Source organism: Oryctolagus cuniculus, chromosome Y (assembly GCF_051225735.1).
Source record: "Oryctolagus cuniculus isolate XC-2025 breed Fujian yellow rabbit chromosome Y, ASM5122573v1, whole genome shotgun sequence".
Taxonomy (NCBI): domain Eukaryota; kingdom Metazoa; phylum Chordata; class Mammalia; order Lagomorpha; family Leporidae; genus Oryctolagus; species Oryctolagus cuniculus.
The window spans coordinates 32568141-32640229 of record NC_142889.1 but is presented as its reverse complement, the minus strand read 5'-3'; the positions used below and the strand labels follow the sequence as shown (position 1 = coordinate 32640229).

At 38.5% G+C, this 72089-nt stretch overlaps 1 protein-coding gene and 2 pseudogenes across 1 annotated transcript; 1 reads left to right on the top strand and 2 right to left on the bottom strand.

The window, feature by feature from the left end:
- Positions 1 to 17800: 17800 nt before the first annotated feature.
- On the bottom strand, positions 17801 to 18298 carry LOC149119495 (translationally-controlled tumor protein-like; annotated as a pseudogene).
- Positions 18299 to 22240: 3942 nt separating this feature from the next.
- Positions 22241 to 22888, top strand: LOC149119494 (vomeronasal type-1 receptor 90-like). Its single transcript, XM_089325111.1, has one exon. It carries the CDS (start codon positions 22241 to 22243, stop codon positions 22886 to 22888), a length of 648 nt encoding a protein of 215 aa, XP_089181237.1.
- Positions 22889 to 48966: 26078 nt separating this feature from the next.
- On the bottom strand, positions 48967 to 49093 carry LOC149119493 (U2 spliceosomal RNA; annotated as a pseudogene).
- Positions 49094 to 72089: the final 22996 nt, after the last annotated feature.

Here is a 72089-nt window from a genome sequence, read left to right as displayed (position 1 = left end):
AGTGAAAAATTGTACATAACAAATTCATATGACTTGGTGCTATAAGGGCAAGTGTCCTAAATATTAAAAATAAAATCTAGTATGTTATAAATCATCTCATGCTTAGAAAAAAATCAATTCTAAGAAACATGTGTGTGCACAGTGTCATGTGCAGGACTGAAATATCACCTATAATTAATGTCAAAAATAACTTTCTGGGCTGGCGCTGTGGCTCAATAGGCTAATCCTCTGCCTTGCGGTGCTGGCACACCAGTTCTACTCCTGGTGGGGGTGCCGGATTCTCTCCTGGTTGCTCCTCTTCCTAGTCCAGCTCTCTACTGTAGCCCAGGAGTGCAGTGGAGGATGGCCCAGGTCCTTGGGCCTTGCACCCACATGGGAGACCAGGAGAAGCACCTGGCTCCTGTTTCGGATTAGCATGGGGCACTGGTCACAGGGCACTGGCCATGGCAGCCATTTGGAGGAGAACCAATGGAAAAAAGGAAGACCTTTCTCTCTGTCTCACTGTCCATTCTGCCTGTCAAAAACAAAAAAAAAAACTCTCTAATTGTTACACAGAGAAGATAGAATGTGACAAATGGATGTTTGACATTTTCTGCTACTTCAAGGATGGATCTGTCAAGAAGTTACCATCTCTTACACTGACAAAAGCACATTTTGTTGCAGTTAATTTTAAATCCTCATTTGTTTTAGAAGTTAGACAGTCTCTAGAATTAATGCTCATGACCACTTCTAATAAGAGCTACATTCTTCCATGTGTCAGTTTTTTTGTGTGTGTAAAGACCTATTTCTGTTTCTGAGTATATTATGATCATTATATAGTAAAATACCATCTAAACTAGTCTAAAACAAAAAAAATGCTTTCTATAAAAGTTGAACATTTTAGAATACCAGTGAATATGAATGTCAAAACTGACAAATCAGATATGAATCAATCAATACAATAGATTGAAAATGTATTAAATTTGAAGGAGTTTATACCCAGGTTACTTGTCAAATACCTTCAAGTGTTTGATCTTTAAAATACTTCAAAATGAAAAATTGCAATTGGTTTATCAGATAAGAGACTACATAAGTACAAAGATAAAAATGTGTCCATTAGATATAAGCAATGAGCCTTTATATTTTAATATTTAAGCATATAATGTAAAAAGCTACATATAAATCAGTGATGACCAATCTACAATTAATAATTATGATTAATTTAGTTCTGTGTACTGAAAGTATAAGAAAGAAAATGCATGAGTCGTACTTAGCCACATATTAAATAGAACTATCCTATCTTTACTGGACCTTTGCCTATAGAATATATCAAAGAACAAAACTCCTGGATTTCATCTCATTCAACTGTTTCCACCTGACATTTACAGAGTACAACATAAAAGTGATATTCAAGTATTTTGTGGAACAGGAAAACTCATTAAAATTATGCTCCTTTCACAGAAATGTACATACTTAGAAGACATCTTTTTGTACTGGTAGATTGCAGGGAATCCTATTATAGTAACATGTCTAATTGGCCCCATCGTATGCAGCAACCAAAGGAAAAAAGGAAAAACTGGACAAGGAGAAGTTACACACTTTTCTCCCTTAGGACATAGAAATAGCTTTCAAAACACAAAATATATGTTTCAAGAACCCAATGTACTTATTAGACATAGTCATGAATGATTTCTTTCCCAGTTATCCACTATTTAGTGCAATGGTACAAGCAGTTTTTCTCACCACAGTTTCTGGGTGCCTCCCTTGCACTTGCCCATTTTGTACTGGTACATTTTGTTTTTCTTAAAGATGACCTTACATTTTCAGTTTCAAAATTCCCAAATCTATCTCCTTCTATTTATGATTTATTCAATGCTCAATCTACAATAATATGGTCCCTAATTTCCAAAATATCTCATTTCATATTCACCTGCCATCTTCAAATAATATTTACCTGCTATCTTTAAATAATTGATAATTTGTATTATGCTTAATCTTTCCTGTGATAAACAGTGTATGTGTGCGTGCACGCATGCACACACACACAGCATTGAAGGTACAGTTAAATAAACAGAATACATTTTTCTGTCAACATCTTAACATATTTTGTTCAGATATGTTTTATAGAAAATACTTATCTATTTTAAAAGGGTAGCTTACCTGTTTGGGTATATTATACTTGTTAGGTGGAAGAATAATTCTCACCTTATGAAAAATATTCAGACCAACTATATAAACACACTGATCTTCAAATAATACAATAGCATGATGATCCTTAGCAGTTTCCAATTCAGAACAATTATTACTGTTCATAAAATGCAAATAGATTATTATGTATTATGCTACATTCAAAATGGCAAAACTATACTCTGATTTCTCTTCAGAATATATAAATCTTTCACCTTTTTCCAAAATAGCAAAACAGACACATGGCTATGTCTGTTATTGGTAAATTTTAGATTTTAACAAAGAGCAGATATGTTTAAAAGGCTATGCATTTTGGAATATAGGCAAAATACATCAATAAGACTTTTCTATAAAATAATCCAACAAATGATATAAAAGGATTTACCAAGTATAAATTTGAATTTGGTATGAATAAAGAGAGTCACACTATTTATTAATGTATTGAGAAAACAAGTAAATCCAGGTTTCCCTTCAGTGGTAATCAAACATCCTAATCACATTGTTTTGAAGTCTTCTATACCAGGTTTAAATAGTACTTGTAGTGTCTGGTGTCAGTGGCAGAGCCATCTCAAGCCTCTCTCTGATCCCATTGGCAGCTCCTGAAATGTGAAGATAGAGGAACATAAATTGGATAAAAATGGGAGGTGACACATTGGAGCTTGGCTCAGGACCCTGCCTCCCCCACCCCCTTCCCTATAGTGTCCTTGCTCTCTGGCTCCCACTCATGTCTCCACTCTGCTTGCTTCTCCCAGGCCCTTCCCCTCCAGCTTGGTCCCTCTCCTTTCTTCATCTGCTCTCTTGGCTTCCAAGCTCTCCAGCCTCCCTGGCTCTGTATTGCTTGTCATTGTCCCATCCCTCCAGTGTCCTAACCCTGTCCTACTCATTTATTCACCTCTTTCCATCCATCTGCCCACCACCCCTATAAGTATCTCCCCAGTCAGCCTCACAGACTGCCCCCACCTCAAGGACAAACTGAGGCTCCCAGGGCCCCATCATCTGTTGCATGTTCTGTGGTTTTGCAGGGACACTGTCCTTACCCTGATCTGGCCCAGAGTGCACAGATAACATGAGTCCTGTTGGCCTCTTCCAGAGCAGCAGCCACTCATGCCCTTAGAGAAATTGCAACACATCTGTGCCCTGGCCCTCACAGTGTTTCTGGTTCAGGTGGTGCAAATTTACCCTATCTGTGTCTCCCAGCCTATCAACAGCACCATGGCAACCTGTCTTCATCCCCCACCACAGCCCCACATGGACACACTGTCACAGAATCCCTGTCAGAGGTGCTGTCCTGAAGTGATAGCACAATTCAGGTGAGATATCATGCCACCTGGAGGTCACCAACAACTTTGGCACAGGGAGAACAAGCAGCTGCCCAAGGTGGGTCATGTTGGTGGGAGCAAGAGGTTTCTGACTGAAGATGATCAGACTGATGAAGTGATGAAAAATGGGGCAGACAAGGCACCTCCTGGTATCTAACTGTCCCAAAGACAAAGACAGAAAAGAAAGAAAAGAAATGATAGTAACAGCTATTTAAAAAATTCTTGAAAAAGCAAACAACTTTGACATTGAAACCACCATGAAATCAATATCCTGTACCTCATGTCAGGCCAGAAAACAGGAGACACCTGGGAGTAGAGAATTTTTGTTCACTCAGATGTTATTTGAGGCCTCAAAAACACAAAATTAGAAACTAGAACTTGTAGGTGTCTTACTTGCTTTATGAGATATTGCAATGATGGTGTTAACAATAGGTACAGTTGAAGAAATTAAGTACATGCATCAAAGAACCAAGATAATATAGAGTAAAAACAGAGAATGAGGGCTTAAGATTGTATCATGAGGTTTTCCAATACTATTGAATGAGTAGAATCTTGCCAAAAACACTGGCAAAGGGTGACCAGATTTATTTGAAGACAGACACCTTGAGATATCAGAGAAGACTTGGAAAAGTAACAATCCCAAAAGGTGGTCCTGGGTAACTTTTTCATTTACCCAAGTAAGATTATTATATAAGTACTCAATAGATTGATGGGAGCATAACTGATTTTATTAAGATTTATTAATATGGGTAACAGATTTTTAAGTGGGGGAATAACTGGTTATTGACAAGGTTATTGACAAGGTTAATGACTGGTTATGACACCAGTGTGCAGCAATGGTAATGGTTCCTTTTTTATTGTAAAGGGAAAGAAATTATACTGGAGCTTTATACATTAAGTAAAGATTTCAAGATAAAAACAGCTTAAATGAGAGGACAAATAAAGGGTTAGACAAGTTAATGACAGTTTATTTATGATTAGTGCTATGTGTTCTAAGAAATATGAAGAGCAAGGAATGCAAATTAAAAATCTAGGGGGCTTCTAGTCTGGAATTTTGTGCTCTCTGCTTGAGCTGGCTCTGGATTCCAGGTGCTGCCTCCCGCTATGTCCCTCTCTGATCTCTCCCCTGCTCAAATCTTCCCTCTGCTGTCCTCTGCCAGGTCCATCCTTTCCAGCTCAGCCCCTCTCCTTTCTTACTCTCCCTTTTCACTGCATCCATTGCTTCCCTGCCTCCCTCCATGTGGCTCCATCTGGGTCTCCCCCTCCCACTGTATCCTCCCACTGTCTTTCCCATCATCCTTCCCTGCCCTCATCAGCCTCTCCTGCTATCATCACTACTGCAGCTGTCCAGGAAGCCCCTTAGCTCCTGCAGCACCAGCTGCAGCTCCCAGGACTCACCCTCCTCTGTACCACACCCTGCAGCTTTGCAAGGCCACCCTCTTCCCACCCCGGCCCTTGATCCTACACAACCGCTACCCCACATCCAGGGGCATCCTGTTTGTACATCCTGTTTGCCTCTAGTCAGTAACTGCTGAGGTACCACGTCTGAGCACTGTGTAACACAGCTATAGGGGCTCACTGTTTCTGGAGCCAGGGTGGCATGACCTTGCAATAGCCATGTCCTCTCGCCTGTTTCCCATGCCACTGCAACCCTGTCAGCTGTCCTTACAGTCTTCCCCTGGCCACACTGCTGCTGGCCATCTCCACCAAAGGAGGACATATGAGAATGGGAGGTCTTGCTGGGAAACTCCTGAATGCCACAGGGTCCCAGTTGCTGCCTTGTGGTGACTGAGGTGACAGAGATCCTAGCCCCCCAGGCATAGGAACTTCCCTATGTGCTATGCTCACTGTCTTATCCAAAACTACACCACCAAGATGTCCAAGGCATGGCTGATTGGGAAACTGAGGATCACTCGCTGTCACTCATATCCAGCTTTGTGCAATCATTGGCAGTGAAATGGATTTTTGTGTGCTCGTCTTGGAATAGTCAGACCCAGGTGGAACAATAAATTTGTAGTGAGGTCATGTGTATGGGTTTACCTATACACACACAAGCCCACACATGAGCCCACAGGAGAACAGAGCTCACCAAAGATGCAGCAGGAGCTGAGGCCTGGGACTACTACCTTTGTGGGAAATAGAGGTGAACAAGACTGACACTGGAGTGGAGGAGATGAGATTCTGATGGTAACTGTGATGCCTGCTGCTGCCCAGACTGGGGTATCCAAATATCATCAATCCTGGGAGGTTCAGGGCCTGCAGGTGCTCCTGCTTCCTGCATCCTGGCTATGGCCTAATTATTGTCAGCATCATCCTTGGTGTTACCTGCGTGAGTATCAGGAAGTGCGCTGGAGAAGTTGTAGTGTTTTTCAGTTTAACTCCTTGCCTACTTTAAATGCAGGGTCTTTGTTCCTTCTCTTGGAGACAGTATGGGCTAAGTCAGCTTGGGGTCCCAGATAGGTGGTGATTAGCTGGCCACTGACCTTTCTTTTATCCCAAGAGGTCTACCTAGGTTACAACACCAACAGAACCAGAGAGAAGGGCAGGAACAGAGCAGGGGCATAGTCTGGATCAGCAGTGGCAGTGTGAGGCCTGACTTGTGGCAGAAATTTGTAGTGCTAGGAGTCCCCAGTTATGGTTACTGCAGGGGTAAGCAGAGAATCCAGAAATCTTAGGAAATTGCTTGAGACATGTGGGGACATGTGATGACATTGACTCAAAGTGAAAAGGCCTTAAAACTTGTGTGAAACACGGTTGTGGGATAAGAAAGTTAAGGAGATAGAAAGCTATAGACCATGTGCAGCAGTTGATAGAGTACAGTGACTCACCTGGACCTATAACACAAGAGCCACATAAGTTTCCTCTTAACATGCCTCTTTAACAAAAACATTATTAATATAAAGTGAGCAGACTGCACTCCATAGCTACAGTTCCAAGACAACAACCACACCTCCCCTGCTACCTCAATACCTCTCCCACCCTTCCCACTTATGATTAGTTTTTGCAAATACATAATTTTAATTCATTTTAGTAATAGACTTAATTTTCCACTGATTATAGTATCCAGCAGGAAAAAAGTAGGCAGACCACAATTACACAGGAGTACAAACAAGGATTAAAAATGACAATTGTATCCCAAAATGACCATTTTATTCCTATATATATTTTGGTATTCTATATTAACTGCCACATACCATTTTGTTGCAAAAATAGGGCTTCATTCTTTTTTATGGCTGAGTGTATTCCAAAGTTATATATGCAGTCATCAGTTGATGGATATCTGGATTGATTGGAAAGACCATGGGACCCATCTCCAAGGGATTCAATTATTCAAGGAGTAATCAGGCTGATCCTAGGTTCTGTTGATCCTGGAGGGCACCATTGTGACAGAGTTGATAGAATCCTATGATGCCTCTATGTCCTGTGGCAATCAGAGTCCACAAGTGTCTCCCAATTGATTTACTGACCTGGTGCATGTTATTAGCACCTGGCACCTTTGGCAGAGTTGATTATTTTAGAGTTTAAGTGAGTGGAGCTTGATCTCTTCATGTTTTGATGACTTGAGTACAGTGTCCCAGCTGTGTGGCCCAGGCCTCTCCTGGACGCTGACACTGGTGATGCCAACTGATCCCTCAGGAGTGTCTGTTCTGTGATGGGTATATGCTTGTTCATTTCATTCTTTCCTCATTGTGATCTTGTGGAGTGGGTGTGAGTGTGCCCTAAATGTAATCTGTGTTGGGACATGGATTTCTATGGATGCATTGGGTCTTTGCTGGTCCTTGCAGCTCCAGGAAGGTTTAGCTCTGAAAACATGGCCCATAAATGAGCAGACATCATCACTAATAGAAGTAGATATAGGCCAGGATACTACATAGAGAAGATGAGTCACACATCATGTGCCAAATCCACAGTCACAAGTTCCTGAACTTCTTTGAAAAAACAGTATGGAGGGAATCCCCTAATAACCCCAAACCTTGAGCTTCCCTGACTGTTTATTCAGGATCCATTCTAGTTGCAGGGTCACCAATGAAAGGCACAGTTGGAGTATGAGAAGTAGGATGCTTTGACCAGTTGCATATCACCACACAAGCAGTGGATCCTGCACTGTCATCACCCCCAACTTATGTAAAGTTTGATGTCATTTTCAGAAAAACTTTCCTTGTTTCTGAATGTACAGACCTTGTCTTCAGCTGCAGTGACACTATTAAGCCTCTTCAGGCTCAGGGCAGAGGTGGCTATGACCCTGAAATCAACTGAGGAGGGCTGGCAGGGACAGAGCTGAGTGTAGGACAGCACTGAGCCTTCATAATTGAAAGCTCTGCTTCTACATAAAGGGAGGATTCAGCCTGAGAGACATGCCCTGTCCCTAGTGGAGCCAGCCTGGTCAGAAACATTCTACAGTGACCAAAGACTAAGGGCACCTGGCCACATGTAGTGCAGGTCCAGTGGCTAACTGGGCCTCAGCAGGCTACAGCAATCTTGAAGGGCCTAAGGAATAGCTGGAGATGCAGTCATGGAGGTAAGGAGCTAACAAGTGACTTTTCCAGGATGGATCAGACAAGGGAAGGTTTTCAGGTGAAAATGACCTGTTTTTAATATGTTCTGGGAAGAGAATTGGAGCCTGATTTGGAAGATTGAGGTCTTCTGTGTTTTCCCAATGTCATCCCAGAATAGGAGACAAGTGCAAGAACAGGGAACTTGAGGTTACTGAACCATATGGGGTGATGACTCAGAGGATATCCTGAACATGTCCCAGCAGTGGGGGTTGGGTGGGGGGGAGGTCTTCCATCTGCTGCTTCACTCCCCAACTGGCCGCACCAGCTAGAGCTGCGCCAATCCAAAGCACTAATTACAAATATTTTTTACAATTTTTATACTGTAATGTTTATTTATTTATTTATTTTACTTTTATTTAATAAATATAAATTTCCAAAGTAAAAAAAAAAAGAAACCTAGAAAAGGCATTAGGAACTAGGCAGAGGGGGTGGAGTCTTACATGCTACAGAATAAAAGAAAGGCCCAAGATTCTGGAGTGCCAGTCTCTGCCTCTAGGTTTGATAGGAATAAGAGGGTGGAAACAAGTGTTACAGTTGTCCAATGAATGGGTGAGCCAGGTTCATGAGGGGGCAACTACTTAAGGGCATCCCAATGCCAGGTGCATTGGCCTCTAGGGTTCATACTCCTTGCAGGGCACTGTTTTCAATCCAGAACTCCAGATTTGATCAGTTTCTGGGGATGGCTGCTGTGGGTGCACAGATAGCCCACCCATGGACAGCCTATCCATTATTAGAACAGTATTGTCTCTACTCATGAAGATGGTGTTTTGAACTGCCTTATAGATGCAATCTAAAGGAATGGCCAGAGGCCCTATGGACACAGAGGGCCCCTGTCCCAACCTGTATTTCCTGTGCTCCATGTCCTTCCTATGTTTCCCTCAAGGGCCACTTCATCTTCTTCCTCCTCAGGCTGACCTGAATATTAGGGCTTGGTGGGGCAAAGCTAGTTCTGTAGCCTTGACTGGAATGAAGATGGTGTCAATCTGGTGCAGGTCCTCACAATTCTGGCCAACTTCTGCTTCATAGAAAAGGTACTGCATGACAGCATGTGAGGATGAAGGAGAGATCCTGTCCTTGCACATGGTCAGTCCTCTGGGAGACAGACCTGACTGATATGTAGGTTTGTGTGGTGCTTTTGTGAGTGCCACAGAGTCCTCCAGAAGTAAGACGATCTCATGGGACCTGATGGACATTTGAACAGAACTCACCTGTCCTCCAGTGACCACAACTACTGCAGCATAAGGAGTACCCACCCCAGCACAGCTGCAGTACTCATTTCCTGGGGGTCTACTGCAGGCCTGACTGCACATACTGAAGGATCAGTGCCAACTTCCTCAGGAACCCATGACCTAACATAGTTTTGCAGTAAGTGTACATTCACAACTGCCCTACAGTGCCACCAAAAGGGAGGAATGAGATGAATGTACACAGCAAAGCACATAAAATATAGTACTGAAAAATCAGTTGGCATCCCCCTCAGCAGCAGTCAGGAGAGGCCAGAGAAGGTCTCTTGGCAAGTCAGCATGAAATGAAGAGGGAAAGGTCCCTTTGCCTTAATTCTGAATTTATCCACCCCCTTCTTCCAAAGTTGTTTCCAGATTTGAAAATGAATACTAGATTAGTCTGTCTCTGATGGCCTCTCCATGACAGAGAACATGGAAAAAGTGACATGTAGAACCTGGATCCCCAGAGTGGAAATAAGAAAGATTCCTGGATGCACAATGAGACTCCAACATTTGCGTTCACCTCAGCTTTCAATTTCTTTTTAACACTGACCACGTGTAGTCAGCCTTTATTGTGCTGATTTCCACACTGTGTTTGAGTTCACAGGTAGGTGTGCTTTTATTTTTTTATAACATCTGGACCCTGGGAAGTTCCTGACACATGGTAGGAGTCTAATAAATGGTGACAAATTGAGAAATACACAACTCTCAAAGCAGCTGATTGAACTGGAAGGAAGTTTAGGCAATAATAAAATTTGATGCAAAGTCATTTCCCTTGGATCATGGTTCAATGCTCTCAGCAGCCAAGGGGTATTAGAGTATTAGGGTCAGAAGATGTGCTGAATTGTCACTGTCTTCTATATCCAGTCCACCTGTTCAATGTATTTTAAAATATTCATGCTACCTAAAGCAATTCAGTAATTCAATGCAATAACTAAAAAAACCAATGGCATTTTTGTCACCTCTCAAAAAAACCATAATGTGCGTGGTATCACAGAAGCCTGAATAGCCAAAGCAAACCAGCTAAAACAAAGCAGAGGCCTTACTCTAAGTGTGCTACAAAGCTGTATAAGTTAAAATGGCATGCCATTGTCATATAAACAGAAACATATAGAATGAAGGAGCATAATGGAGATCCTACAAGTATTCCATGCAGCTACAAAAGACTGATCTATGACAAAGTTGCTAAGAACTCATGTTGGAAAAAATGGTCTTAAAAAGAGGGTTGGAAAATTGTGTATCCCTACTCATAAGACTGAAGCTGGGTCTTTTAAAAAATTATTTATTTATTTGAAAGGCAGAGTTACAGAGAGAGGAAGAGGCAGAGTGGTCTTCCATCCACTGGATAACTCCTCAAATGATCACAATGGCCAGAGAAGGCTGGTCCAAGCCAAGAGCCAAGAGCTTCTTCTGGTATCCAATGTGACTGTAGGGGCCCCAGCATTTGGGGCACCTTCCACTGCTCCTTCTGGGTCGGAAGTAGACCAGCCAGGTCTTGATCCAGCACCCCTGTGGGATGCTGGTTACCCACTACACCATCCTGCCTGCCTGTCTCTATACATATAAACACCAACTCAATAAATACTAAAAACCTAAATATAAGAAAATAAGCTTGTAACTCATAGATGAAAACATAGGGAAAATGTTTCAGCACATTGGAATGGGCAAGATTTTTTTTTTGTATCAGGAGCAAAAAGCACAGGAAACAAAAACAACCCTAGACAAATGGGATTTCATAAAACTAAAAAGCTTCTACACAGCAAAAGAAAGACAAATGGAGGAGAAAATCTACACAATGGCAGAAAATATTCACGAACTATTTAATTGAGAATGGGCTAATAATAAGAATATGTAAGGACTTCAATAGAGAAAGGAAAAATCATTCTATTTTAAATTGAAGAGTTGATTGATTCAGAAATTATTCCAAGGAATACATGCAAGTGTTTGCAAGTAATGCAAAAATACTCAACTTCGCTAACCATTAGGGAATTGGACATCAAAACTACAATGATATTACTTTGTTCTAGTTATATTGGCCATTACCAGAAAGGTAAAAGGTAAGTGCTGGCAACAATGTGAAGAAAATGGAATATTTGCATATTTTAATTAAAATGTAACTTAGTACATCTGTTATTGAAAAGAGTATATCAGTTCCTCTAAAAGTAAAGTACCAAATGGTCTAGCAGTCCTACTCCTGAGTATATATCTAGAGGAAATTAAATAAATATTTCTTCACAACATCCCAGAAATGGAAGCAAGCCTCTTTATCAAATGATGAATGGATGGATAGATGGATAAAACTATTTCCTGCAGTGCCAGCATCCCACATGGACAGTGTTTGGGGGCTCTGCTGCTCCATCTCTGATTCAGCTCCCTGTTAATGCACTTGGGAAAGAACCAGAAGATATTCCAAGTTCTTAATTATCTTCAAAAATAATTAAGTTTCTCAAAAAATGCTTAAAAATAAAAAAAAAAATGGGGCTGGCACTGTAACTTAGTGGGTAAAGCTGCCGCCTGCAGTGCCAGCGTCCCATAATGGTGCCGGTTTCTGTCTCAGCCGCTCCATTTCCAATCCAACTCTCCGCTATGGCCTGGGAAAGCAGTAGAAGATGGCCCAAGCCCTTGGGCCCTTGCGCTCATGTGGGAAACCAGGAGGAAATTCCTAGCTCCTGACTTTGGATTGGAGCAGCTCCAGCCAATGTGGCCAACTGGGGAGTGAATCAGCGTATGGAAGACCTCTCTCTCTCTGTGTGTGTCTCCCTCTCTCTGCATCTCCTTCCCTTTCTGTGTAACTCTGTCCAATAAATAAATAAATAAATAAATAAATAAATAAATAAATAAATCTTTAAAAAATAAAAATTAAAAATATGTAAATAGAACCTCATAAAGTTTTGTTTTTATTGAATTCTAAAGTATTTTTCCTTATTGTAAAATAATTCTTCCGATTTTCTATTACACAATAGTGTAACAATAGTTAACAATAACAATAGTTAACATTAATTAACTAAATAGCTAGAAGACTTTTGAATGTTCACACTACAAAGAAATCTTGAATATGAAGCAATGGATGCTAATCATCCTAATTTAATCATTAAATTTTATACATGTATCAAAATATGTTATATCTCATAAATATGTTCAATTATTGTACGTCAATAAATCCTAATAATGTAGTAAAATAGAAAATGATAAATGTTTGAGGACTGTGATAATGCTTATCCCATCTGAATATTATCCAATGTATAATCCTCATGGTACTACATAAATATATACAGTTTTTATGTTTCAATTTACAATTTTAAAAATACATTTAATTTCCATATGATTTATGTTAATAATTTAATAGTACATAAGAAAAAATGCATACATTATTGTTATGTAAAAAACACATATATTATTGTTTCTTGAGAAACCTGAATGGAATCTCTGGCTCCAGGCTTCAGCCTGGCACAACCTGGCTGTTGGAGGCATTTTAGCATGTATAATATATGTCTTTGCTTCTCTCTCCATCACTGAGCCTTTTAAGTAAATAAATCATTAAAAGACAAGTGATCCTCCTATATAATGAAAACCATTTATAGTCATACAAATTCCAAAAGGTATGTATGCCACAAAAAAATCACATTATAAATAAGTACACATACAGACATTTTGTTATGATTCATTTGATTATATATGATCAAAATTTATGCCATCATTCAGTGACACAAAAATTTTTACAAGAAATATAACTAATTCTTCTGTAATTAGACAAAAATTCTAAGTATTTTAAGACTAATTTTTTTTTTTTTTGACAGGCAGAGTGGACAGTGAGAGAGAGACAGAAAGAAAGGTATGCCTTTTTGCTGTTGGTTTACCCTCCAATGGCCACGAGGCCAGCATGCTGCAGCCAGCGCACTGCACTGATCCAATGGCAGGAGCCAGGTGCTTCTCCTGGTCTCCCATGGGGTGCAGGGCCCAAGCACTTGGGCCATCCTCCACTGCACTCCCTGACCACAGCAGAGAGCTGGCCTGGAAAAGGGGCAACTGGGACAGAATCCGGTGCCCCGACTGGGACTAGAACCCGGTGTGCCAGCACCGCAAGGCGGAGGATTAGCTTAGTGAGCCACGGTGCCAGCAGGACTAAATATTATAGTACTTAAATTGATACAATTTAATCTCAGTCCATACTAAGAAGAAGGAGATATAATTTTTTACTGGACTGGACTGTATATTAGATCAAAGTTTCTTATGTGCAGTTATTAGTTTTTTTAAAAAAACTAACAAAGATGTAACTCTGAGTATTCAACTACAGTGTTAAACAACAATAAAGACAAAATTCTTGGAAACTTAATCTTTTAGATACTTATCCAACATTAATGAATGAATTTTTGAGCAAAGAAATATGCAAAAGGATAACCGAGATAATATTTGCATTGTGAAAACATGGTACCTCACATGATCTGAAATAGTTAATGTAGGATATTAAAATTGAAAAAGTTACCATGCTATATTCATAGTTATAAAATGACTATAGCTGTTATATCAATGTTTTATATACATAAATATCAATATTTCATGAAATAACATTAAATTTACTAAGTATCAGTGTTTACTTATTTCAGAAATACTGAAGCTTCTAATTAAGTTTTTTAAAGATTTATTTTTTTATCTGAAAGACAGAGTTACATAGAGGCAGAGAGAGACAGAAAGAAAGGTCTATAATCTGCTGGTTCAGTCACCAGGTAGTGGTAATGGCCAGAGCTGCACTAATTCAAATCCAGAAGCCAGGAGCTTCTTCTGGGTTTCCAGTGTGGGTGCAAGTCTCTAAAGACTTGGGCTATCTGGCTGGTGCCACGGCTCAATATGCTAATCCTCCACCTGCGGCACCAGCACACCAGGTTCTAGTCTTGGTCGGGGTACCAGATTCTGTCCCAGTTGCCCCTCTTCCAGGCCAGCTCTCTACTGTGGCCAGGGAGTGCAGTGGAAGATGGCCCAGGTGCTTGGGCTCTGCACCCCATGGGAGACCAGAAGAAGCACCTGACTCCTGCTTTCGGATCAGTATGGTGCGCCGGCCACAGCGCAATGGCCAAAGGAAGACCTTTCTCTCTGTCTCTCTTTCTCACTGTCCACTCTGCCTGTCAAAATAAATAAATAAATAAAGACTTGGGCTATCTGCTACTGCTTCCCCAGGCCATAGCAGAGAGCTGGATCAGATGTGGAGCAGCCAGGATTCAAACTGGCACCCATATGGGATGATGACACTGTAGACCAGGGCTTTAACTTGCCATGCCAGCCCCCCTACTTGACTTACTTCAGCTTGCATTCTGCAACTAATTCAGGTTCCCTGACTCAGGGCCATGTCCACTGGGGAAAACAATCACTTCTCTTGTGTAGGATTGGAGGAGGGGGCAATTTTCCTGATTTACAGATGCAGTACTGCTTGACTAGACCTTGACATCACAGGAGAACAAGTGGGGATGCCACCAGGAGTCTCCTGGAGCAATGGGGATAGCTTAAGAAATCAGATGTGGCTTGTACATGTTTTATTTTTATCTGTGGACAAGGACTGAGATAAAAACCTGTCCAGGCAGGCCTGCCTTGGAGAAATGAGTCTGTAGGTGAGAGGAATGGAACCCAGCTGCTCTCTGCTGTCTCCAGATACCTGGAAAGTTCACTTTTCCCTGAGTTTGTTCCTACTTCTAATAATTCCAAGCCCAAGGTGTCCTGCTTCCACAAGAGAAATGACATTATGGGCCTGGAGGGAGATGAGCTGATGCCATCTCTGCCCTATAACCACATCTTGGGGATTCATCTCATAATGGATTAACATCAGAGACTTAGCTGGATGAGTATCTTTCTGTTTCATGTACAGAATGAGCTCCCGGAGCAGGTGAGTTCTATAGGAAAGCAGGCATCTTTGCAGTGGAACATTAGGATAAGTCTGCTCATGTTATCAACCTTACATGTTACTCCACCATTAATAGAACAGATGTTTTTAGGCCTGAAATTATCAACATTGTGAATTGTTTAAGGCCATAAATTAATAGGTTTGGAAAAGTATATTTGTGATTTTTGGTGTACTTGAATTGGAACTATACTAGATTTTCAGTATGTTTTGGTGATATTTATTTTGTTCTCTTAAGTTTTGAACTATTTTAAGATATTTCAGAATATTTTAGGATGGTTTCACCTCATGGTCCCATAAACCATGCAACAATATTTTTAATATTAAACAATAATGAATTCAACAGGTGGCCATGAAAAAAATCCATTACAGTGATCAGCACCGCGCTGATCCGATGGCAGGAGCCAGGAGCCAGGTGCTTTTCCTGATCTCCCATGGGGTGCAGGGCCCAAGCACCTGAGCCATCCTCCACTGCACTCCCTGGCCACAGCAGAGAGCTGGCCTGGAAGAGGGGCAACCGGGACAGAATCCGGCGCCCCGACCGGGACTAGAACCCGGTGTGCCGGTGCCACTAGGCAGAGGATTAGCCTAGTGAGCCGCGGTGCTGGCCCTAAATTTACTTTTAGTATTTAGTTTTTTAAATAAACATTTTAACACTCATTAAAAATTACAATTTTTAAAGAGATCAGAAAAAATAATTCCTAACACATGAAGGGAATAGTGTTTATGATAAAAAATAATCCCTACCATCAACATTTCTGATGTCCTTCAAAATATTTAGGCTGCATTTGTTTTTAAAAAATTTATGTATAAAAAGCCCCTCCTCAATTTCAATTTAATTGCTAAATTATTACCACTTTCCTATTCATATTATCTAACTTGAGTAAGAATACTGTTCTCTGTAGTTTTGAGTATTTAACATGGAAGAAAGAGAGGAGGCAACCATGATATTGTGAATAAAGTGAACCAAAATTGCAGGGATGTACACTTGTGGCCACATAGGCATCTGCCCTTCAACAAATCTGACCAGCAGAAAACATTTATTGATGTGATCAAATATTGCAGAGTGTTAGGTCTTTAAGTCTTCATTTTAAAACTGCATTCATGCCCTAGGGAGGGTGATATTCCAGTACCCTGGGTCCAACATGGGCCTGATCAGGGAACTTAGAGCATTTTTCATTGTTTTATAAATTTGACATGGCGGTGAATGGCTATGAATTCCATATCAGTGTGATGTACTGGGGGTGACATGTTATTACCTCTGTAAAACACAGTTTTATCCTTTCCTGGTGTCTACTTGATCCTGGTGGTTTTAAAAAAGTGCAATTTCATGGACTATTTTTGGGTGTCCCCAATTGTTACCTTGTTCTGCTATATTTTTTGTCTCCCAATTCTGTGGTGACACTTTTGTTACAATTTTTCTCAGTGAGACTAGGAATTCAATGTTTGGGATTACATATTCCTCATCAACTCTGTGCTATATCCACATTAAATTAAGTTTCTAAGTAGATGACACATTGCATTCATTCAATGCTATTGGGTGCTTGTCCTGTTTATTCTTCTAGAATTTGTCCATTTTTAAAAAACTATTTTTGTGAAACTAATCATGGTGGAGAGGATTTCTTTTCTAATTGAATATGCAAACTGACTCATTTTATCAATGAATGCAATTAACCTACTCCCCATGATTGGTGTATCAAAAATTCTCAATTATTTTAATATTGTCAATGTCATAGGTCAAATTGATAATAAATATGGTAAAACTTGTACTGAAGACAGCATTGTTAACATAATAAAATAGTAAAAAATCTACAGGGACTATAACATCATTGAACATTCATTTGTCAAATATCCCTAAAGTTACCACTCATAATATAACAATACTTTAATAATTCATATTATCATAAAGATAAGAAAAGAGGCTTTATCAAAATTATGTTTCTTGAGGAAACCATTGTGGTACAGTGAGTTAAGCTGATGCTTGGACATCTGCATCCCTTATCAGTGTGTGGGTTCATGTCCTGTATATATGCTTCTGACCCCTCTGCCTCTTGCTTCTGGTGCAACTAGGCAGCAGCAGATAGTGGCTCCAGTACCTGGGTTCCTGGCACACAAATGAGAGACTGAAATTGAGTTCCTCTCTCCTATTTGTGGCCAGTTTTCTTGGGCATCTCTGGGAGTGACCAGTGAATGGGAGATGCCTGGCTCTCTCACTACCTCTGTGTGTGTGTGTGTGTGTGTGTGTGTGTGTGTGTGTGTGTCTATATTTTTGCCTTTTGAGTAAATATTTTTAAAACATACTTTGTGTACCAAGTAGCCCTCGATTTTATATAGACAGCATCTTTTTGTCATACTGCTTCTGTTTTATGTACGTGCCTAATCTAAGCCCAGCGATTTCATCATTAGTCTTTTGGTTCCTAGTCTATTTATCTATATTTTTTTAGTTCAAATGCATATAATTTTTAGACAACCTAAAAGACAATTTTTCCCTTAAAAACAATGCCTTCATTCTAAGTAAATCACAGCCAAAATAAATGAAGGTCTCGAGATAATATCAGTCCCATTTCCTGTAAATCCTGGTGTTGTGTGGATACAAGCAGCAGCCAGTTCTGATAAGCAGTGATAGATCCAAAGCAGTTGTCAATTTTGTTAACATTTTTCCATTTCTAAAGCATTCTTAAAGAAAATCATAAATGGGGTCATCTCATCCTCACGGTAGTACCAGCAGAGCAACCATGCCAAGTGGATTCATGTTTTTACCCAAATAGAACTGATAGTTTTTGAAATTAGCGAGGATATGTTTGATTTGTTGTGCATCCTCTATCATACGAGGTTTTACTCTTTCTGGTCTCTGTTCTTCAAGTTTGCCTTTCATTGATTCCAGGTAATCTTTAATATGCTTCTTGAAGGAATCTTTTGTGAATCTGATTTCCTGCAGGTGATGGTTCATGGCAACATCAACACCAGTGATTACTGTGCTTTCAGTATCTTTGCCCTAGGGACCTTCAGAAGAGGCATTTGTGCAAAGGAAGGAATCATCAATGTTACCCTCTGCCCACTGGCCATCTTCCCCTCCACCTTCAGGCACATCTTGCAAATGTTATAGAACATCTCATCGTCACTGATGAGGTCCCCATAGGTAAGCATGATGCCACCTGGAAGAAGAGGACAGTGGTGGTAGCTTTCCAGGAGGTGGAGCTCTGGGTGAGTGTGTTGCAGCCAGAGCAGCTCTCAGGGATAATGGGGAGAAGGCTAAAAAGTCTAGGTTCATCTAATTGTGGTGTTTTCCTCACCATGATCCAAGATGAAGTGAATATTTTGACATATAAGATGAAAGGCAGGATAAAGAAGGTGAACATTGCCCACACTTTCTGTCTCTGAGAATGCTCAGAGGCTCCACTCTCAGCCCCAGTAATCTCTGATTTTCAGTTCTTCCAGTGAGAACGGAGCTGTATGTTAATATGTTTAAGTATTTACTTTGTTTAACAAAGGACTCAATTCTCCTTGACTACACCCTAACCAAACTGTAAGTGACCATCTTCAAACTCTTCTATTCCCTTTCTTACATGTCGACAACATATTATTGCACCTTCAGTGATCCTTCCATGATGCAACTGCCAGATTTTCACATAAAAATAGGATACAAAATTAGCTTTAAAATACAAACAAATAATATGATAGTTTGGAGTACACATATATGTTGCAGACAGCTATCAGTTGTTAGATACAGGGAATTAATGTGCATTTTCAAAAGAAATCATCTAAATGATTATATTTCATCTATTATTGCTCATCCACAGGAGCCATGTTTTTTTTTTTCTCACCCAAACTGTATGTTAACAAAAGCCTCATTAGAAACAAATAACAATTGAGTATCTGATAGAGCAAGTCTGTTTCAGTACATGGTGGGCATTTATCAAATGAGAGAAATGAGGCAGGGATAATCAGCCAAATATCACTGTGGCAGGAGAAGAAAATATTGAAATCCTTATCTACTTGCTTTCATGTAATTATGTTATCTCTTTCACCAAACATCTCATAACGTATGAGGACACTATAATTATATATATATATATATGTATATATACCAAAATAAATATTTTTAAATACTCTACACACATATGTCTGGTGCAAAATGGCTCAATCTCATAAATGAATGGAAGAAGTACTGGGACCAATATCATACACTGCTTAAATATATAATTGAATTGATTATGATCCTTGAAATGTGGAGATAGTTCATCTTCTAGTCAATATGGTCATGGTACTTTTTCTGGTTCCATGGGTACAGATACACATTTTTTGTTTGTTTATTTGTTTTGTTTTTGACAGGCAGAGTGGACAGTAAGAGAGAGAGACAGAGAGAAAGGTCTTCCTTTTGCCATTGCTTCACCCTCCAGTGGCTGCCACAGCCAGTGCACTGCGGCTAATGCACTGCACTGATCTGAAGGCAGGAGCCAGGTACTTCTCCTGGTCTCCCATAGGGTGCAGGGCCCAAGCACTTGGGCCATCCTCCACTGCACTCCCGGGCCATAGCAGAGAGCTGGGCTGGAAGAGGGGCAACCGGGACAGAATCCAGCACCCTGACAGGCACTAGAACCCGGTGTGCCGGTGCTGCAAGGTGGAGGATTTGCCTAGTGAGCCATGACACCAGCCAGATACACGTTTATGGAACAATTATTCATTTATGATACATAGTGCTTTTGCTCTAGTTGATTAAGCCTTTGAAGCAAATTAGAGGAGGCAAGATGGCGGAATAGGAAGGGAGCATACTGATAGTCTGGGGAGAGACAGTTTAATAAAAGTGGAGATACTGCAGGTTCAAAGAAGAGTAGGGGAAGAAACAGCAGAAGAAACTCTTCCAGAATGAGTGATTCACAGTGGACCTGCGTGGAGAACATGGGAGCCCACAGTTCGGGACACCAGTGGCAGACTCAACACACCAGCGCTGGAACGCAAGGTGAGCCAAACCTCAATAGCCCGAGACACCAGCAGGCAAGCGGAGAGAGGAGACTAGAGGGAACGACCCCGGGGGGGAAAAGTTCACCAGGCTAACTAGAAGAGAGAGAGAGAGAGAGAAAAGTGACTGATATGGACACGGGTTTCTCTCTCTCCACTCACCTCTCAAGGTCGAGCAAGACAAAGAGCAGGCGCCATCTTGGACATACGTCATAAGCAGAGCGACCTCAGGTCTGCACCGGCCCTGAGCCTAGCAGAAAAACCTGACTCTGGGTGGGGCGAATTAACAGGAGATTAGGACCTAGTAAATTTGTGGCGCTACTGAACTGAGACTGTGAAAAAAGAGACGGTGGGGGAGAGAACTCACGGAATTCACGTGAGTACTCTCCAGAGACGCTACAATTCCGTAACTTTGGCAACCCAGTGGGAGACTGAAGGAGAATTTGAGCCCACTCTGAGGGCAGAACAGATTCCCTGTGTGGTCCTCGGGAAAGAGTTTCCAATCTCTGGCTCCTGTGGGTATATCATTTGCCTGCTAACTACCTCCAACTTCATTCAGCTGTGCAGAATTACTTCCCTTTTGGATCAAAAAAAGAAAGAGAGAGAGAGAGAGGAAGATCTACCACACCTAACCTGGGAGTGTCACCTTTGGCACACCAAACAGAGCTCTCAGGCCACACCCACCTGAAGCCTCTAAGGCTCCATCAAAAACAGACAGTCCACTTAATCTGGAGTCACAGTATAACAAGAAAAAAACACCACAGTGAAGAAACCAAATATCTCCAATATGCCAAATAACAAATGCAAAAACTGAGGTAATAAAAACAAAGAAATCACTATGACACCCCCAAATGAAAAAGACACCCCAACTCAAGATTATGAAGATGATGAGATAGAAGAAATGCAAGAAGCAGATCTCAAAAAAATTGATAAGAACATTAAGAAGTTCTCAAAAACAAATTCTTGAACTACAGAAATCCTTAATGGACAAGATAGAACATCTCTCTCGTGAAAATGAAATATTAAGGAGGAATCAAAATGAAATGAAACAACTAGTACAACAGGAAACTGTGATAGTGATGAGAAATCATAACGAAGTGAAGAATTCAATAGATCAAATGACAAACACATTAGAGAGCCTTACAAACAGAATGGGTGAAGCAGAAGAGAGAATATCGGACTTAGAAGATAGAGAACAGGAAAGGATACAGTCAGACCAAAGAAAAGAAGAGGAAATTAGAAATCTAAAACATATTGTCGGGAATCTTCAGGATACTATTAAAAAACCCAACATTCGGGTTCTAGGAGTTCCTGAAGGCATGGAGAGGGAGAAAGGATTAGAAGGCCTTTTTAGTGAGATATTAGCAGAAAATTTCCCAGGTTTGGAGCAGGACAGAGAAATCCTAGTACAGGAAGCTCACAGAACCCCTAATAAACACAACCAAAAGAGATTCTCACCACGACACGTTGTAATTAAACTCTCCACAGTGAAACATAAAGAAAAGATCCTAAAATGTGCAAGAGAGAAACGTCAGATTACTCTCAGAGGATCTCCAATCAGACTCACAGCTGACTTCTCATCAGAAACCCTACAAGCTAGGAGGGAATGGCGAGATATAGCCCAGGTACTAAGAGAACAACTGCCAGCCCAGAATATTATATCCTGCAAAGCTATCATTTGTGAATGAAGGTGAAATAAAGACTTTTCATAGCAAACAGAAATTGAAAGAATTTGTTGCCATTCATCCAGCCCTGCAAAAGATGCTTAAAGATGTGTTGCACACAGAAACACAGAAACACAGTCATCAATATGAAAGAAGGTAAAGGAAGGAAACCTCACAGCAAAAGATCACAGGGAATTCAAAGCATATATTAGAACTTATCTTTGGCAAATGGCAGGGCAAAGTTACCACTTATCATTAGTCACATTGAATGTTAATGGCCTGAACTGTCCAGTTAACAGACACAGATTGGCTGATTGGGTTAAGGAGCAAATTCAACAACGACTTTACCAACTCTGCTATGTGCCTCTCATTAATTCATGCATGTCATGTGGTTGCAGATATGTTCGAGTCACTGAATTTTCTAAATGACTCAAAATGTAAGGTTTTGCTCTATATGGTCAGGGTGATGAGGGGTCTCTCCATCTGTACTACGTCCCTCTTGAGCATCATCCAAGTCATCACCATCAGCCCCAGCACCTTCTACATGTCAAGATTTAAACATGGACTCACAAATTATATTACTCAGGCTTTCTTCTGTTTTTGGTCCCTCAACCTTTCTTTCAATAGTAACATGATCATCTACACTGTAGCTCATTCCAACATGACCAAACTACTCAATGTCAGTAAGTATTGCTCACTTTCCTCAATGAATTCTATCATCATGGAAATATTTTTCACACTTGCATTGTCCCAGAACATCTTTGTAGGAATCATGCTACTCTCCAGTGCATACATGGTGATTTTCTTATCTAATCATCAGAGGAGGTGTGAGTACCTTCACAGCATAAGTGTTACCCCAAGAACCTCCCCAGCAAAAAGGGCCACTCATACTATCCTGCTCCTGGTGAGTTTCTTTGTGATCATGTACTGTGTGGATATCACAATGTCATCTTTCTCAACTGTATTGTGGAAATATGATCCAGTTGTCCTGGATGTCCAGAGACTTGTGGGAAATGTGTATGCCATGGCCAGTCCTTTGATATTTTTTAGTTCTGATAAAAGAATAATTGGTACTCTGAAAAATGTGACTGATATGACAATTTTAACAAGTTGATGAAACAAATCTGAAAAGCTGAATTCTAACTCTGTTAAATATTCAAAAAATTAGTGAATTTAAATTTTAATTTAAATGTGTAGAATTTTGTCTTTTTACTTGTAACCTTTTTTTTTTTTTTTACTTTGGCAATGCCTCCCTTAGTTCAATGGTCTCCATGTATTGAAATTACTTCTTAAACTTTCCAAACTTAATGTAGGATTTTTTTTCCTTTAGACTTGGCATCTATGAAGCTGCTTTTGCTACCTGATCCTTAGATCTTACTTCAGAAGGTAATCTGCATATTACTGTTTGTTGAAAGCATATTAACTAAGCATCCAATTCTAGTTTTACTGACAGTTTCTCAATGATCTGTTAATAGTTATTTCTGCTTTCACATATATAAACTATGGAGATTTTTCTCATGTCTTTGCAGATTATCATCCTTTTCTCATTTAAGTCTTTTCTTTGATGTTACCACTTTTCTGAATTCACTGATTTGTGTCTTCTTGTCAATTTTGGATACCTGAACACTAAGTAATTCTTAGACTAGCTTCTTTGATATCTTTTATATAATCTACACAATTAGATTATTTAATTCCTTTTCATTCTAACCTTTGTATATGTAGGTTTATATTTTTAACTTCTATTGATTTTCTCTTTTTATTGTACTTCTACTAACTATGTTCAGTAGTTTTTTCTTTGGCTCAGTCTAATGTTTGACATACATTTTATATAAAGTAGACTCAATTTACTTGCTGTTTCCCAAATATGCCTTTTTATTCATTTGGGTGCTTGTTATTTTCATGTATTTTGTGATTCTCCCATCTGCATTGTATTGAATTACATGTTTTAAAGATAATCCCCCTGTCTAAAGCTTATGTAATGTGAAATTTTATTTTGGTAGGTTATTTCTGTGTGAAAAAGTAGTTAAGATTATTTCTCATATAGTGAGATATCACCTTGGAATGTTTGCAGTTAGTTTTCTTTTATTGTTTTTGCCCCTCCAATCTGAACACCCCAAAAAGATTTCTCATCTTCATAAGTCCTTTATGAATGAAGAATCTGTTTCTTAGTTTTGTTCCTTCCATGAAAAATTTATTTGGTTTGCTTTCCTAGTTTGGGGGGTTCTCAAATATTTCTTCCAACTTTATTAGACATTTTGGTGAATCTTACAGCATTTGATTATTTTAACTTTCTGCACTATAAGTTGTTGGACATATAACAGTTTCCCTCAAAAGCACAATTATTTACAGTATACAAGATAATGTTTCACATAGATTTTCTGTAGTAGACAATCATGTTTCATGAGAAATCCCTTTTTCATTTTATTTGGAACATACTCCTCTTCCCCAGATCACTGTAAGTTAATGATAATGGGTAGAATATGATTAGTTTAATATTAAAATTTAATTTGAACTTAATTTAATACTAGAAAACTGACAATATTTTGACAATTTTTATGAGTTATTACATTTCCTTACAATGTTCTCAATTACTGTTTTGTTATAGCGTTAACCTAATATTGGCAAGAACTAATTGTCCAAATTCAGGGTTTTATCTTCAATCATCATTTTTCCTCATTGGCACTTTCACAACTCTACAAAAATAATCCTTCTGGATAGTCTATTTAAATTGTGAGTTAATATTTCTTTTTCTTTTTTTTTTATTTGACAGATACAGTTAGACAGTGAGAAAGAGAGACAGAGAGAAAGGTCTTCCTTCCATTGGTTAATCCCCCAAATGGCTACAATGGCAGGAGCTATGCTGATCCAAAGCCAGGAGCCAGGTGCTTCCTTCTGGTCTCCCATGCGGGTGCAGGGGCCCAAGCACTTGGGCCATCCTCCACCGCCCTGCCAGGCCACAGCAGAGAGCTGGCCTGGAAGAGGAGCAACTGGGACTAGAACCTGGCACCCATATGGGATGCTGTCACTGCAGGTGGAGGATTAACCAAGTGAGCCACGGCACTGGCCCTAGCTTAAATAATCTTAATGAAATGTACATGTAGGTACAAATCACTTGTTAGATTTTACTTGATGGTTACTACTGTCATTAGAGTGCCAAGAAATTATGATATGCTGGATTTCTGTTGTGAGAGAAACAATGACAGATTTTTATAATATATATATATCTTTTTATTTAAACACTTATATCTGAATTCTGAAAAGGAACTTTATCATTTGCTTCCTTGTCATAATGTTGTCCATTTTTTTGTACGCTTAATTAGTCAAACTTTAAAATAAATTACTTAACATTATTTATATGCATGTAGTGCATTCATTGTTGTTTATATACAGATAGATTTTAATGAATCAGTGAAAATGGCTGATTTCTGTGTTGATTTTTCTCTCTTGATATATTTGGAAGCATATTTTTTTTCTTTTTTATTGAATCTGTGTAATTAATTTGGAGCTTTGAATTATTAAGCCCATAAATATTTCGTGGCTTATAGTAGTGCCTAATATTATATGTTCTGAGTATTAACCCTTCTGATTCATCAAATTACTTTTGTTCATACCATCTTCAAACATAGCTTAATTTTGTATTAATTCCTTCCTCTATATTAAAATACCAATTATTTTCAACTCAAAGTACCCAGAAAACCTAGTTCCATGGACTACTACAAAATAAGTGACTTAGAGGCAGATATTATGAATGATAACTGAAGAAATTAAATGAGTTTACTTAGAAGGTCATCTTTAATGTTTTGTGGAAAACACATATTATGAAAAAGTTACACATGGATTTCAAATTAGTGTTTCATCAAATAAATTTGCTTTTTAATTCCAGTGGATTGTGAATATTTCAAATTACTCCTGTATATCAAGAAATGAACTGTGGACAGTCATTAAAGTAAAAATAAAATATTCACTAAAAATCTTCCCACATACAAAAGCTTTGGGTCCCATTACTAAATATGTGTCCACTAATATAGCTTTAACACCACTAGGTCATAAACATTCTGTACTCCTCAACATGGCTTTATAATTACTTTTTTTTTTTTTTTGCATTGGACTTTGACATAGAAAAAATAAGTAAACACATAAAGCAAAAAGCATGACTGTTACATATATCTATGTTGTTACCAATATCTATGATGTTGATTTATTCATATGGATTTTAGTTAGTGCATAATGTCCTTCATTTTAGCCTAAGAAACTTCTTTTCTCACTTATTGATGGCCGTTCTAGGAACACAATTTCAATTGTCACATTATCTAATACAGAATTCATATCTGATAGCTGTGGTTGTTTCCCTTTCAGTGACTTAAATGTGCCACCCACTAACTTCTGACTGATATTGTTTTGTACAAAAAATCAGCTGTTATCCTATTTGAAGGTGTTTGGTGAATCGAAAGTCACTTCTTTGTTCCTTTTAGGATTGTGCATTCTTATTTGTACATTAACTCTAGTAGAATGTTTCTTAGTGCAGATTTTTATGATCCATCCTCTTAGACTTCACTGATTATCTTACATGGGCAGATAACTGTGTTTTGTCATATTTGGATATTTTTTGCCATAATTTTCTAAATATTCTGCCTCTCCTTCTCCACTCATAATGGGTATCCCACGATGCATGCGTTAGTACAATTGATGGTGTACTACAAATAGCTTGCCTGTTTATTTTTTCATTTGCTATGTGTTTTACTAAATAACATAAGTAAAACATGTAACACATCTAGATAACTTCATTTGCCTTCTCTTGATGTTCATTGATTCCTGTCTCTTCAAAACTGTTATTTAAATTTTTTCATAATTTTAATTCCATATTTATATCATCATCTCCTCAATATCTTGATACCTTATTCACTATTTAATGTTTAAAAATCTTTATATTACATAATTTACTTTTTACATTTTGATTAAGAGGTAGCACTTGTATAGTTTGGTGGGGCACAGTATAAACTAGACAATCATACATCTTTCTCCTGCTTTCATTAACCCTCTGGGCATTTGTAGGGTATTTAACTAAATGTTTTTAAAAGTAATTATACTTTTCATAAGGAAATAAACTTTTTAAATATAAATTTTTCATAAGGAAAGTTTATGCCTTTTTTGACTGAAACATAATTTTCTTTTATAAAAGTGTTAATTTCATTTTGCTCAGAATTTGACAGTCTGGATATGTAATTTAGGGCTATTGTGGAAACCAGATTCCTTTGCATATCAGAGTTTTTGTGGCAGCTGCAGTCATACATTTCTATGAAGATCCTACCAAAATATTTTACAAAGTATACACTCCTTGTTGTGAGTTGTCACTGAAATTTCTGTTGTGTTCTCTCTGGGTCAGACTTGGCAGAGATTTTCTTAAATATTAGTGCTTTGAAGATTATCTCTTCAAAAAAGATATTCATGATGGATGTGATGGATGGTCAAATTAGAAACTGGCTTTCACAGAGTTATTTTGACCATACATTCATTCCAATTTAGCACATTCCAATGGAGTGACAGACCCACAGATCTCCCTACTGAACATTTCTGTGCTCATTTTGAGTGAGTTCATTTTATACATTATGAAACCAAGGCCTAGGGAAAGGGAAGGCTTTACTCAGGATCATATTGGAAATACAAATTAGATTAGAGATGTTGTCATTAAAATCAGAGTAGAATGGGAAAACATAAAATTTTAATCAGGGATGTATATTTATGACTAAAGAAGTTAAAGGATATTTATGCAGTAATATGATAAGATTCAATCAAATAAATAATTTATTGTTAGGCAACTATGAAGTACCATTTTTTAAAAAATATTTATTTTATTTATTTGAAAGACAGAGTTACAGCGAGAGGTAGAAACAGAGAGAGAGGTCTTCCACAGATGGCCACAACAGCTGGAGCTGAGCTGATCTGAAGCCAGGAGCCAGGAGCCAGGAGCCAGGAGCTTCTTCCAGGTCTCCCACATAGGTACAGGGACCCAAGGACTTGGACCATCTTTTACTGCGTTCCCAGGCCATAGCAGAGAGCTGGATGGGAAGAGGAGCAGCAGGGAATAGAACTTGTGCCCATATGCGATGCCAGCGCTTCAGGCCAGGGCTTTAAACTGCTATGTCACAGTGCCAGCCCCTAAGTACCAATTTTTTAAGAAAACATTTTATTATTATTTATTTGAAAGGCAATTACAGCTGGTGCCATGGCTTACTTGGCTAATCCTCTGCCTGTGGTGCTGGCACTCCGGGTTCTATTCCCGGTTGGGCCACTGGATTCTGTCTTGGTTGCTCCTCGTCCAGTCCAGCTCTCTGCTGTGGCCTTGGAAGGCAGTGGAGGATGGCCCAGGTGCTTTGGCCCTGCACCTGCATGGGAGACCAGGAGGAAGCACCTGGCTCCTGGCTTCAGATCACAGCGCGCTGGCTACAGCAGCCATTCGGAGGGTGAACCAAAGGAAAAGGAAGACCTTTCTCTCTGTCTCTCTCTCTCACTGTGTAACTCTGCCTGTCAAAAAAAAATTAAAATTGGAAGGCAATTACAGAGAGACAGATGCAGAGAGAGAGCAAGCTTCCATCCATTGGTTCATTTCCCCAAATGACTGCAACCACCAGAGCTGGACCAATCTGAAGCCAGGGGCCAAGAACTTCTTCTTGGTTTCCCATGATGGTGCAGGTGCCCAAGCACTTGGGCCATCTTTTACTGATCTCCCAGGCCATAGCAGAGAGCTGAATTGGAAGAGGAGCAGCCAGGACTACAACCAGTGCCCATATGGGATGCTGACACTCCAGGCAGTAGCTTTACTCACTACACCACAGCACCAGCCCCAAATAAGTACCAATTTGAGAATACTGATTTTGAGCAGTCCAGGAGATGGAGTCATGTAGGAATAGAATGAAAAATGCTGGCGGTAGAGGTAGATGGACTTGAGATCAGATCTTCAAAATACAGAAATAGCTAATTTTTTTATTTAAATATTTAGTATCATTGGAGTTGAGAGTGGAAAGTTCATGACTAAGCTCTTTTGAACTTCAGACAACAAATTGAATGAGGCTCACACAAGCAGTGAGTAAAGAAATAAATGTTTATTACAGGAAAGTAAAGTATACTCATTATGAAAATATGAGCTGGCAACAGGCTGAGACCAAAGCCACTTGAATGTGGTTAAGGTCTGTATATTTATAGGGGTGGTTATTTGGTGAGCGGCAACCCTCCATGTGGTTCTGAGATCATCTGGCATGTAAGCCATCTGCACATTACCACATGCATATGAAGGTCAAGTTTGCAACTTTTCTCCTTAGCTTCCCCAATTATCTCTTTGTCTACTGCCTCAAGGTCAAGTATAAGGGCAAGGAGGTAGAGACTGGAAAAAGGAAAAACACACTAAGACTACAAAATAATTTGAGAATTTGTTTTTCTCAGATTCCCCAATTAACCCTTAGCTGACTCCTGCCTTGGTATGAGAAGAAAATAGTAGTTTAGGATTACTCAAATGTGTAATGAAGGCAGACTTCTGTGTGTGTGTGTATATACATGTGTATGTGTGTGTATGTGTGTGTGAGAGAGAGAGAGAGAGAGAGGGAGGGAGAGAAAGAAAGAAAGAAAGAAAGCAAGAAAGAAAGAAAGAAAGAAAGAAAGAAAGAAAGAAAGAAAGAAATAGATAGATAAATATGGTCAGGGCAGGTTAGTTTGGAGCTGGCAATTAGACATCATGATTAGTAAGTCATGTAAATAAGTTATTATTATAAGGCAGTATACTAAATATAAGAGAAGCTGAAGATGGTGTTTGGGCTGTAGGTAGACATTAAGATGTCATGAGCTTTCAAATGTCCTTTAAAGATGTTAGACTGAATGAGATTCCCTGAGAACAACTGCTGCAAGAAAAATAATTAGGAAGGGGCAAGAAGTAAAGTGTAGTGCATACAACATGGTAAATAATGAAGTAAAGCAGAACAAATAAATAAAATAAACCAACTAATAGGCTCTGGACCCTTGACCCAAGACCATCCAATAATTGATTTACCTCATGGAATTTGGAAACTTAGTAATTTAGTAGCTGTCCAGGAAAGAAATTAAATTATGCAAATGAGAGATGTTATAAATGGATGTGGGGACTGGCAGTGGGTAGTGTGGAAAGATCATGCCAAGTTGTAATTTGGAGGTAGAAGCTGCTATGAGTTAAAAGAGAGAAACAATTAATATGGAGAGTGTCAGAGCACTGAGACACAGAGAAAAGATGCTGAGAATGGGGACAGGAGGAGAAGCATAAAGGGGAGATCTCTTTTTCTTGAGAGAAAGCAAGTGTGGCAAAGTGTTAGTCTCCTCATTTTTACTGGTGAATGTTTCACCATAACCCAAGGGCTGCTATGTCTAATCTAAGTGATTCTCACACTCTGCAACATGATCTCCTCAAACAGAAATTGAGAAGCAGCAGGTGCCCAGGATCTGTTTGAACTCATGCAAAAGGTAATGCACTTGAGCCATCTTGCTATGTCTGTGGAACCTCAATGATTTATGTTCAAAAGCCACTGCTGACAGTTAGGTCTGGGGACCTCTAATGTTGAAGAGCTATTGAGTGACCTCTATGACCTAGGGTTCCCAAGGTCCCGCAGATCCCAGCATCATCTTTCCAGAGTCTGACTGAAGTGGTATGGGAGGGAGATACAGAATAGCAGGCACTCCTGCATCTATACGACTTATGATTTTCAGTGGATTATTTGAAATACTGCATGTCTTAATATATTTATGTCTATCTCCTCTGGGTCCTTGGGATGCAGTGTGTCCTGGTTGTTCTGAGACTAGATTCTTTCTGATTGTCTATTTTACATGATTTCCAAACTCTCAGCATCACAAGACTTCAGATCTGCAAAGCTGACCTTGCTCTTTCCTTAGACAGTGTAAGATTTGGAAAAAGTAATGCTTTAGAATATTTCAATATGATTTCACCTCTTAGGATAAGTCTTCCCTGAGCATGTACAGGTGGGATTGATAGTTGTTTCTATAAATCCATATAGAACCTCATAAGAGCATATCACTGCATTCATTGTTTTGGATGGATCACAGAGGTTATTTCCATAACATCTTCTCCCACATCACTATGAACTTTTCATGTCCAATTCTTAATACTCACTCAATGATTTCTGGTGTGTTCTTGGTACTCACGTAAGGGAGGAGCGAGATCTATTCCTTACACTTATGCATGTAGGACACCCTTGAGACAGATTGCCAGATATTTTTTCTGAGAGAGAGAGAGAGAGAGAGAGAGAGGCCTGTGTGATGTGCTATCCTGTGTTTGTGAGAGGCCTGTGTACAAGGCCTGTGTTTAGGAGATAAGGCCTCTGTGTATGTAAGTTTCACAGGCTGTCATAGCCACAGTAACACTCATCTGGAGACAATGACTTACCTTTGTGGTAGAAGTGAGGCCAGAACTCAGTGCTTTTTACTGCCTGACTAGTATCCACATGATAAGATGACAGAATTGAGTAAAAAAAAACTGTGTTCTTGGTTGATCATTCCTTTCTTCAGTCTGGAGGTCTTCTACATTTCAGTCTCTGTCTTGAGAATGAGAAGTAATCTGAAAAGACCCATTACTTTGTGGATACTAGAGGTGAACAGGGAATGAGAAAACATCAATTAAATTATCACAAGGTGTAACATTCCAAATCCTGATATCTAAGAATTATTGAGGGTTTAGGGTTTGTCAGACACTAGCTGAGGAGTGTCTGTATCTGGAACTCTTTATACTCAAAAACAGTTTTGGGCATCAGGAATCATTGCCCTTTTTTTATAGAGAATGCAAGGCATAGAAAGATCAAGTCACTTGGCTGATACTACGTGGCAGGTGAGCAGTCACTTACCAACACTCTGATCATAGTTTAGTCTATTTCTATAATCAGAACATCAAATCTCACTTGTGAAATTTTGGAAATAGGACCAGGTTCACTGTCAGGACTTAATCATAATTGTTGAATCTTAATGGTTTTGGGACTCAGGAATAGGAAAATATTATTTCTGCTCCTAGCACTTGCCCATGGTTATTGATTGACATTTACCCCTAGAGGCTTCCTGCATGAATGTGAAAAACTTGATTGAAGTCTCTTCCTTAAGGTTCAGGAAAGTATTCAAAATACAGCCTGGCAATTGCACTCAACTTTTCATGGCCGTAATTGAGTTGTCTCCATGTGCTCCCTCCACTAGGAGACTGGTCCAGAAAGTGATGAGAAAGCATACTGTAGACACAGGAGCCCAGTCAGATGCACATTTTAGAAAATAGAAAGTGATGAAATTGTGGAAAGATCCCAAGGAGACAGATGTCCACAGAAGGCAGCACCGTTCATAAAGATACAGAGTCTGGGCAGATGGGTACTGGGATACCTCAGACACAGATCAAATCCTGTAACTCCTCTTCCCCTAACCCTGTGACTTGGTGATGTGATCATTAGCCATCCACCCCCATCACTGCTCCTGTGTGAGGACTGGCACAGGTACTGTGTGAGTGCCAAACACTGCAGGATGAATGCTCATGAGGGTGGATGTTTCCTTACATCCTCAGGTTTCAAGTCTTTCTTGGTGATGAGAAATATCATGTGGTGACAGTTGAGGCAGGGGCTTTCTATTGTCTGCTAGAATGGTGACTACATAGCCAGAATTACTACAGGGTCCTCCAGAATCAATAATAGAGAGAATCTTACCCAAGACTTCCTTTCTAGCTCTGGAATAAATTGTTACTTACCACTTGAACTTCAGAGTCTTGAGAAGGGCCACTAAAGAGTCATCACACCTGTCTCTGCTCCGAATGTGGCTTACCATTGTGTTTCTTATTGCATTTCTTCTCTCCCATCCCCTCAACTTCTAAGACCCTTACCAGTCTGTCACACTGATGACATCGTAGTTAGTGTGACCACCATGCCCTCCTGTCCCAATTTTGTCTATCAATGATTATTTGGAGCCTACTGTTCTGTTGTTCTGTTGCTACTCCAATAAAATATACACTTCACACAGCTCACAGGAGTATTAGCACTCAGTGCCTTTTTTATTCTTGCAGTGACTGAATAGGCTTGAATAAATGAATTAGGAGCACCATGTATAAGGCAAGTTCCTAATTTAGCATTTCTTCCTCACAACCTCTCTTTGAAGTAAGCTTTTATGAGTTTGCTTCTAAGATTTTTATGGCAGAGGATGTTGGTTAAGTGTGTCTCACTGAGTACTTAAGGTTTCAATCTGGTGGACTGAAGTCACTATGATCAGACTGAACAGCATAAAAATCACAGTTCTTCATTTCCTTCTCTTGTGTAAAGTTGTCTTCCTCTTCTCACACTGCTGAGACACAGAATGTAAAAATCATGCACATGAATAAAAATATATTTCTAATCTGAATCACATTAATGAGTAAGACGCAAAAATACTTAAAGAAACACTTGGTATAAGTGAAATAAGATATACAGGAAAATATAAGATTCTGACCATATAATTTTGGAAAGCTTTATTTTAAGAAGTTAGGCAGGTTCAACATGTTAGATATGTTAGTATTGAAACACCTTGCTGAAGTCACTGTGACAGGATTCTTAGTTTTATTAGTTTAACTTAGGGACTGATCATGCTTACAGGAAATATCCAGGGACATGGAGGATCTGAGAGAGAAGGACTGTGGAATGAATCATCTAGAAAAGCAGGCAGTAACAGTCATGGTAGAGTAGGAAGCCCAGGAGACCAGGAAAGACCCCCTTGCCAAGAAAGGGCTACAGTCATAATTGAAGACACCATCAAATTTCTACATGCATTGGCTGTCATCTGCAGGATCAGATTTATCTGCTCATGAATACATATTTATCATCAGCATTATTTATTTCCTTATGGCACATGACTGAGAGATCCAGCTTCTCTGTGTTACTTGTCATCTAACCTCAGTTCCTAGGGTATATTTGTACTTCCCACTCATACCACAGTACACAGTCCAGCAAGGGAATTTCCCTCAAGTCTTTCAAGTGGTTCCTCATGTCAAAGGCCATAACAATAGGAGTGTCTATATATCAGCTTTGCCATCTTTAATCATCTAGACTCAGCGCTAATCTAAGGGTGAGGGAAATGCAGGGCATAACACAGTGTGCATAAGTCAGAGGCCACCTTAAAATTCTGCCTACTGTGCCCACTCTTCTATGAAAAACTTTGCTCATGATGCAAAAATATCCCAATATCTCAAACTATTGGAAAAGTGGTTTAAAAGGTGAAGAGTTTGAAAGAGGGGGGAATATAGACCCTTTTCCTATGCCAAAATGCTCTACTTGGGCACCATACTCATTTTGAGCTGGATAATAGTTGGGGCACAGGCCAGTGCTGTTTTTAGGAGGATGACAGCTATCCACTGGAAGGCAGTGAAGCCCCTTATGTGACAGCTGGAAATGTCTCTGGACAGTTTTCAGAATTCTGGGAAGTCAAACTTACCCAGCTGAGAATCATGTTTCTACATCTTGTTAGTGCACATAGGGGTGGGCATTCTTTCCAGTAGTGAAGAGTTATGGTGCTGATTAGTAGGCATTGTTTGTTTTTTCTTATAACTTATGACATTGAGTGAATTCTTTCTAAAGTCATTGGAATTATGATACACCTGCCTACATTCACATTGGCTGCCAGTATTATATCATTTGCACTTTCAAGGTTGTGAATTAGTGTGGGAGTCCTATTTAATGTAAAAGGATGATGGATGGCATCAGTTCCCCTTTGGTCTCTTCACTTTTTCACAACTCTATAAGAGAGCTGAAATGTTCTTGCACTAAGACACTCAGCACCTATCACCCTTATGAATGAGGGCCCTACTTTCCTATGTATTTCTCTCTCCTTTGATCCTTGATCTCCCTTTGTTTGCCACAAAGTTTGAGCTATTTCCCTCTGTTTCCTGTTAATTTTCTTGTTAAAAACAACCATGGGTGTTCAAAAACTATCTTGTACTGTAGTTTGATGGTAAATATTTTGCTGTGCTCATAGATAAAATAGGTCATCTTTTACAAGCTTCAAACTTACAAACTTCTGTGTTAACCCAAAGGTAGATGGTAAAAAATATATCCCAGGAAAAAATTAGGTCTAAAGAAAAGTCAACATCAATGCTTGCTGTTAATCAGAGATAAGTGACTAGTTTAATATGTAGAACACAGGAAGATGCCCCTGAGTCTATCTTAGTCAGCTTCCTTCATCTGAAGTACTTAGAGAATGGATTTGTACTTTGTTTCCTTTCTTCTCTTTGTAGGTTCTCCATGGATTAAATCATCAACAGTGACAGGATTTCTTCTGTCTCCATTGTGGTGTATAATCTATAGACTATAATACTGTATATACTCAATAGTAGACCACCTCAGCTATCTACTCTCAGGATGAAGTTGGAAGATGTCTGACAGTGGCCTGAACACACTTCTTTGTCTTAGAGACAACCTCAAGTATTAGACTGTTGAACAGGTACTGTTGGCCTAGGATACTTGTTGACTAAAAAAAAATGGGGTTAAGTTAATTTTAAAATCTAGATAAACATCTGGTGTGAAATTGCTTTGTATCATGTCAGACTTATTTTGTAATTTCTTTCTTTTACAGATCCAACTGGCTGTAAATAATAATGGATAATCTGATCTCTAATCTTATAGTCTAGATGTGTTTTACAAAATTAAGAGCTTTTAATTCAAACCTATAAAAATATGGTGCTTTACTTTAAGACTGCTTGCCCTCAGTACTTCCTGAGTGTAATAAATCATTCTTTGAGTTATGTCACTGATTTCTAATTATATTTAAAATTACAATTTATGAACATACAAGATTTATGAACATGCAAGATAAACAACCAAAATAATTGTAAGAACATGACTGACTATATAATGGAAAGTCATCTGGAAATAAGCACTGCTATTTGGTCTTATTGATTTCACATTCCTCCTCAGCACTCAATGAATAATCAACTGAAAATGCTGAGGAAGAAGTCATACAGACAGTTTTGGTTTTGACATTGATTTCCATACTTAAGAAAAAACATGGAAATGTTAAAGGAAATTTCACATGCCTGTGGGTTGGCATGGGGAGGATGGAACACTTTTGAGAGATTAAAAAAAGTAGCCATGCATATTTTCATGAATAATTTATTTATCAAATTTTTCCAAACTGTGTTTTAAATATATCATTTTATTGGCTCAAATTCATATCAGAAATACTTGTTCATTTTTAGCCAGAAACTCCATAGGTGTTATAGAACACAAAAGTACTCACACTATGACTTACCCTTTTGTCTTAGCATTTCAATCTCCCAGGAATGAAAGTTGCTTTAGGTTTCACATTGATCAAAATAATTCTGAAGATTTCAAATACCCTCCAACTTCACAACTCTGACTTAATCTGCTTCTCTGTGGAGCATTGTCTCTGCTATGAATCCCCACTGGCTTCATTCTAGTAGTCTCTAAGCCAAATTCCAAATTGAGTGAGGTTTGTGGGTGATATTACAGAATCGACTCTTCTTACAACTCACTCACTCTTCTGTGATAAGAATAACTATAGTGAGATTCCAAGATGGTGAATTTGGGACCAACACACTGTGATAGGCTACAGATGAGCAGGAAGAAAAAGGATAGGGAATACACTCTCAGGATAGAATAGGAGAGAAAACTGCACTGGAAATCCTACAACAGGAAAAGGAATGTCATGGACCTGTGTGGAAGGTGCAGACATGCAGTAAGAACACCAGCACAAGCACAACTGAAGCAGCCAAGAGCTGGAGCAGGAGGCAGCTTGGAGACAGAGGTGAGGCTGGGCTGAAGCAACCCATGGTGATATAGCCAGAGGGAGTCACAGTGTGAGTCTGGACTGGAGCTCTGGAGGCCAGCAGTTGCTACAGGTTGTCCACGGACCCAGTGGAAGGACAAGGGGCATATTTAATTCACCTCAACTTCCCCATGAAAGCTCCTGCTGCTTGGATGAGAAGGAGTGAGCATCATTTTGGATTAGAACAGGAGCTGCAGAAGAATTTGTGCACATGAACAGCAACTGGCTGAGCAGGACTCCCTGTTTTTTGCAGTACTGGCAGTAATGGTAAGGAGATAGCAACATTTGGCCAGTGATTTTATGTATGCATGTGATCCAGTGACTCTAGCAAAGAGAATACTAGGCAGTCCCCACTGACTTTGAGCCTGACAGGGAGGTAGGCGGTCAACCTCAGAGGACAATAAAGCACCCACAGACTGCCAGGAGCAAGACACCTAGGCAGAACTGTCTCAGGGAACATTTGCCACTCTATTGACTGGACAGCCTGGTAGGGCAGAGAAACCTGTGCACTCGGAGTCTGTTGGGGCCTTTTGTACTGAGACTGTAGAGACTTGGTGGATACATGAAAAGGTACAGGGTATAGTGGGGCCTGTGGGCAATCACTGGTTGCAGCTCCACATGCTTGGATTTCCTTGGTTACTAATAACAGGTCTTTGCAGCAGAAAATGTGCTCACAGTGAAGACTGTGCAGAACACTTGTGGGGTTTATAATGGTTCAGAACACACCCAGGCATTGAGATCTACTATAACCACCTGTGTGCTACTCTGGAAATTACCCCACACCTAAGCGCTGACCAGAGCTCCGTGGCCATACCAACCATATACCTCTGGGTATTTAATAAAAGTGCAGGCATTACATTAAGTCATAGATTCATAGCTCAAAGAAAAAAAAAACTCTACCATGAAAAGAAAAAAACTCCACAAATTTATTCATTGTATTTAACTAAATACAAATGAAGAAATTCAAGAAACAATAATAAAGAAGACCCTGTTACCCTCCCCTAAAGGAATACAACTATGTTTCAATATTTAAATGTTTGGATGAAGAGATTGAGGAAATTCTGGAAATAGAATTAAAAAGTAAACATAGGTTATTCTTAAGCAACCAGAAGCAAATCCACAAACTTAAGAAAACCATACATGGTATGAATGAAAATTTTCCTATGAAACTGATATGTTAAAGAGAAATCACAATGAAATATTAGAAATGAAAAATTCAATAGACCAAATAAAATATGTGGTGGAAAGCCATAACAGCAGACTTGGCATGGAAGAAGAAGGAATATTGTCCTAGAAAACAAAACTTTGGAAATCATTCAATTAGATCAAAGAAGAAGAAAAAGAAGAAATTAGAAAACTTAAAAACAGTGTTGGAGATTTATGGGATACTATCAAATAACACAACATACAGGTATTAGAGTTCTTGAAGGTGTAGAAAGAGAGAATGGATTAGAAGCCCCATTTAGTAAAATAATTAGAGAAATACTTCACTAATTTGGAGAAAGAAAGGAACACTCATGTAGAGGAAGTATATAGATCTCCTAACAGATATTACCAGAAAAGATATTCACCATAAAGACCATAAAATGTGCATGAGAGAAATCCAGATTACTTTCAGAGGATCCAGTTAGACTCACAGCTGACTTCTCATCAGAAACACAAGCTAGGAGAGAATGGCAGCATATATCCCAAATCTTAAGAGAAAAAAAAAAAAAACTGTCAACCCAGAATCCTGTAGCCTGCTATGTAGTCATTTATGAGTGAAGGTGAAAGAAACACCTTTCATAACAAACATAAATTGAAAGAATTTGTCACTTCTCATCCAGCTTTACATAAGCTGCTTAGGGATGTGTTATGCACAGAAACACAGAAAGATAGCCATCAATATGAAAGAATGTAAAGTTTGATAATCCTCCAGTAAACATACAAAAGAAATCCAAAGTAAGCACTAGGAATATTTACTGGAAAATGGCAGAGCCAAGTTGTTAAATATCAATAGTCACACTGAATGCGAATGGCCTCAACTATCCAGTTAAAAAATACAGGCTGGCTGAATGGATTAAAACATATGACCATCTATTTGCTACCTATAAGAAAAACATCTCACTACCAAAGATACATACCAACTGAAAGTAAAATACTGGAAAAAATTTTCCATGCCAATGGAAAGTAAAAAAAGTCAGGTGTTTTCATCCTAATATCAGACAAAATAGATTTTAACACAAAAAATTGTAACAGATGAAGAAGGGCTTTATATAATGATTAAGGAATCAATTCAACAGGAAGATGTGACTAAAATAAATGTATACACAGCTAATCATAAGGTGCTTAGCTATTCAAAAGAAATGTTAATAGATATAAAAGGATATATAGACTACAATACAATAGTAAGGGGGGATATCAGTATCCAACATTTATCAATAGATCAAATAGACAAAAAAATCAGTACAGAAACATAGGTAATAGCGTCTATGGACCAAAAGGACCTAACAGATATGTACAGAACATTTCACCCTACAGTTGAAGAATGCACATCTTTCTCATCAGTGCATGGAACTTTCTCTAGGCTAGACCATATACTAAGTCCATAAAGTAAGTCTCAACAAATTAAAAAAATGTTGAAACACAACATACATCTTCTCTAGCCACAATGCAATGAAGCTGGAAATCAACAACTCGGGATTCTCTAGATCATATGCAAACACATGGGACTGAAAACATGTTCCTGAAAGAACAGTGGTTCATAGACTAAATCAAAAGTGAAATCAAAAATTTTCTGGGAACAAATGAAGGTGACAATACATCATATCAACATTTATGGGATTAGGTGACAATACATCATATCAACATTTATGGGATTCAGTAAAAGCAGTGTTAAGAGCAAAGTATAGCAATTGTTGCCTACATGAATAAATTGGAAAGGAACCAAATACATGAGCTATTAATGTATATCAAGGACCTAAAAAAAATAACAAACCAAACCTCAAATTAGTAGGAAGAAATGCATAATTAAAATTAGAGAAGAAATAAAACTCAAAGCAAAAACCAACACAAAAGATCAGTGAAATGAAGAGCTTATTTTTTGCAAATAAGCAAATTGATACATCATTGGGCCAACTAACCAAAAAAGGGGGAAGAAGACACAATTCAATAAATTTAGAGATGAAAATAGAAATATAACAGACACCACAGAAATAAAAAGAATCATGAGGAATTACTAGAACAAGCTGTGAGCCAAAAAATTGGAAAACTAGAAAAAATGGAGAGATTCCTAGACACATATAATCTACCAAAATTTAGTCATGAAGGCATAGAATATCTAAACAGATTGATAACCAACAGAGAATGAATCAGTAAGACCTTTCCAACAAAGAAAAGCCCAGGACCTAATGGCATCACTTCTGAATTCTACCAGACATTTAAAGAACTAACAGTATTATTCTCAAGCTACTCAGAAAAATTGAAAGTGAGGAAATCCTCCCAAACTCCTTAAATGAAATGTTAATCATTTACTTTCTAAGTCAGAAAAATGATACAATAAAGAGAACTATAAACAAATATCCCTGATGAACATAGGTGTAAAACTCCTCAACAAAATATTAGCTACTCGAATCCAGCAAAACATCAGGCATATAATTCACCTGGATCAAGTGGGATTTATTTTTAGTACTTAGGAATGGTTCAACATTCACAAATCAATAATTGTGATACATTACATGAACGAACTTAAGAACAAAACCAATATGATTATCTCAATAGATGCAGAAAAGCATTTAATAAAATACAACATCCTTTCCTGAGGAAAACCTTAAACAAATTGGGTATAGGAGGAATGTTCCTCAACATTATCAAGGCAATTTATGACAAACCAATGGTCAGCATCCTACTGAATGGTAAAAAGCTGAATGCATTCCCTCTAAGATTCAGATCCAGACAAGGACGCCTACTCTCATCATTGCTAATTAATATAGTCCTGAAAGGTTTAGCCAGAGCCATTAGGCAAGAAAAAGCAATCAAAAGGATATAAATTGGAAAAGAAGGAATCAAACTATCCCTATTTGCAGATGACATAATCCTATATATAGGGAATCTGAAAGACTCTACTAAGAGACTGTTTGAACTCATAAAAGAGTTTGGTAAAGTGTCAGAATATAAAATGAGCACAGAAAAATCAATAGCCTTTGTATACACAGACAATGCCACAGCTGAGAAAGATCTTTCAAGATAAGTCCCATTAACATTAGCTCCAAAAATAATTAAATATCTTGGGATAAATTTAAGAAAGAAGTCCAACCAAGTTCTCTTTGATGAAAATTACAAAAGCACTAAAGAAAGAAATAAAAAAAAACAACATTTAAAAATGAAAAAAAAAAAAAAACTTCCATGTTCATGACTTGGGAGAAGCAACATCATCAAATGTTCATACTTCTGAAAGCAAATTAAAGATTCAATACATTTCCTGAGACTATTGTGGTTACTAGGCAACAGAATCTGTCCTTTCCAGTTTGTGCCACACAAAAGCAGCCATAGGAGAGTCACGATAGCATGCCAGATCTTAAAACCAAAATCCTGAGGCAAAGCAATCACCAATAACCATAAAATCATCCCCTAAGAAAATTGGATTTCCATGTGCAGAATCATGAAGCAAAACCCCTACCTTTCACCTTACACAAAAAATCACTCAACATGGATTACAGGCTTAAATCTACAACCCGACACCATCAAATTATTAGAGAGCATTGGAGAAACTCTGCAAGATATAGGTACTGGCAAAGACTTCTTGGAAAATACCCCAGAAGCACAGACAGTCAAAGCCAAAATTAACATTTGGGATTGCATCAAATTGAGAAGTTTCTGTACTTCAAAAGAAACAGTCAGGAAAGTGAAGAGGCAACCGACAGAATGGGAAAAATATTCGCAAACTATGCAACAGATAAATGGTTGATAACCAGAATCTACAAAGAAATCAAGAAACTCCACAACATCAAAACAAACAACCCACGTAAGAGATGGGCCAAGGACCTCAATAGACATTTTTCAAAAGAGGAAATCCAAATGGCCAATAGACACATGAAAAAATGTTCAAGATCACTAGCAATCAGGGAAATGAAAATCAAAACCACAATGAGGTTTCACCTCACTCCAGTTAGAATGGCTCACATTCAGAAATCTGCCAACAATAGATGCTGGAGAGGATGTGGGGGAAAAGGGACACTAACCCACTGTTGGTGGGAATGCAAACTTGTTAAGCCACTATGGAAATCAGTCTGGAGATTCCTCAGAAACCTGAATATAACCCTACCATTCAACCCAGCCATACCACTCCTTGGAATTTCCCAAAGGAAATTAAATTGGCAAACAAACAAGCTGTCTGCACATTAATGTTTATTGCAGCTCAATTCACAATAGCTAAGACCTGGAACCAACCCAAATGCCCATCAACAGTAGACTGGATAAAGAAATTATGGGACAGGTACTCTATAGAATAATATACAGCAGGGACCTGTATACTTAAACATGAAAAATATTATTACTGCCTGAGGAGCTGAAGCCCACAGACTTGAGAAGGAGTTAAAAAACAAAATCCTGAAATTCAACATGTAGGTATGGTGAGATTACTAACTGATACAATGAATCATCTTGGAAGCATTTTACTCAGCTTCACTGTGAACCTCATTTCCTACTTTTCCACACTGACTACAAAGCCATTCAGAAGACATATTTTCTAAGGAGAACACATGTTTTGAAGAGCAATTGTACAGGCAACAGAACTAGAACTACTTCCAAACTTAGGGAATATTTTGGTACTAACTAACATTGTTCACAGTTTCTCATTTTAGTCTGTCAATGTACTATTCCTTGAAATGATGTTCCTATTGTTTACTTTGGTGAAAACAAGTGGCATCTCCATGATTATTGGTTTCATTTGTATTCCCACTCTAAGATTTCATTCCATCAAAATCAAAAGCCTTGAGTATGCTGGTTGTATCTTAGCATGTGATTTTTATTTATTTCTGAAAGATTTATTTATTTACTTGAGAGAGAGAGAGAGGGAGAATTTTACATCAACTGGTTCACTCCCCAAATGGCCACAGTGACTGGGGCTGTGCCAGGCTGAAGTCAGAAGCTAGGAAACCTTTCCATGTCTCCTGTGTGGGTGCAGAGGCACAAGTACATCAGCCATCCTCTGCTACCTTCCCAGGCAGATTAGCAGGAGGCTAGATTGTAAGTGGGGAAGCCAGGACTTGAACTAAGGAACAAATGGGATGTCAGTACCAGAGGTGGAGGCTTAACCTTCTATATCACAGCACCAGGTATATGTGATGTTTATAAACAATTACTGTTTCAGGGTCAGTCTTTATAAAATGCTTATATTATTTCCACATACCTTATGACCTTGCTAACAGAAGCACTCTCCAAACCTAATTATACAGTGTTCAATCCAGAAATGACTTAGTTACCGAATTGAATATTTCAGTATATTTTTAGGCCATAGTGTTTTAATTTTGTAAAATTTCTTGTTTCTCTTTTAATTTTAATTCTTTATTTCATTTAATTTTTCGAATGTTAAGAGATATAAAATAATCCCAGGCACTTCTATGGGCCAGTGTGATGACTTTTTCCTTTTAGATGTGTTGTAGCACCATGTTTATTTACTGAGAACTAATGCATTCTTAAGCACTTTAATAATCTGTAAAATGAACTAGTACAACTTTATAGACAGGATATCATTTTATTTTTTATTTATTTAAAGAGGTACTACTTATGTAAATCTCAACTGTGGATGTTTCTTGCTTTATGAGAGAGATTCAAATTTCTTACACTGAAACTAGGTCATGATTGTTTAATATATTCAGTAGTATGCCTGTAAGCACCTTGCAGATACACATGGGAATAATGTATTATGAAAATAAATAGTTTTCTAATGATGTAAGCTGTCCATATGAAAAAATGCAATTCAATAATATAAAGTTTACTGTAAAACTACAGCTGTCTCCATTGAAACAGCTCATACAGACTTTGAAGTATTCAGGTAGCAGTGAGCACTGCTCCTGTGATTCATGGTTGGCAACCTCTTTTCTGAGTAAGTTCTTCACTTGTGGACCTTTTTGACGTAAGCAACTTCAAGTTTACTCTGATGGGAACATACAAAGTATAGTAAAATGTGATTCCAGAAACAAAAACAAATTTTTATTAAAAGTTTAAAAAATAAAAATGAAATGTATGCGAATGAATGATAACTATGTATGCATTGATTATCCATGAGAACATCTATAAAGGTTATTACCTGAAATCTAAATGAGCACATTTTTCCTTTTGGACTATTTTTCCTTGGCTTTATTTTCCCCTTACTCTGATAAGTCAGTGTACATTTTATAGACTTCCAATGACTCTAATCAAGTGAGACTTGAGCTACTAGCACTTTTCTACATAGGATCCCAGGTTTTTAACTGTATATAAAGGTAGTTATGGGAAATGGTGTGCTCATGTCCGAATTTGAAATAACTTAATTGGTATAGTGCATGTAACTAAAATGGTAACATCTCTGACATTAGCACTATTGCTAAGCATTTTCTTTGAGTCTTATTGCTTTTCACTTTCTTCTTACTAACTTCTAATGTTTTGAAAATTTATTGAAGGTTTATACAACATTTATTTAACAATAAATTACAGGCCTGTGAGCAGTGCTGGTATTTCTTTTGTTTTGTTTTAAGTGGAACCAAATTTCACAAGAAAGTGCCAGCTGTCAGCTATGCATCTCCAGCACAGAGTAATCCAAATAGTAAACTGAATACCCCAAGTTTATAGGTAAACAGTGCAAAGTATCTAGGAGAGACTAGAGGATTAACATCTTTAACTTCCAATAGATGACATTTCTGATTTTGAAGTCCAAAATTTAACAACTGCAGATGCGAAGTTTTATATTCTTCTTAGTCATAATGTACAGCCTTAGAAAAGGCAAGTAAGTATCACATTGAAAATGGAGTCATACAAAAACAACATAGGGTTTAAAAATATTTCTTAGCATAATGTACAGGGCATTTCAAGAAGCTTTTGCAAGAATTCAATTAAAAATAAGATTTTGAAGCAAAATATATTTACATCCATGCATGGCTTTTCCATAATATATATTTTCTATGAAATTTAATAGGCTTATCATATCATCCCAGATCCCATCATGTAGGGTTGGTGCTGTTGCATTGCAGGTAAAGTTGCTGCCTGTAGTGCCAGCATCCTATGTGGGTGCTGGTTCAGGTTCTGACTACTCTACTTCTGATCCAGCTCTCTGCTAAGGCCTAGGAAATCAGTGGGAGATTACCCAAATCCTTGGGTTGGGGCACCTGCATAGGATACACAGAAGAAGCTCCTGGCTCCTGGCTTCATATCAGCCCAGCTCTGGTTGTTGTGGACATATGGGGAATGAACCAGCAGATGGAAAACCTCTCTCTTGTCTTTCTGTCTCTCTGTATCTGTCTCTGTCTCTCTGTCTCTCTCTCTCTCACCATTTCTCTCCCTCTCTTTCTCTCTCTCTGCCTCTGCCTCTCTGCTTTGACTTTCAAATAAATAATCTTTAAAAAAAGAAAATATAATATTGCCTTTTTCCAATATGTCAACATTCTATGTGTACAATAGTTACCGGATTTAATAATATTTTTGTTCAGCAATGCATTTACATTCCCTTTAATAAGCAATGATTACTTCAATTTTTCCTGTGTCAGACACATCCAGGGGACAATGCAGGGAAACTGACTGGATTCTCTCTTTGACCTTTCAGTCATTTAGTCTTGCTCATTCCCATTAACAGTTCATGATGTGTTGGAGACAAAGGCCAGCTCTCCCAAAGCCCACCTCATTCTCTACTTTTTGTCTGAATTCTCTTGGGTTGCCTTTGACTATTTCAGTCAATTTCTTGAATATCCTTGAAACAGGAAACAGGAATACAAGTCTTTATGGGTTCAAATTGAACATGTTTGACTCGAAGACAATGTGTATATGCAATATGTGCATCACACATTGCACTGCTACAAGAGTTGGTCTGCCAGGAACAGACACAGACATCTTCATATGATGTTCCTTCCAGTGTTTTTTATGGCAACAATCAATCAACAAATAAGTAGGAAAAAGTTGGAGGTCAAAATTCAAATCTCCACCAGAAAAAAACAGATAGGTCGTTGTTGGTGCACCCAAAGAGATTAGTCTCCAAACTGGATCGTCCAGTGTCTAAAAGATAAGTGATCTCTTTTTTTTTTCTTTTTCTTCCTTTTTTCCATTGGTTCACCCCTCAGTGGCCACTATGGCCAGCGTGGTGTGGCCAGCGCACTGCGCTGATCTGAAGCCAGGAGCCAGGTGCTTCTCCTGGTCTCCCATGTGGGTGCAGGGACCAAGGACTTGGGCCATCCTCCACTGCACTCCTGGGCCACAGCAGAGAGCTGGACTGGAAGAGGAACAACTGGGACATAATCCAGCACCCTGACCGGGACTAGAACCTGGAGTGCCAGCACCGCAGGTGGAGGATTAGCCTATTGAGCTGCAGTGCCAGCTGATAAGTGATCTCTTAAAACCATCACAAACAGAAAAAGATCTCCATGCTTCAAATCCACCAACAGTCTCATTTTATGTTTCTTATTTATTTATTTGAAAACATAAAAATAGATTTCAATTAAAATAAAAATTAAAATATATACATTATATATCCATTTATAATTCACAATAGATATTTTGAAAAGTCTGAGGTGAATGGAATTCAAAGGTAAGTTTATTTTGGTGCAAGATAATTTGAAATTCATGAATATGAGGGATTTTTTTTTTTGACAGGCAGAGTGGACAGTGAGAGAGAGAGACAGAGAGAAAGGTCTTCCTTTGCCGTTGGTTCACCCTGCAATGGCTGCCGCGGTGCGGTAATTAAGGGATCTTTAAAAACTCATTGAAATGTGTATTACAAAAATCTGTATATGGATTCAAGTGTTTTTGAACTAAAATAATCTTCTTTTTTTTTTTGACAGGCAGAGTGAGAGAGAGAGAGAGAGAGAGAGAGAGAGAGAGAGAGAGAGAGAGAGAAACATCTTCCTTCCATTGGTTCACCCCCCAATTGGCTGCTACAGCCGGCGCTGAACCATTCTGAAGCCATGAGCCAGGTGCTTGCTTCCTCCTGGTCTCCCATGCAGGTGCAGGGCCCAGGGACTTGGGCCATCCTCCACTGCACTCCTGGGTCACAGCAGAGAGCTGGACTGGAAGAGGAGCAATCGGGACAGAACTGGTGCCCCACCCAGGACTAGAACCCAGGATGCCGGCACTGCAGGCCGAGGATTAGCCTGCTGAGCAGCGGTGCCGGCCAATACATTGTTATTAACTACAGTAACCATGTTTCATTTTTTTCTTCATCTTCCAGCTCAGTCCTCCTTTATCCTTTGATTATACACCTGCATTTTTCTTCCCTTCATTAAAATATCTAAATTTGTTGTTCACTTCTACAGCTTAAATTTTCTTTTCCCAGCTTCCTTATTGAAATTTACTCTCCATTATTCTGTTTTAAGATCATGTATTATCCATTACTGAGGACTTTCAACTATTCTGGCCAAAGCACTGGGACATTATTTTATTTTTTATCCAGAGCACTTCAAAAACTTGAACTATTTTTACACAAAGATATAATTTTTGCCACCTTCTTCAAATGAGGACAGAATTTTGCCATTCATGCCACTCCAGAATGTCATGAGAATTAATAGAAAAATAAGATATATGACTCTCATTAGCATCGACACAAATTGGCAATTAACAGGCAGCCCTGTAAAGAAAAAACACCTGACAATCAGAGCAGTTCTATTTGATATGAAAGGTTGATATCGAAGCTGACACTTCAATGTTGTCAGTAGTTTCTGTGGAAATTTCTAACTTGGGCTGTCTGGGAAATTGTATCTGCTTCTCTAAAAGAAATTAAGATGTGATATATTTTAAGGGGCCATAGTCCTTTTGCAGACTTGGAAAGGGTAGTTGATGGGCTGTGATTAACTGGGCACACAAGTGTAAGGAATGGGCCTTTAATGACTGAAGCACTAATCTACCAATCAGTACATATGGGTTTCAGACCTGGAGACACATGTAACCTGTGATGGCTGCAGGTACATGGAATTAGGGATACTGGGAGACAGACACAGCTTGCACACACAGGTGTTAGAAACACCTGAAGGGACACTGAGGATGCAGTAAATGAGTGCTCAGAGATAATTTATAGTCAAATGATTACAATAGAATAAAACACTCAAAATCATCATTACAGCTTCCTTGTTAAGAATTATAAAGAAAAAAATCAAAAAGTATTGAAGAAAGGCAAGAAAAAAGAAAACAGCAGACATCTATGAAGTGCTATAAAATGTATCACAAATAAACAAGGGCACAATGATTTTTTTTAAGAAAAATATTAACAAAGTTAATAAACCATTAGGAAAAACAATTAAGGAACCAATGGGGAAAGTAACACAAATAACCAGTTTAGGAATTAAAACAGAATCATTCCTTTGTAGGTTATAATTTTGACCAAGGTGCTAGGAGAAAGGTATGAAATTCTTAGAAGTAACATTTCACTACAGGAATCAAAATCTTCCCTATATTGAAAATCAAATTTGCAAAAAACAAATATAACATAAAGTAGGAAAACTATATAAATCAGGTAAGTTAAATCATACTTTGAAAATTCCAAACAACCAATCAAGAAAAAAGTCACAGAATCAAAATTTCAGATCCAGAATTACAGAATACTCCAAAATTTTAGAGAAGGAAAAACAAATCTACATTTCACCCAAAGTGCAAGTAGAGCTTTTTTCTTGGTTTCTTATGGAACACCTGCATTGCAGTGAGGATGATGCAAGCAGACCAGGACTTGAAATAAACATTAAGTTTTATTAAAAGCATCCCTTTCATAAACATAGCTACAGATATCTGCAGCAAAGTACTAATATAATAAATGAAATAACATAAAAAATATATCAATAGCAAGCAGGACTTAGTAAAACACACAAGAGTGGTAAAGATTCTCAGACAAGTCATCCAAGTAGGTAAAAAACACAAGAAGAAAATCACATGGTCATTTAGATTACATGTTGGAAGGCTTTAATAAAGTTCAGCATCTAGTAAAAAAGAAAACTGCCTGCAGAACAACAAAAAAGCCAGTGACTTCGCTACTCCAATCAAGAGCGAAATGAACCTACAGCCAACAACACAAGTAATACAGCATCCTTGAAGCTTTTTCTCCCTGGGAGTAAACTTAGACCACGATTCCTGCACTCTCTCGAGCTTTCCACTTCAAGGGCAGTAAGGGAAATAAAACAGCAAAAAGAAATTATATGGTGTAAAGATCAATTTATAACTTGTAAAATGTGAATATATTGGATGAGGTTTATATACAGAGATAATCCAGGAAAAACTAAAAACAAATACAATTGATAAATGAGATTACTGGAAAGATTGTGTGTGTGTGTTTCTACACTTGATCTTAGCCAAAAGGCCGAGAAGCGATGTGTGTGTGTTTCTACTAAGTACCAGGAAGAAGCAAATAGAAAATAATATTAAAGGACAACAGGCAAACTAGAAATAAATGTTCAAGTAAAATTGGAAAAAAGGATTAAATTACGTTATATACGTAAACATTCTTTAAATCAATATTAAAAATAGCATAGAAGATTCATTAGACGAAAAGTGTCACATATATGATAAAAAAACAAAGGCTCTTAAGTCAATAAACAGCCATTAAATTGTAGCTGACCTGAATTACGTTCAACCCCCAAGCAGAAGCCACTCAGGAAGATGCAGGAGGGATCCAGCGGCTGGCAGGACCAGAGAAGAGAAGAGAGAATTCCCCCGCGCCCACCGCAGGGAGGTGGAGCCCAGGAGGTCCTCGTGTTAGAAATGAATCCAAACTCCCTCTTGTTTTCCCCTCCAGAAAGACCTGAAGTTATACGTCAGCGCTATGGAGGATGTTGATTGGCTGCGTCTTTTATGGCGTGATGCTGCCCCTGGTATGCAAGCTGTGCAATCAAATCACGTGGGATGTTGACGCCATAGTAGTTCTCTCGTTCCACTGAGGAGAGAGGGCCCAGGAGGGGGCTCCAGCACTCGGAACACTGCGGGTAGCTGGCGTCCGCTGCTCTGTCTGCTCTCTGCCCCTCTTCCATCGCAGGACACCACCCCCTCGGACCCGGGACATGGTGAGTGTGTGGGGCCAGGTCTGAGGAGCAGGGAAGGGGAGCAGGTGGATGTTGCTAGAAAAGGCTGGTGGGATGCGGGCTTCCCAGAGGTCAGCTCTGGGGTCTGTGGGCCCTCTGTTACTGGCATGACTCTTCCCTCTGTGTGGGGCCAGTATGGAGGCTGGACTGCAGGATGGGGGCTGGACTGGCACCCAGGACTCCAGGTGTCCTGTCCTGTTCCTGCTCACAGCACGACCCTTCCCTCAGTGTGGGGCCAGTGTGGGGGCTGGTCTGCAGGATGGGCGCTGGACTGGCACCAGGGACTCCAGGCATCCTGTCCCATTCCTGCTCACAGCTCAACCCTGCCCTCAGTTTGGGGCCAGGATGGGGGCTGGACTGGCACCAGGGACTCCAGGCATCCTGTCCCATTCCTGCTCACAGCTCGACCCTGCCCTCAGTGTGGAGCCAGCATGGGGGCTGGACTGCAGTATGGGGGCTGGACTGGCACCCGCGATTCCATGCATCCTGTCCCGTTTCTGCTCAGAGCCATCACACAGGCACAGACCAGGTCAGTTAACCAAAGCAGCTTTATTTCAGTCAGGGTTTTAGTCTAGGTTTTAGGGGGTCACGAGGACGTTGTACTTTGCTACCTCGATGTCATCTTAGCATTTATATGTTCGCTAGACAGACCGCGATGTGTCTCTGTACTTTAAAGTTGGAAATTTTAGGTAGCCACATTTACGAGTGTTTTAAAACTGTTTCTGTTCCACCATGTCTTTCCAACCACAAAGATATCAATCTAGATTCCTAAGTTAATTTTAATTTTGATGTAGGGTGATTTTTTCAAGGTTATTGGAGTATAATTGACAAACAAAATTTGTATGTATTCGAGGCCTGCAACCTGATATTTTGATTTGTAAGGGGACTTTTTTAAAAGTTTATGGAAAATTCCCTTTATCTTTTAATCTAGTTTTTCACAAATCTTTTGGAGTTCCCTTGTGCATGTACATTATGAAATGACTAGGACAATCAACCTAACAAGTCCTTCACCTTACACAGTTTTTAAAAGAATAATTAATATCTTTACAAGTGTGAGTACCCAGTAGTGTATTCATTTTGCTTCTGTGCTGTGTATTATGTCTCAAGGAGTTAATTTATCTCCTAGTGATAAATGGGTGTCATTCAACTAATATCTTACCATTTCCTTCACTCTCAGCCCCTGGAAACCACATTACTATGATATGTTCTTAAATTTGATTTTATAAGGTTCCACAAATAAGGGAAATTGTGTGATATTTATCTTTCTGTGTCATACTTCAATCAACTTAATGTCCACATTCATACTTTTGAATCCAGGTTATGACAAAATGTCAGGATTTCTTTCTTAAGGTTGAATGTGATTCGTGTGTGTGTGTGTGTGAGTGTGTGGCATTTTCTCTATTCATTTTGATAGACAATGTATTTATATATCTAGTTCTTGTGAATAGTGCTCACATGAACATGGATGTGCAGATGTGTCTTTGAGATATTAATTTTATTTAGATACGCATCCAATTATGGGACTGCTTTATCATTTATTAGTTCCATTTTTAATTTTGTTTGAGGCAACTCTGTAGTGTATTTCATAGTAAGTATATCAGGTTACATTCCCAAAAAGAATTTATCTGTTCCCTTTCTCCAATTCTGGTTCAGTACTTATAGTTTCTACTTTTTGATAATAGTCATTTTTACATATGTGAGATCATAACCATTGTGCTCTTGATTGGCAGTGCTGAGAGCCCCTTTTCAAATACCTATTGGCTGCTTGTGGAAAAACTGATCAGATCCTTTGTCCATTTTTATTACAGTATTTCCCTTTGAGTTGTGTAAGTTCTTTGTGTTATTTCTTTAATCATACAATGGTTTACCAATATTTTCTCCTATTCCTTGCTTTCACTTTTCAGCTTTCCCTTTAGTACACATAATTTTTTTTAATGTTTTTTGCAGTCCTACTTCTTTATTTTTCTTTTGTCACCTGTGCTTTTGATGTTATTCCTAAATCATTGTTGAGGTCTGTCACAACCATAGTTGTTGTAGGCATTTGTGAAGTGAACCAGTGGGTGAGAGTGTTCTCTCTCCCCCTCTGTTTCTCTATGTGTCTCTTTTTCCTTAAAACTAATTAATTACATAATTTTTAATAACTACTTGGAGGGCTCCTCTCTTTTTGGAGAAGTTAGATGATAGATGAGTTGGATGGTAGGGGTGAGTTCCTAGTGTTACATAGCATGCTTGTGTGACTATAGACTGCAGTAATCTATTCTATATTTTATACACAAACAAGAAAGGTGCTCAAAGGCTGTGATCATGAAGTGTAATTTCAGAGAAGGGAAAATGTTGTTTACCATGCTTTGTTCAGTACACATTGCATGCATCAATTAAAATCTCACACTGTAGCCAATAGGTATATATAATTATTGTCAATAAAAATAAACTCAAAACATCATCTTTCTTGGTGTATAAGGTTAAGGGGTGTTAAATTAGTATTGCAACTAATAATATGATATTTGGAAGGAGTTTATTAAGACAAACATAATCTGGAAATAAGTATATTGGCATTTTGTCATTCTAAGTGGAGTGATTAGGAGGCAATACTTTATCTTAAATTGATGATTAATACATCTTTTAAATTGTTTCATGTAACAAAAATGAAGTATTTCTTTAAGTATGTATTCAATTAATTTGAATTAGGGCAGTATCAAACAAGAAATATGGAATTAAATCACTTGTTGAAGTATGAAACAAGACCAAAAAGCCACTCAACATGCATTAAAGATCTAAATCTATGCCACGACACCATCAAATTAATCAAGAGCATAGGGGAAACTCTTCAAGATATTTGGGCTATTTAGATCCTTTGACATTCCATATGAATTTTCTGTATGGTTTTTTAATTTTTTTTCTAAAATTAACTATTAGGATACTATAAAGAATGATTTGAATCTAAGGATCACTAGGATCATATTGATTTCTTATATTATATATTTTATAATCCATGAACACAGGATATATTTACATTTATTTGTGTGACATAGTTTTCAACATTTAGATATTTTATTTCCTTGGTTAAGTTTATTTCTAAGTATTTTATTCCCTTTTATGATTTTGAAATTGAATTGTTATCTTTATTTCCTTTTGATTTATTTACTGATTTTTACATTTTATTTATATAAGGGGAATAAATTTTGTGCATTTCATATATTCAGATTTTGGAGCATAGTGATCTACCCTAACCTCTCTCCTGCCCAGGCTCATAGCTTCCTCCCTCCTTCATTATTAGTTTAATTTTTACAAGGACATACTTTCAGTTTATGTTATAATCACAAGCTTAACCCTCCACAAAGTAAAGGATTCAACAAATAATAGAAGGAAACTTACTGTTCCTGAAGAGTATAGAAAGAGCTATAAACAATAATCTGAAATGTCAATTTCACTCCTATACATAACATTTTTGGACTCTGTATATTATTAACCACATATCATGGAAATCAGGATGTTTGTATTTTTTGAGGCTGGCTTATCCCACTGATCATAATGGTTTCCAGGTGCATCCATTTCATGGCAAAAGACATTATTTCTTTATTCAGTTATCAGTTGATTGGCATCTGGGTTGATTCCAAATCTTAGTTATTGTGAACTGAGCTGCAGTAAACATGGGGACACAGATAACTCAATTATGCTGATTTCATTTCCTTTGCATACATTCCCAGGAGTGGGATGGCTATGTCATATTGTAGATCTTTCTCAGATTGTAGAGGAATCTCTACACTGTCTCTAGTGATGGTTGTATAAATTATATTGCCACCAAATGTGTATTAGGGAACTTTTCTCCTCACATTCTCACTAACATTTATTGTTTGTGTGTGTGTGTGTGTGTGTGTGTGTGTGTGTGTGTGTGTGTGATTCTAACTGGGGTGAAGTGAAACCACATTGTGTGTGTGTTTTTTTTTTTTGGACAGGCAGAGTGGACAGTGAAGAGAGAGACAGAGAGAAAGGTCTTCCTTTGCTGTTGGTTCACCCTCCAATGGTCGCTGCAGCCAGCACGCTGCGGCTGGCGCACTGTGCTAATCCGAAGGCAGGAGCCAGGTGCTTCTCCTGGTCTCCCATGGGGTGCAGGGCCCAAGCACTTGGGCCATCCTCCACTGCACTCCTGGGCCACAGCAGAGAGCTGGCCTGGAAGAAGGGCAACCGGGACAGAATCCGGAGCTCCGACCAGGCCTAGAACCCAGTGTGCCAGCGCTACAAGGCAGAGGATTAGCCTGTTGAGCCACGGTGCTGGCAACTCCTTTCCTTTCAAATGTGGGACTCAATAAGTCCAATTAGACAGAACTGTGTGTACTAGTACATGTAATACCTCAGGTGTGCTATTATTTTGGGGAAAGTGGAAGGGAACATCTGGGATCCCTCTGCAGAGAGAAGAGAGCCCCAGTACTGGTCCCTCTGCTGGTTGGATTAGGGATTGCAGACTCCACTGCAGTTGGAACATTGCCCCTGGCCACCAGTCAACAAAATTTCAAGATCCTAAGCAGACAGGTGGATGGTAGCCTAGCAGAGTTAGAGAAATCTATAACTCATCTTGAATCTTCACTAGACTCTTTGCCTGAGGTAGCCCTACAAAATCAAAGGGGCTTAGATCTTCTATTTCTAGAACAAGGAGGGTTATGCATGGCCTTGGGAGAAACTTGCTGTTTCTATGCTAACCACTCAGGTGTGTGATTAGGAACAGTGTAGCACTGGTTTGAAAACAATTGAGAGAAAGAGAACAACAAAGAGAAAGTGGAGATAATTGGTATCAAAACTTCTTCTCATGGTCACCTTGGCTAACAACACTTATCTCAGCAATTGTTGGAGCCCTGACCATCATTCTTACAGGACTTTTTATAGGACTGTGCTTCCTAAATTATCTCTCAAAGTATATTACCAGCAGGTTAAATGCAGTCGAATTATTAATGCTCTGAACTCACTACCAACAGCTAAATCAGGAGGAAAGAGAAGGGCCATGCCAGGTGTTGGGTCAGCAAGGCAAGTCAATAGTTTGACTCCTGAGTAAAACCAGTGGGGAATGTGACAGCATGTCTTTAAGTTTAAGGTTTTCTCATGGGACATAGCCTGTCCAAGTGGTTATAGGTTATCTTGGTTGGTTGTTTCAGAGCAGGGACTGTTCCTCTGAAAGAAACAAGTTATAGATATCAGTCTGCTCTTCCAGCTGTAACCAGCATATTTCTGGCTTCTGTATTTCTGCTTGCTTGCTTGATAATGGTCAAGACCACTAAAATGTAGTTTCTGCCTTTAACAACCCCCCCACCACTAAAACTCTGGGCTACCTTCTCCAGACTTGCTCTGTGAGAGGGCAATCGCCAGCTGGCTAATAAAGACTCCTAATTTACTTCAGAGATCTCACTATGTTTTAATCTGTGTACCCACAACAATGCAGCTTACCTCTCACATACTTAAATAAAATTTAATAAGGTTTGCAATGTATTGTTAGTTCTTGTTTATTTGGTGTAACACACGTGATGACAATAATTGAGTGGAATGATGTGTTTTGTACCCTAACTGGAAGTGAAGTTTTCCCCATGAGATAAAGAATGACCAGCAATTTGGTCTAAGTATAGTTGTATTATTTGATGTAGAAGAATGACATTTATTTATTTCAAGTTTACATCTGCTTTAAGGACATTGTATGCATTCAGTATTGATAAAGAAACTATTATAATCAACAACTCAACTTAGTCAACTTAGTTGCACTGTTGTGATGAATTTGGCAAAACAGTATTATTGATATTGCTATGTATATATTTTGTAGATGTGAATAACATGTCATTGAATAAGTAAGGAAGATTATGTTTGTTAATGCTAATTCCTCTATTAAGAACCCAGACTGATATAATAACTAAATACTGACAAGAAAATATAAATTTAAATTAGTAATATGCATATCTGCATGCTCTCTGTGAAATGGAATGTGGCATAATTAGAAAGCTTATGGACTCTTAAGAATGAGTTTATGGGGCTGGCACTGTGGCATAGTGGGTAAAGCCACTGTCTTCAGGGCTGGCATCCCATATGGGTGCCAGTTTGAGTCACATCTGTGCCACTTCTGGTTAAGCTCTCTGGTATGGCCTGGAAAAACAGTAGAAGATGGTCCAAGTGCTTGGGATCCTGTGCCTGTGTGGGAGGCCTGGAAGAAGCTCCTGGTTCCTGGCTTTGGATTGGCACAGCTCTGGCCATTTTGATCATCTGCAAAGTGAATCTGCAGGTGAAAGACCTCTCTCTCTCTTTTGCTCTCTGTGCCTCTCTGTACTCTGTCTTTCAAATAAATTAATATTTTAGAATGAGTTTACTATTCAATTAATTAAATATTTTTACTCTGTATAATGTAAGTAAGTTTTTAATAATGCATTCTAGACTGTTGCTAGAACATTGCTGTTCAAGCCACCTGTAGGAAAGGACCAGTGTCTTCCCTAATGCATTGTGGATTGATATTTTGTAACATTTAATACTAAGTAAAATGTAAATTAGTTACTAGAAAAATGAAATTCTGAAAGGACAGGAAATATATAATCCTGCTATTTCAATTTAAATCAGATGCTCCTACAAAATTAACCATTCTTTCTAATGATAATTACCATATTTTATTTTAAAATATCTGCAAACTTTATGTTTTGTGCTGTCTTTGAATATATAACAATTACCATTACAGATTTAATGTCATTTTTATGGGCTACTTTTTGGCAACTTCTCTTTTCTCTTGGCATTTGTATTGTTTCTAACAAAGTACTCATTTGTCGCTCCCCGTCTTCGTGGAGGAACGACACAGAACTCTGCGTTGTTCTTTCATCTGCTCGGCCCTTCCCGGGTTTGCTGCTGGTTCTTCCCAGGTTGGCTACCGTCCCTCCACCTCCGTGGAGGGGCGGGCCCCCTGCCACTTTCCCCACTTCCATAGAGGAGCAGCACACCGCCGGCCGGCTCTCTTGGGGGCTGCACAGGTGTTCCTTCAGATAGGTGTTCCCCTTAGATGTTCCTCATGCATGTTGTCTCTCTCCTCCTTTATAGTCCTCTTCCACCAATCCCAACTCTGCTACCCACACACCGAGTACACTGCTCTCCAATCAGGAGTAGGTCCTACAGTTTATTGGTTGAACTGGAGGCAGCTGTGTAGAAGCTGTTTCTCCCTTCTCAGTGCCATATTGTGGGAGAGCAGGTGCATAGAATAAGTCTTAATTCCAGTAACAGTATAGTCCAAGTTGCTCCCCACACTCATTTCTTCTCATAGTAATGACAGCAAATTGCTTTTCATTTCATAATATTTGCAGCACATTTGAACTTTTTGTTCTTTGAATTTCTACTTACCACTTGTACATACCTTTAATATCCAAGTTTAAGTCAGTATTTGCCTGGTGGAATGGAGGCCAGAAGTTCTGTAAGCTGTCCTGGAAACTTTCATGTACACAGTTTCTCAGAGAGACTTAGGATGGGGTAATCAGAGCCAGCGCCGTGGCTCAATAGGCTAATCCTCCACCTTGCGGCGCCAGCACACCGGGTTCTAGTCTCGGTTGGGGCGCCGGATTCTGTCCCGGTTGCCCCTCTTCCAGGCCAGCTCTCTGCTATGGCCAGGGAGTGCAGTGGAGGATGGCCCAGGTGCTTGGGCCCTGCACCCCCTGGGAGACCAGGAAAAGCACCTGGATCCTGGCTCCTGCCATCGGATCAGCGCGGTGCGCCGGCTGCAGCGGCGGCCATTGGAGGGTGAACCAACGGCAAAAGGAAGACCTTTCTCTCTCTGTCTCTCTCTCTCTCACTGTCCACTCTGCCTGTCAAAAATAAAAAAAAGAAAAAAAAAAGAAAAAAAAAAGGATGGGGTAATCATTCACCACTTTCAAGTAATATATTTTGTACATTTTATGGATGCTTATGGGGCTTAAATTTTCCTTTAGTTGTGAAAGATAAAGAAGTCGAAGACTATTCTGGTAAGTGCTATTGTCTTTGATTTTGTTTTTCTTGAGCCTTTATTTTCCTTTTTTCATGTGTTGTAATAGTCTGTTATCAGCAATTTTCCATATGTTTTTTATCAATCTATTATTTCTCCCACTGGATTACTCATTTCTCCTCTCTTAAACACAGCTTATTTTATTTCAGAAAACATCCAATATTTTTATGCTTCATATTTCCTATTACCATTACCTGTGTGTGTTTATAATATCCTTTTTTTTTGAGAGGTAGAGTGGATAGTCAGAGAGAGACAGAAAGAAAGGTCTTCCTTTTCCATTGGTTCACCCCCCCAATGGCTGCTGTGGCCAGCATGCTGCAGCTGGTGCACAGCACTGATCTGAAGCCAGGATTCAGGTGCTTCTCCTGGTCTCCCATGTGGGTGCAGGGCCCAAGCACTTGGGCCATCCTCCACTGCACTCAGGGGCCACAGCAGAGAGCTGGACTGGAAGAGGAGCAACTGGGACAGAATCCAGTGCCCCGACCGGGACTAGAACCCAGGGTGCCGGTGCTGCAGGCAGAGGATTAGCCTGTTGAGCTGTGGCACCAGCCTATAATATCCTAATCTAAGTTTATCCTTCCATTGTGAACCTGTGAACAAATTAAATTTTGATTATGAGGTCATGAATTCCAACAAAATTATTTAAGTTGTATTAAGAACCCATCATTTACAAATATTTTGAAAGATCTTGGCATTCATGATAATTCACATCATCTGTGTCATGAATTTTAAAGCCATCTTTTATTCTTTTCCTTTTTAATTTTTTTTTCTTATTTGAGAGTTGCAGAGAGGAGAGTCAGAGATCTGCCATCTGCTGGCTTACTCTACAGATTGCTGCAATGGCTGTGTGGTTCAGGCTGCAACCAGGAGTTTCTTCCCATCTTCCACATGAGTGGCAGTGGCCCAATCACTTGTCTATCTTCCACTGCTTTTCTCATGCCATTAACAGGGAGCTGGATGAGAAGTGAAGCACCAAGGATAGGAACGAGCACCAGTATGGAATGCTTGCTTCACAGATGGAAACTTTATCTGCTGTACCATAATGTTGGGTCACATGCAACATATTTCTAAATTATTTGAATTTTATGGAACTCTATATTTACTATCAGTGTATGATAGTTGCATTATAATAGGTGCAGACACTGGCTTCTTTGAATTTTTACTGCTAACTTACTTGAGCTTTGATTTCCATTTTTTATTTTTTTCACCCATTTTCCTTTTTAGGGTAATTGTAGTCATATAGTTTCCAGCCAAAGTACTTATATCTACTTGTTGTTGTACTATTGTTTCTCTAAAATTATTTTTCTTATAATATATTTGATTTCATAGCACCTCTATCTTTACTTAATTTTTTATCTTGGTCCTTGTAACTATCACCTATATATATATTTAGTGATCTATGCTCAGCAAATCCTACCACTGTGAACCTTAAGCCATCTTTCTTGGTGTTTTCATTATGAGGTTATCAACTACCACAAAATTGTATAAGTTGTTCTGGGAACCTTCATGTACAGAATTTTTCAGAGCCATTTTAGGAGCATTTGATCTTTACCCACTTCAAGGTAACAGATTTTATGGTAAGTGTGATTGTTTATGGAGCCATACCATTACCTTTGATTTTTTTGGAAATATCAGTAGGTTAGCCCTAAATACTGATATTTTACTGGTGTTTTTATTCTGGCAGGTGGTGTTTTCTTTGATTAACATTTCCTGAAGCATTCATTTATTTTTCTTTCTACCTAATTATAATAGTATATTGTTAAAATATTTTATTTATTTTAAAGGCAGAGTTACAGGGTAAGAGGGAGACAGAGAGTGAAAGTAAGAGTGTGTGTGTGTGTGTGTGTGTGTGTGTGTGTGTGTGTGAGAGAGAGAGAGAGAGAGAGAGAGAGAGAGAGAGAGAGAGAGAGAGGAAAGAGAAAGATCTTAAGATCTTCCATCCTGGTTCACTCCTCAAATTCTGACAATGGCCATGGCCAAGCCAGATTGAACCCACAGCCTAGTAGACTTCCATGTCTCCCACATGGGTGCAGGGGCCAAAGAATTGGTCCATCATCTAGTGCTTTCCCAATAGGGAAATCTAGATCAGAAGAGGAGCAGCCAGGACTTGAACAGGTACCCATTTGGGATGCCAGCCCTGAAGACAGTGACTTTACCCACTATGTCACAATGCCAGCCCCAATAGTCTAGTTTTCAACAGTTTTTTTATCTTCTTTGCATTCTATCATTGCTACTAAAACTATTCATTTTTTCATTGCAATCATAATATATTTTATTTCATAACAGCCTGTTTATTTGCTTTTGCATTTGAGTTCATAACTTATACCTATATATCTCTTTAACTTGATATTGTAAGCCAATTCTAGCACTGTGAATGTGTGGTCATCATGGTTGGGCTTTTCTTTATGAGATCATCAACTCCATCCAAAGACTACAGTTTTTGCTGGCAATCATCATGGACACACATTTTCAGAGACATCGTAGATTTATCTGATAATTCTGATAAAAGCTGAGACACTGTGGCAAAAATATTCTACATCAAGGATTTCAGTGAATGAGACCCCAGTGGAAAGAAAGGGTGATAAAAGAAAGATGTGCTTTTCTCTGAAGTGAAGGGAGAACTTCCACTTTGCTTATGGCCTTGTCTAAATATTGACAGAGTTTGTGGTCAAAAAAGGCTTCCATAGCCTTGACAGCTCATGGCAAGAGCCTTGAGTGATCACTGAGGTCATAAATAAGAGTGGTAATTGTTAAATTACCAACAGAAGTCACAGTGTACTTACTGCCCATGTATGACCTCTGTCCTTAATGAGTTGTACTATGAGAACTGCTAAACTTGTTCTCAGCTGTATTTTTACATTGCATGTAGGTATGTGTGTAAACTGTTGAGAGCTTTACTTAGTATAAAGTTAGTCTTCTGTATATAAAGTTAATTAAAATGAAGCTTAAAAAATAATGGGATGTGAGAGGAAGTAGGAGGTGGGATGGGAGTGGGGGAGGGAAGGTAGGTATGGGGGGAAGAACCAATATATTCCTAAAGCTGTACCTATGAAAGTTGTATTCATTAAATAAAAACTTTAAAAAAATAAAAGACACACACAAATAAACCAATCTCTATGATGTCAAGTCAAAGAAGCCAATGTGATGCCACAAATCCAATGTTGTTATATCATAACCTCTGAGATATCCTAATCCACCTTTGTGATACTATAATCAGTAGTGATGCTATAAAACAATTATGTTATAAATCAGTATTGGGGTGGCATAAAGTATTGTACTACAGTAAAACAAAATAATAATAACAAAAACTAACCATTGTGGTATTACAAAACTACCATTGTAACATTATAATCAATTGCAATGCATAAACAACCATAATTATGTCATAATGACCAATGTGATTTTATAAAATTACCATTTTGGTGTCATAATCAATTGTGAAGTCATTGAAATAATTGGGACATCATAACCTTACCATTATGGCATTATAATTAATTGTGATCTCATAAAGTAACCATTATAATGTCATATTTAATTGTAAAATCATGAAAACCATTGTGATGTCATAAACTTATAATATGATGTCTTATTCAATTACTATGTCATAAACCAGCATTTTGATGGCAGTATCAATTGTGATGTCATGAAACACAATATTGATGTTATAATAAAATCAGATATTATGAAAACTATTTTGATATCATATACTAATATGCTGCCATGAATGTGTAATTGTGATATCATAGATCAAACATTGTGTAGTCATGATGAAATAGTAAAACCATGAATATCATTGTGATGTCATGAAACTGCCATTGTGAGGTAACAATCAATTGAGATGTCATAAATGAACACTGTGTGGACATGACTTTTCACTGTGAGGTCATCATAATTTATAAAGTCATAAAAAAAATTTTGATATCATAAGCCACAATTGAAATGTCATAAAACTGCCAATATAATGGTATACTCAAGTATGATGTAATTAAAACAATTTTGAAGTCAATACCTATTATGATATGAAAAACCATGATGTAAATGACATAAAGCTATAATTGTAATGTCATAATCAATTAGGATATCATAAAAATCCTTGTAATTTTCTAATCAGCTAGGATATAATATACCTACCATTGTGATGTCCTAATCAATTGACTCATAAATACCATTGTGATGTTATACATATACTAGTATGAAGTTATAACCAGTTTGTGATGTCATAAACTATAATTGTGATAACATGAGCAACCATTGCTGTTTAAACTATAGTGATGTCATATCAATTATGATGTCATAAAGCATCATTTTCATGATAAACCAATTATAATGTCATAAAATCTATTGTGATTCCATAAACCAGTATTGTGATGGCATAACATACAATTGTTATTGCAATAAAGGTACCAATGTTATGTCATAATCAATTGTGATGTCACAAAAATCAACTGGGATATGATAAATAATCATGGTGATTTCATAATCCATTTGATATTACGATCAATATTGCAGTCTTAAAAGCCACCATGATGTTATGAACCTATCATTGTAACATTATAAGCAATTCTAAATTTAATAAATCATTGTGATGCTATAAAGTTACCATTTTGATGTCATAGTCAATTGTGGACTAATAAAACCATGGTGATGTCACAAACTTACCTTTAGGAAGTCATAATCAATTGTGAAGTGTTAAACTGCCATTGTTGTATGATAATCAATTGTGATATAATGAAAGCCATTATTTTGCCATCAATATTATGATGCAATAAACTAATATTTTCATGTCACAAACCAACCACTGTGATGTCATAATCAATTGTAAAGTCATAAATACCACTGTGACATTTTAAACCTAGCATTGTGATGTCACATTATGATTCCATAGACCATGATTGTGATGTCATAATCAATTATGATGTCATGAAAACCACTGTGATGACATATACTAATATTGTTATGTATACTGTGATAAATAGAAAAATGTGATTTCATAAACCAGTTACGATGTTGTCATTATTAACTGAACTTTTATTTTTTTGACAGGCAGAGTTACACAATGAGAGAGAGAGAGAGTGAGAGAGAAAGGTCTTCCTTTCCATTGATTCACCCTCTCAATGGCTGCTATGGCTGGTGCTCTGCAGCTGGCACACTGTGCAGATCTGAAGACAGGAGCCAGGTGCTTCCTCTTGGTCTCCCATGTGGGTGCAGGGCCCAAGGATCTGGGCTATCCTCCACTGCACTCCCAGGCCACAGCACAGAACTGGACTGGAAGAGAAGCAACCAGGACAGAATCTGGTGCCCCAATCGGGACTAGAACCCGGGGTGCCAGTGCCACAGTCAGAGAATTAGTCAAGTGAGCTGTGGTGCTGGCCATTAATTCAACTTTGAAGCCATAAAAGCCATTGTAGCATAACATACCATTGTGATGTTATAATTGTGATATCATATACTACCATCGTGATGTTATAAGCTTCCACTGTGATGCCATAAAACTTGTTATGGTGTTATAATCATCTATGATATAATAGAAAACATTGTGAAATCAAAATCTGTTGTGATCCTGTAAAAAATTTTGATGTCCTAAACTACCATTATTATCTCATAATCAATTGTGATGACATAGGACCTGGTGATGTAATAATTAATTGGAATGTCATAAACCACCATTATGATATCATATTTTTAAAAAGTTACCAGGGGAGTGATGTTCCATTTTTGGGCAATTTACATATGAGTGTGAATTTTAAGAAACATAACAATAGCAATGCTTCCCCACAGCATCAGCCCCAAGACCCCATTTCTTAAATCTGCAATTTAATATGCAATTCCAATTTTTTAATGTGCAGGCAAAGCTCAACATTTCTGCAAGACAAATAACATCAGTTTATGTCTCATGGCTCTAGCATTTACATGTTTACTATTTTTCATAAGAAGATCCAGCTGAGTGTATATTCAAAAGAAATTAGATCATACTATTAAAAATATACCTGAACTCCCATGTTTATTGTAGTGCTCTTCACAATAGCAAGATATAGAATAAACTTAAATGTACATTACCAGATAAGTGGATAAAGAAAATGCAGTACATATTCACAATGGAATACTATCAGCCATAAAAAGGATGACATTCTGTAACTTTCAGCAAAATGGATGGATTTGGATTTGATGTCACTTCAAATATGCAAAACAGACAAAGATAAATACTACACTTTATCCTACATGTGTTGAAGCTAAACAAGTCAATCTGAACACAAAATAATTTTAATTGTAGGATGGTAAGTGTGTATGTTAGATTAAAGGAGGTTGAATAATGGGTACTAAATCAGATTTTGAAGGAATAAGTTCCTAGTGTTAAATAACAGAGTGGGATGGCTATAGTTCACAATAACCTATTAGATATTTTTTGAGCAAATAAAAAGAGGGGTTCTTAATAGGCTGCAATCATCAACTAAAGGCAAAGATGGGAAAATTTTAATGACTGATTTTACCAGCTCATGTGATGTACATTTGTTGAAATTTCACATTACACTTCATAATTATGTACAATTATTAGAAAACCATTTAATATTTAAGAAGATGAAAATGCTAACTAACCTGAGGTGTTCCCTTATCCTGTCATGTCCCATAAATATGTACAATTACAATAATTTAAAAAATATTATTCTAAAATAATTTTTACAGAATTTATTTTAATTATTTGAGATGCAGAGTACAGAAGATGAGGGAAAGATAGCTAGAAAGGTCTTCCATTTGCTGGTTCACTCCCTAAATAGATGCAATGGTCAGAGATGGGCCAATTTAAAACCAGGAACCAGTAGATTCTTTGGGGTCTCCCATGCTGGTGCAGGGTCCAAGCACTCAGATCATCTTCTGTTGCATTCCCAGGCATAGCAGAGAGCTAGATCAGAAGAGGAGCAGCCAGGACATGAGCCAGAACACCTATGGGATGCTGACACTACATGAGGAGGCTAAGCCAACTAAACCATAGCATCAGCCCTTCTAAAATCATTTTTAAAAGAACTTTCTATTTGAGTGAATAGCTAAAATAAGCTTAAAATTATGAAGTGAGCATTTGTCCTAACAGTTGAGATGCCTGCATTCCATGGTGGAATGCTGAATTTGAATCCCAACACTAACCCCTCATTTCAGTTTCCTGCTTAGGTGCACTCTAGGAAGCAGCAAGTGATGAAGCAAGTAGGGTATCTAGATTGACTTCTCATCTGGTCCCAGCCTCACCTGGGCTATTGTAGGCATTTGAGGAGTGAACGTGTGTGTGGGAGATGTCTATCTCTCTTTCTTTTCTATCTATTGGCTTGTTTCTCACTCTCAGACAAAAAATAATTGAAGAGGTACTTGCAATATTTACTATGATTCCACAATAAACATCTTGTGCTAATATTTTTGGATGCACAGATTTTTTAAATGAAAATAATTAAGGAAATTACATAGATACTATTTACTTTGTGTGCATAAAATAAAAAGCTATATGATAAAAATCATATATAGTATTTAAAAAGAAATATCAAAGCAGAAATAATCTTTCCGTGTAATAAAGAACAGCAATATTAAACCCATGAGAGTATTCATTGCTTCTACATTTCTATAGGCAAAATGTATGAAAAAGTTACAGATAAAAATACTTTCAGGATAATCATTTGTTCTAGCAAATAACACATAGGTTGGGATGTTTGAGTTCCATATCAGAGTTTGTGTTCCATATCTTGGGCTTGAATCACATTTCCATTCTGAACTGTAGCTTCCTGTTAATGCACCCCTCAGGATGTGGCATGAGATGGCTCAAAAACTGGATTCCCTCAATCAAGTAGGATTCTGGATTGAATTTTAAGATCCCAATTAATCCTGGTCCAGCTCTGGGCATTGTGGGCATTTTATAAGAGAACCAGCAGATGGTGCTCTGTATGTTCATATTTCTCTGTCTTAAAATGTAAATTTAAAAATAATATTACTACTGATCTATTAAAACAATAGGCCTTTATCCTAACAAGGTTATTTGATATAGTATTATATATGTTTAAAATTAAACTGCATGAATGATTATTCTAGAATAGTTATCACATCAAGTATATTTAAGTACATTATTGCATCACATTTCAGAAGCAGAGGAAACATGCAGAGACTAATTCAGTTTTCTACTTTTCAAAAGAAGTCTCTGTAGAGCCCAGTTTATGCAGGGGCATGCCCGAGCATCACTGAATCCAGCAGCAATGGAGAAAGGCATGGAGTGCTCCCTGGAAGAGAGTCCACCTGAAGTTCAGGAGGCACCACACACTGAGGGGTTGTGACAATCACCTTCCCCACCACCAATAAGGTCTTCTAGAACCTTGTACAGGAATTTCATGGGGATCTGAAGTGGGTTGTGATCAACTAGCTTGCTAGCCAGGAAGTGCCCACAGAAGCAGGTTGTGGACTAGTCAGAGTAAGCTGAGCAAAGGGCTAAAACAAAAAGAGTGTGGAAACCTGGGACTGGAGACCAACCTTCAACAGCTGCTGTGAGGGGAAATCTGTGAGGGATGCCTGAGAGTGCTCCAGGGCCTTGTCACTTCTAGAGGCAATGCATTTGAATCATCTGAGAGGTGCCCAGCTCCAATCTGTGGTTACCAATGATGCCCCTGCATGAGTCTCATATGCTGCCATATGAAGCTCAATGAAATAGTACATCTGATACAGTCCCACTCTGAATGCTGTATCACCAGCTCCAGAGGGTAGTGAACAGAGCTGCATGATGTCATCCACTTGGATCCCTAGGCAGCTCAGTACCCTTCCTGGATGTAGCCTTGCAGGCTGCAAGCAAAGGAGGGTTACTGTGCCTGACCTGAATAAACATGATGGTGCTGGCAGGGAGCAGTTGAGAGACCTGCTGTAGCAAGTTCAGTGCCATAGCCTTCAAGTGTTGGATCTGCCACGAAATGGCCCTGAGGATCATCTTGCAGTTTGAACCTCCAGACCAGCTGCTGCCAGTGCTCTGTGGTGCCACTGCTCATGTAAGAGACAAGTTCTATGAATGAGTGTTTGTTGGAGTCTTAGGACTTATCTCTCCCTCAAAATTCCATACCTAATGCAACAATATTCCTTTTGTTTTACTTGTTAAATATCTTGAAGTTTGACCTACTCTCATAACTTTTGAACTTGAATTGTATCAAGATGCTTCCTACTCATATCCAGTATTTTTTATCTTCAAATAAACAACCCAGTAGTGTATATTTTGTAGATGTGATTAACCTCTACCATCAACTAAGTAAGGGAGGTAATACTTTTTAATGCAAATTCCTCTATTAAGAACCCTGGCTAAAATAATAAAAAAGCAGAAAAATTATGAAATTAAATTAGTAATATTAATATCTACATGCTCTCTGAGAAAAGGAATGTAGTTATGATTAGAATATTTATGGGCTCTATTCTTTAAGAATGAGTTTATGGGGCCGGCACTGGTTTTTGACTTTCTACCTACCACCTACATATATCTTTTATATCTTAGTGTAAGTCAGAATTTGCTAAGTGAAATGGAAGCCATCTTGCTTGTATTTTACATTGTGAGGTCATCAGATTCCTTAAAGTTCTGTAAGTTGTCATGGGAACTTTCAAATACACAGTTTCTCAGAGAGACCTTAGGGTGGGGTAATCATTCACCAGGTAATATATTTTGTACATTTTATGGAAGTTTATGGGACTGTAAATTTCCTTTTAATTGTGAAAACTAAAGAAGTTCAAGATTATTCTGGTAACTGTTATTGTCTTTGATATTCTTTTTCCTGAGTCTTTATTTTATTTTTAATGCATTATAATAATTTGTTTATCACCAATTTTTCATGTCTTTTGTCAATCTATTATTTCTCCCTCTTAATCATATATATTTTATTTCATGAAACAGCCAATAATTTTATGTTTCATCTTTCATATTACCATTACCAGTGAATGTTTTTAATATCCTAGTCTAAATCTATCCTTCCATCATGAACCTATAAACAAATTGAATTTTAAGTATTTTATCATGAACTCAAACAAAATTATTTCAGTTGTACAGACTACAATCATATATATCTATTTTGAGAAATCTTGGAACCCTGAATAATTCACACTATCCAGGTAATGCATTTTTAAAGCCACATTTTCTTATTTTCTTTTTAAAAGTTTTGTACACTTATTTGAGAAAACTTTTCAATTAGCAAGAAACTTCGTTGGCTATGATTACTGCCCAATCAGCTTTTCCATCACTGGGTATAAAAAAAAGAAGTTTTAGAAGACACCATCCAAACTAGAAGGAGCACTAGAGGCTGAAGTTGGGCACCTTTTCCTCTGGACTGCTCTTAGTGATTGGTGCTGAAGATGAATTCCTTAAAGAGCAACCCCAAAGGAAGGCTTTGGATATCTTGAGGGAAAGCAGGAGCAAGAGCTGAGAAAAATGCAATTTCCTTACCAGACACTCAGGGTCTTGTGCATTGTTGACTTCTACCACTCCCCTACCCAGAACTCTTACCAAAGTTTGGTTTAAGGATCTCAAAGTTACAGGTTTACTGGAAAAGATAATAAATCAAGGACTGTTGAGAACTGCTCCCAAACAGTCCTATCCTATTTTTAGCTGGACAGAGGCAAGGATCACCACTGACTGGCCCAAAGGAAGTTGAAACTCAAAATAGCACCATTCTGCTCACCTTAATCTCATCTATAAGAACTATCTCTGTAGACTCCTGCATTGTTTTTCCTCTGGGAAAGTGTTGATGGTTATTTCTCTATTCAACTGTGTAATGCTAAAAAAATCAAGTATTTATACCAAACAATCCAGCAATTTAGCCCCTAAGTAACTACCCATAACTACACTAATAAATTATAGACTTGCATATAAGTTTCCTAGCAATATTATACTGTGTAGCCCAAAATTTGAAACAACTTAAATGTCCTTTAACTGAAGATTTGACATATAAAATGTAGTATGTTCCTAGTATGGAGTAACACTCAGCAAACAAAGAATGAAATAACACAATCATTATGCATCTCAAAAACATTGTGATAAGTGAAAGAAATCAAATGCAAAGAATTACATATTGTATAATGAAATATATGATATTTCTAAAATGGCAAAACTATAATGCACAAGAGTTGTTGTCTGGTGCTTTGAAATGGAGTAGGGATTAACTTAAAAGGGCAAGGGAGGTCTTCTCAGGAGAATGGGAGTGTTCCAAAATTGGATGTGGTACTGGTTAAATAAGATAAATTTAAGAAAAATGTATTAAAAGTCATAAAACTGCATACATGAGGTAGGTGACCATATGGTATGTAAATTATACAACAAAGCTGACAAAATAATTCAGAGTCCCCAAAAGCATTGGCTAAATGAGTTTCTTAATGACATGTTCTAAAATAAAACTAGAAAAGAATTAAATATGCATTTACTGATCATTTGAAATAAGTTGTAACACAACCTTAACCATTGGTACATTTTTAAAATTATCTCCTTCTTGCTATTGATATATTTTCTTACATAATTTGATTTATTACCTTAATAGTTTGCTTAGGATACCTATAGCTTGGCCTATGAAATGGATGCATTTAAATAACTTGATTTTTATTTCATGTCCTGGTACCTTTACATCAACATCAATATAATATCAGTTTCCCAAAGGAAATTTTAAAATATTCTTTGTGTTTTCTACTCTGTGTAGGTATGGGAAATGTAAATTTATTTTTCTTCCTTAAAAGTGTGGAGTATTCTGTAAGTCTGGACATGAAATTTTGATTCTGTGGTTTCGTTTCTTGCTTGGTTCTTTGGAATTTTCAAAATGTGATTCAACTTTCTGGGTTTATATAGGGTTTTCCTGTTTTATGTTGTGCTTGTGTTTTATAAATTTGATTTTCAAAATATGGTGGATTTTGATCTTTGCAGTCAGATTTTTACTTTTAAGAATTTCAAACTTTTCTCCTAGTATCTCTATAAAACAATTATTCTGTTTAAAAAAAAAAGAAAGAAGTTGTAATACTATAATTGTGGGGAAATTAGTTACACGAGGCAATTCAAAGATGGCACCCAAAGGAAGTAAGGTGGGTGGAATCCAAAGTTGTTTACCACTAAAACTAATTGGCAGCCAGTGCCTCGGCTCAATAGGCTAGTCCTCCGCCTTGCGGCACCAGCAACACCGGGTTCTAGTCCTGGTCAGGGAGCCGGATTCTGTCCTGGTTGCCCCTCTTCCAGGCCAGCTCTCTGCTGTGGCCAGGGAGTGCAGTGGAGGATGGCCCAAGTGCTTGGGCCCTGCACCCCATGGGAGACCAGGAGAAGCACCTGGCTCCTGCCATCGGGTCATCATGGTGCACCGGCTGCAGTGCGCCGGCCGTGGCAGGCCAATGGAGGGTGAACCAATGGCAAAGAAAGACCTTTCTCTCTCTCTCCCTATCCACTCTGCCTGTCAAAAAAAAAAAAAAAAACTAATTGGCTATGCAACATCAGGGGGAGTGGCAACAACTGATAATGAGGGTATACACATGGCTAGTCCTATAGACATTGCCCCATAAAGTGATCTTTGATTGGTTGGTCCTTATGCCCTGCTCCAATGACTCTGCAGTTTTGTGCTTTAAAAGGCTTTGTTACACGTGAAATAAACCAGTTCTTGCTACACTTGGCTCCCTGCTGCATGTGATTGTCTCAGGGATCTGGAGGCTGGGGAATGGGCAAGCAGAGCACTTACCTTTCCTCAGGCCCAGTCTATCCTGTATGGGTGGACTAAGACCCTGCAATAATCTATAGCAAAATTTTTTTTGACAGGCAGAGTGGACAGTGAGAGAGAGAGACAGAGAGAAAGGTCTTCCTTTGCCATTGGTTCACCCTCCAATGGCCACCACAGCTGTTGCGCTGTAGCTGGCACACCGTGCTGATCCAATGGCAGGAGCCAGGTGCTTCTCCTGGTCTCCCATGGGGTGCAGGGCCCAAGCACTTGGGCCATCCTCCACTGCACTCCCTGGCCACAGCAGAGAGCTGGCCTGAAAGAGGGGCAACCAGGACAGAATCTGGTGCCCTGACCGGAACTAGAACCCGGTGTGCCGGCACTGCAAGGTGGAGGATTAGCCTAGTGAGCCATGGCACCAGCTCAGCAAAATATTTTTGTAAGTAACTACATTTTCTAAAACCACAAATATAAAAAATTAGGACAGTGGCATTGTTTTCTATTTTTGAAAATCTCTTTAATGTCTTGCTTAATAAAAAAAATTATCTGGACTCTCATAGCTGCTTGTCCTTCAATCTTGGGTAATACTGCAAGTCACACTACCCCCTGGAAAAATACCCTGTAAACTCATAGAAGGACAAGAGGGCAGGGAGGAATTAATGACAAGGTTGACAGAACTATACTTTGAGAATACTTATAGTGAGGGACTGTTTCCCTGCTCATTTGTTGGTTGAAGGTTTAGTTGGGGAAATGGATGTTTTAAAGGGACAGACTTTCTGGGCTCCTGAACAACAGAGCTGCATCTTGTGTCTTGTTTAAGGGGCAGAGCTGATTCAGCCTCTGGATCACACAAAAGACCCATGAAATCATTTGGCCTGGCCTTAAGGCAGCCACAGGCAGGACTGGAAATTCAACAGACTAATTTTTAAGCTGATAATTTTCTATGGCCTGTGAATGATGTTTTAAATATCCAAATGGCCCCAGGCAGAAACAATTTCCCCACCCCTCTTAGACCCTGGAAACCAAGTGTGCTGCACACTAGGCATCTCATTGCCCTCCACAGGTGCTGTGCCTGTAGGACCTTAAATGGTTGCATGTCCCGCCATTTCCTTCTCCTCACCACAACCACAAGCTACAGCATAAAATTTTCATCCTGGAATTATGTTGTGTTATGCAGGAAGATTCTATTGTAATTGCTTATCTTTGTGCAACCTAGAAGTATCATCTTTAATGAACATTAAGCTAAGTCAGAGGTTCTCAAAATACAGTCCAGGGACCAGCACCAGAAGCAGCATCTTATAACTGATTTGAAATTCAAGCTCTCTGGCCCCACCCTCCTGAACAAAGCCTCTGCAATTGAGGCTCAGCAATCTGTAGTCTAACAAGCCTTTCAGGTGATTCCAATGCACCAAATAGTTTAAGGCATTAGCCTTGAAGTTAAACTGAGCTGGATCTTTCCTTGGAAAGGAAACCCAGCACAGGTGATAAGGAAAGCACTTTCATTCCCTTCCTATCTCCTCCCCTTCCTGTGTGAGTGGTTCTGGAGAGACAGTGGCAGTACAAGCTTTGAATCAGAAACACAAGTTTTTGTTATTCTGTTTCTCTGGAGATTCCTGATTAATCCATGGTGAATAA

What these genes read in the sequence shown, in the direction of transcription:
- LOC149119494 (XM_089325111.1), top strand. Translation starts at nt 22,241, where the DNA reads ATGAGGGGTCTCTCCATCTGTACTACGTCCCTCTTGAGCATCATCCAA.